This window comes from Staurois parvus, unplaced genomic scaffold (assembly GCF_062004578.1).
Source record: "Staurois parvus isolate SC_StPar_1 unplaced genomic scaffold, SC_StPar_1.0 ptg001861l, whole genome shotgun sequence".
NCBI lineage: Eukaryota > Metazoa > Chordata > Amphibia > Anura > Ranidae > Staurois > Staurois parvus.
The window spans coordinates 1-72,089 of NW_028319657.1; the positions used below are offsets into that span (position 1 = coordinate 1).

At 44.3% G+C, this 72,089-nt stretch overlaps 2 protein-coding genes and 1 pseudogene across 3 annotated transcripts in view; 1 reads left to right on the top strand and 2 right to left on the bottom strand.

Moving 5' to 3' along the window:
* Nucleotides 1–217: 217 nt before the first annotated feature.
* Nucleotides 218–33,694, top strand: LOC149434007 (alanine aminotransferase 2; the record flags this gene model as incomplete). The annotated part of the gene is made up of 9 exons (XM_089664232.1): nt 218–326; nt 5,218–5,351; nt 14,276–14,519; nt 14,963–15,042; nt 18,954–19,090; nt 19,183–19,357; nt 23,630–23,785; nt 28,429–28,541; nt 32,626–33,694. Coding segments are annotated over 9 exons (1,239 nt in total), but the record flags the coding sequence as incomplete, so codon positions are not given.
* Nucleotides 33,695–39,535: 5,841 nt separating this feature from the next.
* The window catches only part of LOC149434008 (alanine aminotransferase 2-like), a 52,153-nt gene continuing 19,599 nt past the window's right edge, over nt 39,536–72,089 (bottom strand). For both annotated transcript variants that reach the window (XM_089664222.1, XM_089664223.1), the window contains exons 5-12: nt 66,523–66,656; nt 63,639–63,882; nt 59,087–59,166; nt 53,393–53,529; nt 48,756–48,927; nt 46,958–47,113; nt 41,942–42,054; nt 39,536–39,755 (exon numbers count right to left, since the gene is read on the bottom strand). In XM_089664222.1, the coding sequence (XP_089520348.1) occupies nt 39,665–39,755; nt 41,942–42,054; nt 46,958–47,113; nt 48,756–48,927; nt 53,393–53,529; nt 59,087–59,166; nt 63,639–63,882; nt 66,523–66,656 (1,127 nt within the window). In that variant the 3' untranslated portion in view covers nt 39,536–39,664. The remainder of the gene's footprint in view (nt 39,756–41,941; nt 42,055–46,957; nt 47,114–48,755; nt 48,928–53,392; nt 53,530–59,086; nt 59,167–63,638; nt 63,883–66,522; nt 66,657–72,089) is intronic.
* Nucleotides 63,287–63,445, bottom strand: LOC149434009 (U2 spliceosomal RNA; annotated as a pseudogene).

Below are 72,089 nucleotides of genomic sequence, written 5' to 3' on the forward strand. Positions count from 1 at the left end.
CCTAGAAAAGGTACCAGGGGCATCTCATGGGTCCCCCTACTGACCCCGGGCCCTCAGGCAGTGCCCGAGTTTCCAAATGGTCAGTCCGCCCCTGGCTGTGACAAGGTTGCTGATCCCTCCTGCACCTCCCATGATGATTGGCCCCTGTATTGGAGACTTTTTACCTGTTGCACCCCTGTGTGCTCATTCTCTCCTTTTTTTTTCTCCATCCTTCCAGGTCACTGCCCTCTGTCTCTACCCAGAGCTGCTTAACGACAACAAGTTCCCGGATGATGCCAAGCAGAAGGCGATGCGGATCCTGCAGGCCTGCGGGGGCAACAGCATCGGTCAGTACTGGGCTGGGAATGGGGTCTCTCCTGTATGATGCAGCAGAGACAGGCTGGGGAATGTCACCCGCTAGTACAGGGCAGCATGGTGGATTAGTGGTTGGCTCTTCTGCCTTTGCAGCACTGGGGTGCTCGGTTCCAATCACGATCTGCATGGAGTTTGCATGTGCTTGTGACGGTTTCCTCCAGGTACTCTGGTTTCCTCTCACTGCTAGGGTAACTGGTTCCTGTCCAACATTTCCCTGGTATGTGTGTGATGGGGACCTTCAATTGTAAGCTCCTTGAGGGCAGAGGCTGATGTGGAAGGCTGTGGGCAGGATGTAAATGCCTGAAATGAATAATACACGGACGCCAGGGGGGGGGCCAGGGGCAGACTGACAACTCATGGGGCCCCCTGGGCAATAGGGGATCATGGGGGCCCTGTGTCCTTGCCCAAACTCAAAAAAGCCTATGAAAAAAGGCACCAGGGGCATCTCATGGGGCCCCCTACCGACCCCGGGCCCTCAGGCATCGCCCGAGTTTCCACATGGTCAGTCCACCCTTGCCAGGGACACACTCACAGGACAAATGATGATTTATGTAAAAACAGATCATACTGCATTATAGCCACTAGATGGTGCTGACGATATTAATTTACTGTGATCCCCAGCACCATCTAGTGGTCATATTACTGGATTTTCCGGATTTTCCTGATTGAATAACATTCGACCTGGACAAAAATCGCATAGGATTTGCTTTAGCCCCCATTAGTACAGAGCTAATGTACATGTAGTTTCACAGAATGAATAGCTCTGCAGGTTTTTTGTAGATAAATCCATAAATGATTACCCTAGCTTCACAGTTATAAGATACATGTATGTGGGTTTTGCTTCTCTCCTGTACCCATGTATGTATGTATGTATAGATAGATATGTGTGTACACGCACTTGTTATATCTGCTCAATAGGATTCTGCCAGAAATTCTTATATAACAAGACACTGTGAAAGGGATGCTTAACAGACCAAAAGGGAGTGAAGAAGACTAGTTTACAATTAGGGTTTACATATACTTTAATAGGGAGTCACACTGGGGCAGATGGACAACTTTATTTGTCTAGTGCAGGGGCCTCCAAATTTGCAGAACAAGGGCTGGTTTACTGTCCTTCAGACTTTGAGGGGGCCGGACTGTGGCCGGTGGGAGTAGAAAATGCCCCGGCGCCAATGGGAGTAAACCATGCCTCATCATTGGTATTAATGGGAGGAATAATGATCCATTGCTGGTAGTAGGGGAAAAAAAATAGCGCCCCATCATTGGCGTCAGGGAAAGGAATGGCACCCCATCGTTGGGGGTCATGCAAAAGAATGGTGCCCCATCGTTGGGGGTCGGGGAAAAGAATGGCGCCCCATCGTTGGGGTCGGGAAAAGAATGGCGCCCCATCGTTGGGGTCGGGGAAAGGAATGGCGCCCCATCGTTGGGGTCGGGGAAAGGAATGGCGCCCCATCGTTTGGGTCGGGAAAAGAATGGCGCCCCATCGTTGGGGTCGGGGAAAAGAATGGCGCCCCATCGTTGGGGTCGGGGAAAAGAATGGCGCCCCATCGTTGGGGTCGGGGAAAAGAATGGCGCCCCATCGTTGGGGTCGGGGAAAAGAATGGCGCCCCATCGTTGGGGTCGGGGAAAAGAATGGCGCCCCATCGTTGGGGTCGGGGAAAAGAATGGCGCCCCATCGTTGGGGTCGGGGAAAAGAATGGCGCCCCATCGTTGAGGTCGGGGAAAAGAATGGCGCCTTATCGTTGGTCGGGGAGAGGAATGGCGCCCCATCGTTGGGGTCGGGGAAAAGAATGGCGCCTTATCGTTGGTCAGGGAGAGGAATGGCGCCCCATCGTTGGTCAGGGAGAGGAATGGCGCCCCATCGTTGGGGTTGTGGAAAGGAATGGCGCCCCATTGTTGGGGTCGGGCAAAGGAATGGCGCCCCATCGTTGGGGTCAGAGAGAAGAATAGTTAGAATAGTTCCAAACCACTGGTGTCAGTGGTAGGAATAGTGCCCCATTATTTGTGTCAGAGAGAAGAATAGTTCAATAACATTGGTGTCAGTTGTAGGAATAGCGCCCTATTGTTGGCATCCATAACAGTAATTATGCCCCATTGTTTGTGTCAGGGAAAGGAGTAGTGCCCCATCGTTGGGGTCAGGGAAAAGACTGGCGCCCCATCGTTGGGATCGGGGAGAGGAATGATGCCCCATCGTTGGGGTCGGGGAAAGGAATGGCGCCCCATCGTTGGGGTTGGGGAAAGGAATGGCGCCCCATCGTTGGGGTCGGGGAAAGGAATGATGCCCCATCGTTGGGGTAGGAGAGAAGAATAGTTCCAAACCACTGGTGTCAGTGGCAGGAATAGTGCCCCATCATTGGGATCAGGGGAAGGAATAGTGCCCCATTATTTGTGTCAGAGAGAATAGTTCAATAACATTGGTGTCAGTTGTAGGAATAGCGCCATATTGTTGGCATCCGTAACAGTAATTATGCCCCATTGTTGGTGTCATTCGAAGGAATAGAGCCTTGTATCAATGGGTGGAATAGAGCCCCAAGGGCCTGATAAGGGCAAGCAAAGGGCCACATCTGGCCCCTGGACCACAGTTTGGAGACCACTGGTGTAATGTGACCAAACACAAAACTGAACCTCAGACAGGTCAGATGCAATTGGTAGGTGGTTGATCAGATTTTTTTTTTTCCCAGTGAATTCCTTCTCACTAAGCAGCCTATGGAAGTCACTGACACACAGCAAAATGTTTGGTCCAATGACAACAATAAAAACTGGATGGAGCTCTACTTTAATTCTCAACAAAATTCCCTGTATAGCTGAATCCATGAAAGGGAAACTCTTCAAATGTACTGGATATGCTCCGGGTCCTGTACATAATCTCATTTGAACCTGCAGTTATCTGAGTTCCGTACTTCTGAGCCCCGCACATAACCCTACCTGTACCTCATGGGTTCTGGGCATCTGGGCCAGCATATAACCCCACTTTTACCTCTGAGATCTCTGCCCCAGGGATCAGCACATAGCCCAAGTAGTATCCTCTGGTTTGTCTGCACCTGGGCCCAGCACATAACCCACCTGTACCTCTTGGGCTCTCTGCACCTGGGTCCAGTATGTAGGCTCACGTGTAGCTCTGAGATCTCTGCTACAGGGGCCATCACATAACCCAAGTAGTACCCTCTGAGATCTCTGCCCCAAGGGCCATCACATAACCCAAGTAGTACCCCCTGAGATCTCTGCCCCAAGGGCCATCACACTACCCAAGTAGTACACCCTGAGATCTCTGCCCAAAGGATCATCACATAACCCAAGTAGTACCCTCTGAGATCTCTGCTCCAAGGGCCATCACATAACCGGAGTAGTACCACCACACCCACGAAAAACCACACACCCACCCACCCAAAACACAAAAACCACACCCCCCACTGGTTTGTCTGCACCTGGGCTCAGCACATAACCCCACCTGTACCTCTTGGGCTCTTTGCACTTGGGTCTAGCACATCAGCCTTCTTTTACCTCTGAGATGCCTGCCCTAGGGACCATCATATAACCCAAATAGTGCCCTCTGGTTTGCCTGCACCTGGGTCCAGTTGTGCTACTGAGATCTGCACTGAGGACTAGAATGCACCTTGGGACTTTCAGCTCCTGGGCCCAGCACATAACTACACCTGTAACTCCTGGTCTGTCTGCATCTGGACTCATCACATAATCCTCTGGGCTCTCTGCACCTAGACTTAGGTGACCCCACTTGTACTTTGACTGTTTTCACCTGGGCCCAGCACATCACCCCACTTGTACCTCACACCTGGGCCTGGAGCTGGTACACAGATTGGTCTTATTATATGTAGAATTTCTCTAGATAGCCAGGGGGGGCTAGCTAGTTTTTTCAGCTAGAAATGCTGAGTCAGAAGGTCAATTTTAGGTCAGAGCTGAGAGGCTCTGCAGATCAGTTCCTTGATACCTCCCTTTGCTCTGGAAACTTGGAGAAGATTCTAGAAGCAGTGGGCGGGGGTGAGGAGGGCCTGACTTAAAAACTTAAGGGATCCTGATGAATCCCCAGACAGGAGCTTGGCATGGGGTCGTGACAGCCCTTAAATAAGACTGATCCTGCTCAGCAGCAGGAGACTTCAGGTGGAAGATGAGGAAGGCTGAGATGTAGGAGCTTGGGAGGGGTCCCAGTAGTAAGGGGCCTACCTACAGGCCGGGCCCTGGAAAGGAAGATCGATCAGGTCCCCAGAGGGAGGACTACCTATGGAGCCAGGGAAGGAACCAGCCCAGCAAAGGGCCTGAAGGCAGTCGCCAGCTCACAGGCGAGGACTGGGTGGGTAATCCTGCACCCCATGGGCAGGTTAAGGGGAGGAAGCATTCTGATGGGAAACCTAACCAGCTCCATACCTGGGACTGTTAACCCTTTCAAGTGTCTGCCATTGAATCCCCTTGCCTGGGGATACCTTCAGACAGCTGGGTAGAGAAGATTTATCTGAGGTCTGGGGTGGTACACCAGGAGAGGCTTGAGAGCTCTCCTAGGAGACGTTCTATTCTTGGACTTGTACATGGTTGCTAAGTTGTCCTCTGTTTGCTGTTCTTTGGGCATCTCATACACCCCCCTATCCTATCCAAGTTCATTACCCTTAATAAAACCTAAAAAAACAAGCTCAAAGACAGTTAACTGTCTCCAGAGTGCACGTCTGAGGGAGATGCGGGTTGTCTGGCTGTGCGGGACTATAGGGGGACCCAGATCTTCATCGGCTCCTAAGGGGGTAGTGCTACATTTAATGAATCCTAGGAAAGCACAGATGGACCAGACAGGTTTGTAGCCACTGTGTCTATTTTGGAAGCTGAATGAACCTCTTTCTTCTCTCTGCATTCCCATCACAGGCTCCTACAGCGCCAGTCAAGGTATCGAGATCATTCGGCAAGATGTGGCCAAATACATAGAGACTAGAGATGGCGGAATAAGAAGCAACCCGGACGACATCTACCTCTCCACAGGGGCCAGCGATTCCATTGTGGTGAGTGATGTCCCGAGCTCTGCCCTCGTCGGCTACTGTAACCCCACCACCGGCAGAGAACCGTCTGTTACTTGTCCATGTCCCACCACCAGCACAGAACCGCCTGTTACTTGTCCATGTCCCACCACCGGCAAAGAACCGTCTGTTACCTGTCCATGTCCCACCACCGGCAGAGAACCGTCTGTTACTTGTCCATGTCCCACCACCAGCAAAGAACCGCCTGTTACTTGTCCATGTCCCACCACCGGCAAAGAACCGTCTGTTACCGGTCCATGTCCCACCACCTATGTGGTCACATTCCCATCTGTCATATAAACCCAAAACCTCCCCTCTTCCTAAGACATAGACCACTCCTATATTCCTAAATCTCTATATCACCATACAATCCTATCTATGGTATTGGGACATCGCGATATCGGAAAATCTCCAGCTGGCTGATTCTTACCTGAACATGGAATGGAGGTACCTGAACATGGATGGAGGTGTCTGTGAAGGTTCTCGTCTCTCCAGGTCATGGTATAGCTAGTAGTAGTTAAGGTTACTAGATTTTCATAATAAAATGTGGGGATACCCTAATGCCCATGTTAACCACACCCTCATTTGTAGCCACACCTACAAAATACCTTGGGCACCATGAAAAGAGAAATGATACAGTGCTCATAGGGTGCCTTGCCAAATTGTGGGTGTGGCCAGTTTGTGAAAATAATGGGCAGGCCATAAGGGGAAGGGGGGGGTAAATGAGGCACAGGGGTCAGCAGTAAGCAGGCCTTTTTTTTTTTTTTTTCCCAGCAGGAATGTGGGGGAATGCAGTTTTGGCAGCTCCAGCACTGAATGTATGTAATGGAAAGGGGTGTGCTGGAGAATCTATTGATGCTGGCTGCTGTGGGATCTATTGTCACTGGTGGGGATCTGTTTTTGTGTGAAAGTCTACTGTTGGTGGGGGAATCTGTTGTTGCTGGGGGGTCTTATGTTGCTGGTAGGGATCTACTGTTGAGGGAGGGGTTGCTGGCTGCTGGGAGATCTATTGTTGCTCATGGGGGTCTAATGATGCGGGAGTAGATCTTTTTGTTGCTGTGGGTGAAGTTTTGTTGTGGGTAGTCCATTGTTGTGTTTGGAGATCTATTGTTGGTTATGAAGTCTAATGTTGTTGCAGGGGATTTATTGTTGCTGGAGTGAGGTCTATTGTTGGGAGACCTATTGTTGCTGGGATAGGGGTCAAGAGTACGCAGGGCTTTTTTTTTTTTTTCAGCAGGAACATGGGGGAACGCAGTTCCGGCATCTCCAGCACTGAATGTATGTAATGGCAAGGGGTGTGCTGGAGGATCTCTTGATACTGGCTGCTGGGTGATCTATTGTCACTGGTGGGGATCGGTTCTTGTGTGAATGTCTATTGTTGCTGGTGGGGGAATATCTGTTGCTGGTGAGGTTGCTGGCTGCTGGGAGAGCTATTGTTTCTCCTGGGGGTCTAATGATGCAGAAGTAGACCTTTTTGTTGCTGTGGGTGAAGTTTTTTGTTGTGGGTGGTTCATTGGTGTTGTGCTTGGAGATCTATTGTTGCTGGTGTGAAGTCTAATGTTGCTGCAGGGGATATATTGTTGCTGGGGTGGGGTCTATTGTTGGGAGACCTATTGTTGCTGGGGTGGGGTCTTTTGTTGGGAGACCTATTGTTGCTGGGGTGGGGTCTCTTGTTGAGAAGGTCTATTGTTGCTGGGGTGGGGTCTATTGTTGGGAGGTCTATTGTTGCTGGGGTGGGGTCTATTGTTGGGAGGTCTATTGTTGCTGGGGTGGGGTCTATTGTTGGGAGGTCTATTGTTGCTGGGGTGGGGTCTATTGTTGGGAGGTCTATTGTTGCTGGGGATGGGGTCTATTTTTGGGAGGTCTATTGTTGCTGGGGATGGGGTCTATTTTTGGGAGGTCTATTGTTGCTGGGGATGGGGTCTAGTTTTGGGAGGTCTATTGTTGCTGGGGATGGGGTCTATTATTGGGAGACCTATTGTTGCTGGGGTGTGGTCTCTTGTTGGGAGACCTATTGTTGCTGGGGTGGGGTCTCTTGTTGGGAGACCTATTGTTGCTGGGGTCGATTGTTGAGAAGGTCTATTGTTGCTGGGATCGATTGTTGAGAAGGTCTATTGTTGCTGGGGTGGGGTCTATTGTTGGGACACCTATTGTTGCTGGGGTGGGGTCTATTGTTGGGACACCTATTGTTGCTGGGGTGGGGTCTATTGTTGGGACACCTATTGTTGGTGGGGTCTATTGAGAGGGTCTATTGTTGCTGGGGTGGGGTCTATTGTTGAGAAGGTCTATTGTTGTTGGCTGCAGGGGATCTATTTTACTGCTTTTCTTGTTATCAACAAATTCCATACAAATTTAGTGCCACAAAATGATACTTGGTTCTGTGTTCTCTAAACGGGTTGGGACTGGGAAGGGGGTAGGGGTTGGAACCAATGGATGGTGCTTGCAGGTGTTTACTATGCTTCAGTTATGAATGAACACAGTGAATGATTGGTGCCATTTACTAGACCTTTCCCCCCTGTAGGGTCCTATTGTGACAGTGGGAAGGAGAGGAGAGAAGCCAGCGGCACTGCAGGGGGAGCCTGGGCAGCAGGGAGAAACGTATAGTGCACAGGTAGGGTGATGGGTGCAGTAGTGGGGCAATTACAGTAACCGATCCCCTGAATGGCTGTCTCTGTAGCAGCTGAAAGTCAGTGATAGGGAGAGGGGAAGAAGCCAGCTTTCAGCTGCTGCAGAGGGAGCCATACAGGGGATCTGTTCCAGTAATTGCACCCCCGCGGTGCCAATCACCCTCCCTGTGCACCATACGTTTATAAGTGTTTGAAAAATATTTTTAACTCTTCCAGTTCCTGATGCTGTCCAGAGCATTTTTTTCATTGTGAAAAATGCATGCGAAGCGTTTTCAAGGTACTCAAATGGAAAAAATACTGAACACAGGATGTTCCTACCAAGCTTATCACACATTTTAATGACCATTCACACCTCAGACCTCTCCCACCCTTGGAAACAAAAGATATGTTAATGACCATTCACACCTCAGACCTCTCCCACCCTTGGAAACAAAAGATATGTTAATGACCATTCACACCTCAGACCTCTCCCACCCTTGGAAACAAAAGATATGTTAATGACCATTCACACCTCAGACCTCTCCCACCCTTGGAAACAAAAGATATGTTAATGACCATTCACACCTCAGACCTCTCCCACCCTTGGAAACAAAAGATATGTTAATGACCATTCACACCTCAGACCTCTCCCACCCTTGGAAACAAAAGATATGTTAATGACCATTCACACCTCAGACCTCTCCCACCCTTGGAAACAAACGATAGGTTAATGCCCAGTTCACACCTCAGACCTCTCCCACCCTTGGAAACAAAAGATACGTTAATGAGCAACTCACACCTAAGCTAATCTCCACACATACTGCTGTCTCTGCTTCTACTCTCTGTATTTCTCTGAAACAGTCTGAAATAGTTCATAATTTACAATAACTTTTCAGTGCATTCTGGGCATTTGGGAGGTTCTCCTGTTCTTATCTTAAAAAAAACGCTTCTAAACGCAAACGCGCATAAACAGACTTTTTTTTTTTAACCTACGTTTTCCAGCAGTTTCCATCGTTCAGGAGTGTCCCGTGTACATGGGGCCTAAGTGAATATTCCCATTGAGATCTGTATTCCCACACAGTAGAAGACGGTTTTCAGGGTTTCGGGAAAGTAAAGGTTTCTTGGGTTCCACGCACACGGGGTGTTTTGAGAACGCTGGTAACATTAGCTGTGTAAAGTCACGTTAAAAATGTGAGTCTTTTTTTTAGCGTTTTTGCATTAGCGTGTAGCGGAGTTTTCCCGTGTTTGCAGTTTTTAGATTTTTTTTTTTTTTTTTTTTTATAAAAAAATTTGAGGTGGGTCAAAAATAGCTCAAAAACACTGGTTTACTGTTGTGTTGTGCTGCGTTTTTCAGCATTGGAGCATTTTTACAGCTAAACTCCCCTAGAAACCCACTAGTCCTGTTTGTTTTTTGTTTTTTGTTTTTCAGCCAAAAAACGTTGATTACAGTCTGTGTGCATGGACACATAGGATAGCTTGCTGCAGGGTTTACTGGCTGTAGAAAAAGTCAAAAACAGCCGCTGCAAAAACATCCCGTGCAGGGGCGGACTGACAACTCATTTGGCCCCCGGGCAATAGGGGATCATGGGGCCCCTGTGTCCTTGCCCAAACTCAAAAAAGCCTATGAAAAAGGTACCAGGGGCATCTCATGGGGCCCCCTACTGACCCCGGGCCCTCGGGCAGTGCCCAAGTTTCCAAATGGTCAGTCCGCCCCTGATCCCGTGTGTATGAGGACTTAGATGCTTGGTGCCAGGGGCGGACTGACCATTGGGGAATTCGGGCACTGCCCGAAGGCCCGGGGTCAGTAGGGGGCCCCATGAGATGTCCCTGGTACCTTTTCATAGGCTTTTTTGAGTGTGGGAAAGGACACAGGGGCCCCATGATCCCCTATTGCCCGGGGGCCCCATGAGTTGTCAGTCCGCCCCTGCTTGGTACCTCCTTACTGCATCTAAGTCCCATACACAGCCATTGTCTAAAGATCTTCAAATTGTAAGACATTCAATCAAAATTGATAAAGCTTTAACTCTTCAACCACAAACACTTTGTTTATAGAAAAAAAAAAAAGATTAAAATTTTTTTTTCCAGATTTTTAATAAACATGTAAAGCTTGCTGTAGAGGGGAGTTGTAGGATTTTGGATTCCCTCAGATGAAGGATGAGATGTTGGATACAATACTCAGACACTGTAGACATCCCTGGTGGGATTGGTGTCTCCGCTGTGTCTGGGTGTCTCCCGGCCTCCCTGGCACGCTTCATCCTCTCGTTCCGCATCCTGGCACATACTGTCACCGCGTTCCCTGCTGACTCATCACTCCCCATCTGAGCGTCTTTGTTCGCTTCTTCCCCCCTCTTCTTGTCCCACATTTGTTTGTTCAGGTTTGGCGCAAGTTGTCCTCTGATCTTATCTGCGGTTACATAAGGGATCCCTTTTGTTATCCTGGTCCACTGAGTTCTGGCCGTACAGCCGATATTCCTCCACAGATTGTCCTGATTTCCAATTATGGGGATTATTTACTGAAGTTGAAGGGCGTAAAATCTGCTCTGCATAGTAACCAATCAGCTTCCAGGTTTTATTGTCAAAGATTATTTTAAACAAGCTAAAGTTAGAATCTGGTGAAGCTCTACAAGGTAGTCAATCAGCTTCTGAGTGCTCCAGTTTTTGTACATTTCCTCCATTTTGTCCATAATCATAATTTTCTTGGCCCAACCAAAAACTGTATTCTATTATGGCTATCAGACTCGCAGTGGTCTGGCCGTCTTAGTGGCGGTCTCTCTCTATCTACCCTTTACCAACGGTCTCAGCACCTCTGTTGGCTGCGGGCTGTCTCTGTATCGATCATTTGGGTAGTGGTCTATCTCTTACTCTGTATCTTCTAATGGGCCTGGTGTGTCTGTCTATGTTGGGCTCACTCACTTTGTCTGGTGGCAGTCTATCTTCTGGTGGACCTTGTATCCTTTTTGTAGTGATCTCTCTCCTTTGGTTGTAGTCTCCTTGCTGTCTCTTCTGGTGGGTCTTGATTTCTGTCTGTTTGTGGTGGTCTTCCTCTGTTTGTTGGCAGGCTCTTTGTCTTTCTGGTGGTCTTTCTTGTGGTGTTGTTCTCACTTTGCTTTCTCTTCTGGTGGGTCTTGGTTTATCTGTGTTTTTGTGATGGTCTCTTTCTCTGGAAGCAGTCATTTTCTCTCCCTCTGTGGTCTCTCCAGATGGTTTCTCAATGTCTCCCTGTTTTGTGGTGGTTTCGCTCTCTTATCTCACTGCAGTCCCTTGCCTCTTTCTGTTGGTTGCTGTCCTTTGGTGGTGGTCTGTCTTTGCTTTGGGATGTGGTTCCTCTCTGTATTGGTCTCTTTCTCTCTGGAAGTGGTCTTTGTCCTTTGGTGGTCATCTATTTGCTTTATCTTCTTGTAGGTCTTGGTTTCCCCATTTGTGGTGGTCTCTTTCTTTCTTTCTCTCTCTCTTTCTCGCTTTCCCTCTCTCGCTCTTTCGCTTTCCCCCTCTCGCTCTTTCGCTTTCCCTCTCTCGCTCTTTCGCGTTCCCTCTCTCGCTCTTTCGCTTTCTCCTCTCTCGCTCTTTCGCTTTCTCCTCTCTCTCGCTCTTTCGCTTTCTCCTCTCTCTCGCTCTTTCGCTTTCTCCTCTCTCTCGCTCTTTCGCTTTCTCCTCTCTCTCGCTCTTTCGCTTTCTCCTCTCTCTCGCTCTTTCGCTTTCTCCTCTCTCTCGCTCTTTCGCTTTCTCCTCTCTCTCCTCTCGCGCTTTCTCCTCTCTCTCCTCTCGCGCTTTCTCCTCTCTCTCCTCTCGCGCTTTCTCCTCTCTCTCCTCTCGCGCTTTCTCCTCTCTCTCCTCTCGCGCTTTCTCCTCTCTCTCCTCTCGCTCTTTCTCCTCTCTCTCCTCTCTCGCTTTCTCCTCTCTCTCCTCTCGCGCTTTCTCCTCTCTCTCCTCTCGCGCTTTCTCCTCTCTCTCCTCTCGCGCTTTCTCCTCTCTCTCCTCTCGCGCTTTCTCCTCTCTCTCCTCTCGCGCTTTCTCCTCTCTCTCCTCTCGCGCTTTCTCCTCTCTCTCCTCTCGCGCTTTCTCCTCTCTCTCCTCTCGCGCTTTCTCCTCTCTCTCCTCTCGCGCTTTCTCCTCTCTCTCCTCTCGCGCTTTCTCCTCTCTCTCCTCTCGCGCTTTCTCCTCTCTCTCCTCTCGCGCTTTCTCCTCTCTCTCCTCTCGCGCTTTCTCCTCTCGCGCTTTCTCCTCTCTCTCCTCTCGCTCTCTCTCCTCTCGCTCTCTCTCCTCTCGCTCTCTCTCCTCTCGCTCTCTCTCCTCTCGCTCTCTCTCCTCTCGCTCTCTCTCCTCTCGCTCTCTCTCCTCTCGCTCTCTCTCCTCTCGCTCTCTCTCCTCTCTCTCCTCTCGCTCTCTCTCCTCTCTCTCCTCTCGCTCTCTCTCCTCTCTCTCCTCTCTCTCCTCTCGCTCTCTCTCCTCTCTCTCCTCTCGCTCTCTCTCCTCTCTCTCCTCTCGCTCTCTCTCCTCTCTCTCCTCTCGCGCTTTCTCCTCTCTCTCCTCTCGCGCTTTCTCCTCTCTCTCCTCTCGCGCTTTCTCCTCTCTCTCCTCTCGCGCTTTCTCCTCTCTCTCCTCTCGCGCTTTCTCCTCTCTCTCCTCTCGCTCTCTCTCCTCTCTCTGCTCTCGCTCTCTCTCCTCTCGCTCGCTCTCCTCTCTCTCCTCTCGCTCGCTCTCCTCTCTCTCCTCTCGCTCTCTCTCCTCTCTCTCCTCTCTCTCCTCTCGCGCTTTCTCCTCTCTCTCCTCTCGCGCTTTCTCCTCTCTCTCCTCTCGCGCTTTCTCCTCTCTCTCCTCTCGCGCTTTCTCCTCTCTCTCCTCTCGCGCTTTCTCCTCTCTCTCCTCTCGCGCTTTCTCCTCTCTCTCCTCTCGCGCTTTCTCCTCTCGCTCTCTCTCCTCTCGCTCTCTCTCCTCTCGCTCTCTCTCCTCTCGCTCTCTCTCCTCTCTCTCCTCTCGCTCTCTCTCCTCTCTCTCCTCTCGCTCTCTCTCCTCTCTCTCCTCTCTCTCCTCTCGCTCTCTCTCCTCTCTCTCCTCTCGCTCTCTCTCCTCTCTCTCCTCTCGCGCTTTCTCCTCTCTCTCCTCTCGCGCTTTCTCCTCTCTCTCCTCTCGCGCTTTCTCCTCTCTCTCCTCTCGCGCTCTCTCCTCTCTCTCCTCTCGCTCTCTCTCCTCTCTCTCCTCTCGCTCTCTCTCCTCTCTCTCCTCTCGCTCTCTCTCCTCTCTCTCCTCTCGCTCGCTCTCCTCTCTCTCCTCTCGCTCGCTCTCCTCTCTCTCCTCTCGCTCTCTCTCCTCTCTCTCCTCTCGCTCCTCTCGCTCTCTCTCCTCTCTCTCCTCTCGCTCTCTCTCCTCTCTCTCCTCTCGCTCTCTCTCCTCTTTCTCTTTCCCTCTCTCGGCCTCCCTCATTCGCTCTTTCGCTTGCTTCTCTTTTTCTCTTTTCCTCTTTCGCTCACTTGCTCGCTTGCTCCTCTTTTACTGGCTGTAGAAAAAGTCAAAAACAGCCGCTGTAAAAACGTCCCGTGTGTATGAGGACTTAGATGCTTGGTACCAGGGGCGGACTGACCATTGGGAAACTCGGGCACTGCCTGAAGGCCCGGGGTCAGGGGGCCCCATGAGATGTCCCTGGTACCTTTTCATAGGCTTTTTTGAGTGTGGGTGAGGACACGGGGGGCGCCATGATCCCCTATTGCCCGGGGGCCCCATGAGTTGTCAGTCCGCCCCTGCTTGGTACCACCTTACTGCATCTAAGTCCCATACACAGCCATTGTCTAAAGATCTTCAAATTGTAAGACATTCAATCAAAATTGACAAAGCTTTAACTCTTCAACCACAAACACTTTATTTAAAAAAAAAAAAAAAAGCTAAAAAAAAAAATTCCAGATTTTTAATAAACATGTAAAGATTGCTGTAGAGGTGAGTTGTAGGATTTTGGATTCCATCAGATGAAGGATGAGATGTTGGATCTCTCGCTCTTTCGCTGGCTCCTCTCTCGCTCTTTCGCTGGCTCCTCTCTCGCTCTTTCGCTGGCTCCTCTCTCGCTCTTTCGCTGGCTCCTCTCTCGCTCTTTCGCTGGCTCCTCTCTCGCTGGCTCCTCTTTCGCTCTTTCGCTGGCTCCTCTCTCGCTCCTCTTTCTCTTTCCTGGAGGGCCTAGTGTCTGTTGTGTTTTTTTTTCTCCCTAGTGTCTCAGTTTTTGGTGGACTCATTCTCTCTCTGTTGTCTTCCTTGGTGGGTCCCTTTCTTGTCTCGCCATCTCTCACCTATGCCCCTCTCTGGTTGTTTCTCTTGCAGACGATGCTGAAGCTTCTGGTGGCCGGTCAGGGTAACGCTCGCACAGGGGTGATGATCCCCATCCCTCAGTACCCTCTGTACTCTGCTGCCCTGGCGGAGCTGGGTGCTGTTCAAGTGAATTATTACCTGGATGAGGAGAATTGCTGGGCGCTGGACATCACAGAGCTGCGGAGAGCACTGGAAGAGGCACGGAAACACTGCAACCCCAAAGTGTTGTGTATCATCAACCCAGGAAATCCCACAGGTACCAGAGCGAATGGACCCAGGGCTATATTTCACTGCAAAGACTGGGACCCCACATGTGGACCTCATAGGTAACAGTGTCTGGGGGATGAACAATGCCGCTTGCAGGAACGGATTATCCCCCCCCCCAATATATTTCCAGTGATATTTTGAGAAAGAAGCACTTTTATCCAAAAGGTCCATGCATGTCGGGAACACCATGTCTTGCGGGGGGGGGGGGGGGGGGGGGAGAATGAGGCAAAAGTGGACCTGTCACCTACAGTATCCAATCCGATTCCTTCTTTTATTTGAAAGATGGCATTTGCTTGGTTGCAGTTGGCAACTACTCCACTTCTGCAGCTCCTCCGTCTCTCTCCTCTTTCCTTTTTGTTTCTATACCCCCCTCCCCTCCCTTTCCCGTTTTTTATCTTTCTTTCATGCTGATTTTATGTCTGTCTTTCCCAGGTCAGGTTCAGAGCCGGAAATGTATTGAGGATGTCATTCGTTTTGCTGCTGAAGAAAATCTTTTCCTGATGGCCGATGAGGTATGATGTAGAACACAAGTTTTAAAGCTGAAGTTTAAATGTTTTTTCCCTGGTTTCCCCCTCCACCTCATCAACATGTGAATACCATTTTTATATTAAACCTTTCCATTTTTATATACCTTATTGTAGACCTAGTGACGTCATCGCTGGGTTTTTGATACATAGTTAGTCTGGCTGAAAAAAAAGACAAAAGTCCATCCAGTTCAACCATTAAAAAAAGAAATTATAATTCTACACCCACAGTTGATCCAGAGGAAGGCAATAAAAACCCAGCAAAGCACGATCCAATCTGCTCCTGCAGGGGAAAAAAATCCCTTCCTGATCCCCCGAGAGGCAATCGGATATTCCCTGGATCAACTTTCCCTATAAATGTTATATCCAGTTATATTCTGTGTATCCAAGAAAGAATCCAGGACTTACCTACAGCAATCCACTGAGCTGGCCACAACCAACTCTTGAGGGAGTCTATTCCACATTCTCACAGCTCTCACTGTGAAGAAACCTTTCCGTGTTTGGAGATTACATTTCTTTTCCTCCAGATGTAAAGAGCGCCCCCTTGTCCTCTGATGACCTCAGGGGGAATAGCTGTGCAGTGCAGGCAGATCATGCCTGGTGTGTTTATTTCTGAATGGATCTGATGCTTTGAACAATGAATTTTATTACATCCTGGCATCCTCCAAAGCCACAGTCCAAGCAGATGTGTGTAACTGTTTCCTGTATGTCTAGGTTAAATAGTGTTGTTTTTTTTGTTTGGTTTTTTTTTGTGTTTTTGTATGGAGCAGGTAAGGGTCAGTTGTCCATACCGACCCACATGGAAGAAAAATATATTTGAAATATATTTTAAAATTATTCTTCCCAAATATATTGCCATATATTTATACTACAATTATTTATTTATACTACAATTTTGGCCGTATTTATAGATACATTTCTATATCTATCATGTTGAAATGCGTTTTTATTACAAAATATGTTTAAGAATTAATTTCAAATATAGTGTATGCTTTTTAACCCCCCTGGAGGTATTCCCGAGTGCAGCTCGGGGTAAAGTTTCAGCACCTCAAGCGGTAACCCTGAGCTACACTCAGGAATACTCTGCAGCGTTGCTCCGGGATCTCTTCTTCACTTACCTTGTCCTGCGCTCCTGCGATGTCCCCCCTGCAGTGTCCCCGGTAATGTCCTCCGGCCGATGCCGGCATCTGTCATCTGGGTTCCGTTGCCTGCGAGTGTCGGGACGTACGGGGGAGGGAACGGCGGGAAACTTGAAAATGACAAAAAGTGACATTCACTAAAATCACATAGTATAACATTCCTGTATCAATCCATTTCACATACATGTTGTCCCGAGTGCTTTGTCCGGCGCCCTGCCTGCATTTTTACTGTTCTTTCTGCCTGGAAACTGAGAAATGTCCATGGCGTCCAAAAAGCGTCCAAAAAGCGTCCCTTTAGGTGAAAAGCGGATTTAGACCGGCTAGAGAACAGCGATAGTAAATCAGAACCACTTGCAGAATTGAGTGATAATGATTGGTGGGGGAAATTCGCCATCAGACACTGAAAACGATTCTGCGACTTTGCTCAGTGATGTGCGAACTTGGCGCTCTATTTCACATTTCAGTGTTTTTGGTTTAATTATATTAGTGAATTAAATTTATTATTATATTATTATTTTTTATGATTATTTATTAAATTATAATTTATGATTTCGTGTTTCAAATTTTATCATTCCCGGGATGTTTACTAGACTCTTGTTCGGACAGATTTCAGTGAGTTATTCCTAAAAATTACAGGCCTACAATAAAAAAAATATATATTTCCATGCAAAAAAAATACCGCTTTCAGCACAGAAATATGGACATAATCAGACCGCTAGGGAGGTTAAAAATAGAAATCTTCATTTTTGGAATGCATTTACAAATATTAGGTAAAAATATATGTTAAAATGACTTTATGTTAAAAAAATCTGTATATATAAAAAAAATATATATTTTTAAAATATTGTATTTTTAAATGTATCCTTCAGATTTTTTTTTTTACATAAAAAAAAGTAATTTTAACATATTTTTACCTAATATTTGTAAATGCATTCCTATAATGTAGATTTGTATTTTTAAAAACATACAGTATATCTGAAATGTATTTTAAATATTTTTCATATATTTTGTAATAAAAACGTATTTCAATATGCAGTACATATATATTTATTGAAATGTATATTTTAAAATATATTGAATATGGCCAAAATTTTAGTATTTCAAATATATGGCAATATATTTGGGAAGAATATTTTTAAAATATATTTTTCTTCCATATGGGGAGGAGCTTTCCTGTTCCAGAGACCACACAGGAAGCAATGGGGCAGCACAGTGGCTAAGTGGTTAGCACTTCCACCTGGCAGTACTCGGGTCACCGGTTCGAAACCCAACCACGGCACCACCTGCCTGGAGTTTGCATGTTCTCCCTGTGCCTTTGGGTGCTCTGGTTTCCTCCCGCACTCCAAAGACATGCTGGAAGCTGAATTGGCTCCTGTCTAAATTGTCCTTTGTATGTGATTGTATGAATGTGAGTTAGGGACCTTAGATTGTACGCCCCTTGAGGGTTAGGGACTGATGTGAATGTACAATATATATGTAAAGCGATGGCGCTATATAAGTACCTGTAATAAATAATAATAAATAATGCCAGCAGGGACACCTTCCTCAACCCAAAAATACGTTTGGCCAGGAGCTCCACAATAATAGAAGCATTGCCCACCGACATGGTCAGCATATGGTGTCACTGAGAGGGAAGTGCAGAAACTCCATAGCAGACCTTCCCCTGTGACATTGGCACCACACCATAAGCGTCAATGGCCAGTTATAATGGTGTCAAAACAGGCAGCTACCTGGGAGCCCCCCGGGAACCCCGTAAGGATGCATAGAACATTTTACCTATGCAAGTCTATTGACTGCCTTTCTCAATCTTTTTTAATACAAGACAGAACCCTTGAAATATCTTCTCAGGGAATCCCTGCTCACCCTCACTGTACATTAGTGCGATGGTCAAGAAGATGAATGCTCCTTACATTTGTGGTCAGTGGGGAACCCCCCCCCCCCCCTTGGCTTACAGATAGCTAAAACGATCAATGGTGTCAGTGGCAACTTTTCTGAGAGGCAGAAATTTCTCATTGCTCAAGGAACCCCTAGCAACTTCTGGAAGAACTCTGGGGTCCATGGAATACTGGTTGAGAGAGGCTGCTGTAGACTTTTATTTCAGATCTGCAATGGTAGCCCTGGGTAAAGGTTTCACCTTGGGATCAGAAGTGAGAAAACCAACACCAATGAGCAATCCACAACAACCTACAGCAACATTTCTCAACCTTTTCAACACAGAGGAACCCTTGACATAACTTTCCAATGTCAGGGAACCCCTGCTAAAGTTACTGTATCTACAACTCATGATACATGAATGTGATGGTGAATGGGAAGAATGCTCCTTACACTTGTGGTCATTGGGAAGAAATCGCCCCTTACAGATAGCTAAAAAGATCATTTATGTCAGTGGGAACTTGTCTGAGAGGCAGAAATTGCTCAAGGAACCCCTAGCAACCTCTGGAGGAACCCTAGGGTTCTATGGAACCCTAGTTGAAAAACCATGACCTGGTCTCCAAGACAACATGTTTCAAGGCATGACCTCTTTGTCAGATTTTGGAGATGGAGAAGAGGGGCCCATGGAACACTGGTTGAGAGAGGCTGCTCTAGACTTTTTATTTCATATCTGCAATGGCAGCCCTCAGTACAGGTTTCCTTTAAGATGACCCTTAACCAATTAGGCTTGTTGGCGCCATACAACTGCCTAGGATCCACCAGACAATAAATCCACCGCTGGTGACCGTGTCTGGGGATACCAACTTTTTAATGCTGTTGCTCTTGCAGGTCTACCAGGATAATATCTATGCCAAAGGCTGTGCCTTCCACTCCTTCAAGAAGGTTTTGTTTGAGATGGGCCCCAAATACTCCGATGTGGTGGAGCTGGCTTCCTTCCATTCTACGTCCAAAGGATTCATGGGAGAGTGTGTATCTACTGCTCATTAACGATTTACTCACCAAACCATATTGTGGGTTGTTCCAACCTCTGTAACAATCTGTCCTTTGTGTTTCCCAGGTGCGGCTTCCGAGGGGGCTACATGGAGGTGGTCAATATGGACCCAGCAGTGAAGCAGCAACTGACCAAACTGGTGTCTGTCCGTCTGTGTCCCCCTGTGCCCGGACAGGCTCTGCTGGACGTGGTGGTGAATCCCCCTCAACCTGGAGACCCCTCCTACAAAGAGTTCATAGCGGTGAGATTAAATATCCCCATTAATGTCAGACACTAAGTTGCGCTGACATATTCCACAGTGCTGTACAGAGAACACTGAGCCAGTTACATCAGCCAGTACCAGAGGAGCTGACACTCTAATGTCCCCTCCCCCCACAGTCACATCAGTCTCTGTACCAGAAGAGCTTACACTCTAATGCCCCCTCCCCCACAGTCACATCAGTCTCTGGGGGAGGGGAGATTAGAGTGTAAGCTCCTCTGGTACAGAGACTGATGGGACTGTGGGGGAGGGGGCATTAGAGTGTAAGCTCCTCTGGTACAGACTGATGTGACTGTGGGGGAGGGGAGATTAGAGTGTAAGCTCTTCTGGTACACAGTCACATCAGTCTGTACCAGAGGAGCTTACACTCTAATGCCCCCTCCCCCACAGTCACATCAGTCTCTGTACCAGAGGAGCTTACACTCTAATGTCCTCTCCCCCACAGTTCCATCAGTCTCTGTACCAGAGGAGCTTACACTCTAATGCCCCCTCCCCCACAGTCACATCAGTCTCTGTACCAGAGGAGCTGACACTCTAATGCCCCCTCCCCCACAGTCCCATCAGTCTCTGTACCAGAGGAGCTTACACTCTAATGCCCCCTCCCCCACAGTCCCATCAGTCTCTGTACCAGAGGAGCTTACACTCTAATGTCCCCTCCCCCACAGTCACACATTAATATACATTATATAGCTTTGACATATACCACAGCGCTATGTCAGAGGAGCTTACACTTTGTCTCACCACAGTCCGGACAGTGCAAAACAGGATAACCGCTTTTGCAGCATTCCAGGGACGAATGTAGTGTCGGTGTGATCTGGTATTACAGCTGTGACTGTGGCTGGAGCTGTCGTCTGTCTGTATGATAATGTACACTTTTAAATTATGCCAATTATGAAGGTAAATGGTTAAATAAAACAGAGCTCCTCACCAAACTCTCATAATAGTGCAAACCCTCTATATACGGTAATAAAAATAGTATCTACATCAATATTGGTGCAGAAATACTGTGCTATACAAAATGTGTGCAATGACCAGCAATGATTGGGAAACATAAAATACTGAAATATATATATATGTATATATATGTGTATATATATGTGTTATTTATTCAATATTTTATTTTTTTCCAATTATTGATGGTCATTACATTTTGTATAATTATATATATGTATTTATATTATTTATGTATTTATATTTTTATATATATATTTATATTTTGTGTATATATAAAAAAAAAAACCACAAAAATATATATAAAATAATATAATTATTCAATATTTTATTTTTTTCAAATTGATGGTCATTGCACACATTTTGTATAGCAGAGTATTTTTACACCAATATTGATGTAGATACTGTTTTGATTATACAGAAGGTTTGCACTATTATGAGAGAGTTTGGTGAGGCGCACTGTTCTAATGAACTATTTACCTTTTTATATCACCTTGGTCTAAGGATTAATTAGCTGTTCTTCTTTTCCCCCTCCCCCCTTTCTGTGTGTGTGTGTGTGTGTATGTATATATATGTGTGTGTGTGTGTATATACAGTGGGGATTGAAAGTTTGGGCACCCCAGCTAAAAATTTGTATTAATGTGCATAAAGAAGCCAAGGAAAGATGGAAAAATCTCCAAAAGGCATCAAATTACAGATTAGACATTCTTATAATATGTCAACAAAAGTTAGATTTTATTTCCATCATTTACACTTTCAAAATAACAGAAAACAAAAAAATGGCGTCTGCAAAAGTTTGGGCACCCTGCAGAATTTATAGCATGCACTGCCCCCTTTGCCAAGCTGAGACCTGCCAATGTCATGGATTGTTCTCAATCATCGTCTGGGAAGACCAGGTGATGTCAATCTCAAAGGTTTTAAATGCCCAGACTCATCTGACCTTGCCCCAACAATCAGCACCATGGGTTCTTCTAAGCAGTTGTCTAGAAAACTGAAACTGAAAATAGTTGACGCTCACAAAGCTGGAGAAGGCTATAAGAAGATAGCAAAGTGTTTTCAGATGTCAAAATCCTCTGTTCAGAATGTAATTAAGAAATGGCAGTCATCAGGAACAGTGGAAGTTAAAGCAACATCTGGAAGACCAAGAAACATATCAGACAGAACAGCTCGCAGGATTGTGAGAAAAACAATTCAAAACCCACGTTTGACTGCACGATCCCTCCAGAAAGATCTGGCAGACACTGGAGTTGTGGTACACTATTCCACTATAAAGAGATACTTGTACAAATATGGTCTTCATGGAAGAGTCATCAGAAGAAAACCTCTTCTACGTCCTCACCACAAAAATCATCGTTTGAACTTTGCAAATGAACATATAGACAAGCCTGATGCATTTTGGAAACAAGTTCTGTGGACCGATGAGGTTAAAATTGAACTTTTTGGCCGGAATGAGCAAAGGTACGTTTGGAGAAGAAGGGGCACAGAATTGAATGAAAAGAACCTCTGTCCAACTGTTAAGCATGGGGTTGGATCAATCATGCTTTGGGGTTGTGTTGCAGCCAGTGGCACAGGGAACACCTCACGAGTAGAAGGAAAAATGGATTCAATAAAATCTCAGCAAATTTTGGATGGTAACTTGATGCCATCTGTGAAAAAGCTGAAGTTAAAGAGAGGATGGCTTCTACAAATGGATAATGATCCTAAACACACCTCGAAATCCACGGGGGATTACATCAAGGGGCGTAAACTGAAGGTTTTGCCATGGCCTTCACAATCTCCTGACCTCAACATCATTGAAAATCTATGGATAGACCTTAACCTCCCTGGCGGTATTCCCGAGTGTAGCTCGGGGTAACATTTCAGTACCAAAAGCGGTAACCCTGAGCTACACTCGGGAATACCATGCGGCACTGCTCCGGCATGTGTTCTTCACTTACCTTACCCTTCGCTCCCACGATGTGTCCCCTGCAGCGTCCCCGGCCATCTCCTCCGGCCGATGCCGGCATCCGACTTCTGTGTCCTGTCCCTGTGACGTCGGGACGTACGGGCGCCGCCGCCGCTGCCGGCGGCGGGAAATTTAAAAATTTTAAAAAATGTCTTTTTTTTTTTACATTTTACATAGTAAAACATTGCTGTCTCAACCAATTTCACATACATTTTGTCCCGAGTGCTTTGTCCGGCGCCCTGCCTGCATTTTGTCTGTTCTTTCTGCCTGGAAACTGAGAAACGTCCATGGCGTCCAAAAAGCGTCCCTTTAGGTCAGACGCGGTTTTAGACCGGCTAGAGAACAGCGATAGTAAATCAGAACCACTTGCAGAATTGAGTGATAATGATTGGTGGGGGAAATTCCTCATCAGACACTGAAAACGATTTTGCGACTGAGCTCAGCAATGTGCGAACTTGGCGCTATATTTCACATTTCAGTGTTTTTGGTTTGATTATATTATTATTATTTTTATGATTATTTATTAAATTATAATTTATGATTTTGTGTTTCAAATTTTATCATACCCGGGATGTTTACTAGACTCTTGTTCGGACATATTTCAGTGAGTTTTTCCTAAAAATTACAGCCTACAATAAAAAAAATACATATTTCCATGCAAAAAAATGGTACCGCTTTCAGCACCAAAAATCTGAAATAATCAGACCGCCAGGGAGGTTAAAAGAGCCGTGCGTGACAGACAGCCCAGAAATCTCAAAGAACTGGAAGATTTTTGTAAGGAAGAATGGGCAAAGATACCTCAAACAAGAATTGAAAGACTCTTGGCTGGCTACAAAAAGCATTTACAAGCTGTGATACTTGCCAAAGGGGGCAGTACAAGATATTAACTCTGCAGGGGGCCCAAACTTTTGCAGACGCCATTTTTTTGTTTTCTGTTATTTTGAAAGTGTAAATGATGGAAATAAAATCTAACTTTTGTTGACATATTATAAGAATGTCTAATCTGTAATTTGATGCCTTTTGGAGATTTTTCCATCTTTCCTTGGCTTCTTTATGCACATTAATACAAATTTTTAGCTGGGGTGCCCAAACTTTCCATCCCCACTGTATATATATATATATGTGTGTGTGTGTATGTATGTATATGTATGTATATGTGTGTGTGTGTATATATGTATGTATATATATATATATATATATATATATATATATATATATATATATATATATATATATATATACATACATATATACATACATACATACATACATACATACATACATACATACATACATACATCCAGTGGCGTGTCCATTATATATAAAATATTCCATTTATGTCTTCTCCATTCCTCTAGGAGAAACAAGCGGTCCTCGGTAATCTGGCAGAGAAAGCTCGACTGACCGAAGAAATCCTGAACCAGGCACCCGGGATACAATGTAACCCTGTCCAGGGCGCTATGTACTCCTTCCCCAGGATAGAGATGCCGGAGCGGGCCATCAAACTGGCACAGGTAAGCCAGACAATGAGATGTGCTGGGATTGGGCGCAGGAGGGTCAGAGGATTCTTGTCTGTTTATTCAATTCTAGTAGTAGCTGCACTCTGCCGAAGGTACAATTTAAGGTTGATATAAGTCTTAACTGGATGATGATGATGATATATATGATTTTTATACAAAAAAAAAAAAATAGAAGTCTGTGAAGGTTCTCATTTATCCAGGTCTTGAGATATGTGGTTGTTGGTCATGGTCATGACCAACAACTACTGATGATGATGTGTTTTAGCTCCTTCGCACTGGTAGCCATGGAATCTGTCACACCAGATGTCGATTTGTCCACAAAAAAGGTTACATAGGCTAAAAAAAACAAAGGTCCATCTAGGTTGGGTGATATGAAAGCTGTGGAACCCCTTGCTGTTCTAGTTACATCATCTCCTCTGTCGTCTGTGCCATTTACCATCTCTATCCTGGTGTGAATTGGCAAAACACGTCAAGGAAAAATCCTCAATGGAAGTTTCCTGGTGGTGAAAACGATGGACCAGGACTGTGCCATGTGTGTTGAAACTTGTACTTTCCATGAGAAGCCCATGTGACTTGGTGTCAATTGGGAGACTGAGACAGAGTGTTGTCACCCTGTAAGATCTGTCACAAGGTTCTTCGAGGCAGGTTCACCAGGGATGAGTTCAATGAAAGCTGCAGGTTTAAAACTCTTAAATGATATTAACATGTTAAAAACTATAGAGATTTCACTTACTGGGTTTACGTCTACTTTGAGATACTTAGACATGGGTCCACCCAACCCTACAGAAGAGGTCCACCCAGACCGACTGTTTACAGGACTCATGGCTGTCTACTCCTTTTCTGTAGGCACCTTGATAGAGATTTAGAATTAAACATCTTAAAGGTTTTTGTATAAATACATACAAGGTCCTTATACTGTAAGTCCTAGGTGAATTATATCTTCTGCTCCTTGGGATAAATACCAGCTCAAGAAGAGTTTTTTACTATGAGTGAGGAACGTGTACTTGTAGTCGTTGAAGTATTTTGAAGCATGCGGATTGGTGTAATAACAGGCAGCTGGAGGTAGCTTATCACAGCCCCCAGGAGCTCCAAAACCCACTCTTAGGCAAACTAAAATTTAGGCAGAGTCGGAGCTTGGACCTTCTACTTGCACTCCACCTTTTAGCCCATCGCTGTGAAGGAGGCTCTCGCTATCCAATAAAATATACTAGTGAGGTTGGATGGAGTAGGTCAAAGTTCCATCTTCCAGTTTTTTGTCAAAATTTGAATTCTTGCCTATCTTTGTCTACTGTGCTGTGAGTTGTCAATTGTATGATACTAATAAAATGTCCCATTAATGCTGCACTTAGTCTGGCGCCCCTCTGCTTCCTTCTACCTGCAGACAATGGTAGGTCCTTAGTCAAAAACAAAGTGAGCGCTCTCCAATATAGCAGCTGATACACTCAGGTAACCAAATGAAATCTCCAAAGTACAATATGCAAGATAACCACTTGCCGTCCTGAGGATTTACCCCCCTTAATGACCACGCCTCTTTTTGCTACTCGGCGCTGCACTAATTCAACTGATAATTGCGCGGTCATGCAATGCTGCACCCAAACGAAATTTTTGTCCTTTTTTTCACACAAATAGAGCTTTCTTTCGGTGGTATTTGATCACCTGTGCGCTTTTTATTTTTCACGCTATAAACAAAAAAAGGCCAAACATTTTGAAGAAAAACAATATTTTTTACTTTCAGCTATAAAAAATATATAGTAAACTCAAAGTTGGTTATAAATTTAGGCCAAAATGTATTCTGCTCCATGTTTTTGGTAAAAAAATCCCAATAAGTGTATATTGATTGCTTTGTGTGGAAGTTATAGCGTCTACAAACTATGGTATAGATACTGCAATTTACGCCATTTTTTTGCTATACAGCGCAGCGCTAGTTTAACGGACAATTGCGCGGTCATGCAATACGGTACATAAATGAAATTTACATCCTTTTATTTTCCCCACAAATTGAGCTTTCTTTTGGTGGTATTTGATTGCCTGTGCAGTTTTTATTTTTTGTGCTATAAAAAAAGAGGCTGACAATTTTGAAGTAAAAAAACAATATTTTGGACTTTTTGCTATAAAACATGTCCAGTAAAAAAAAATTTAAAAATCAAATTTAGTCATAAATTTCTGCCAAAATGCATTCTGCGACATGTCTTTGCTAAAAAAAAAACCAAATACGTGTAAATTAATTGGTTTACGTGAAAGTTATAGCGTTTACAAATGGTGGGAAAGATACTGGGATTTTTAGGTTTTTTTTATACTAATAATGGCGGTGATCAGGGACTTATGGCGGCGATCAGCGACTTATGGCAGGACTGCAGCGGACATTCTGACACGGGGGGGGGTACTGACTTGGGGTCACTGACATCCCCAGTGACACCAATACAGTGATCAGTGCAAAAAAAAAAAAACAGACACTGTACTAATGGCACTGGGGAGGAAGGGGTTACGTTTATTTTTCAGGGAAGGGTTAACTGTGTGAGGGGGAGTGTTTTACTAGGGGGCGGGGGTGTGTGCTGCACGGGACACGCTGATCGGGAGAGAGAAACTCTTCTGTCCCGATCAGCTTGTCCTGGAGCTGTCAGGGAACTGACAGAAAGCACAGCTACTGCAGCTGTGCTCTCTGTCAGCGATTGCCGCCGATCGCCGGGACATAGCCGGTAAGGACCGGCTGTGATCAGGCGACTGACATCCGCTGCTGTGATCGGCGGGACAGTTAGGGCGGCGGCGCGCCCCCTACCTGTTTACAAAACACACGTTTTAAAACGTGGTTTTGCCCAGCCGTGCCGCCCTGCTGCAGTATTTATACAGTGGCTGGGCGGCATGTGGATAGTGATTCCAGTGATCCAGTATCCAGAGGAAGGGAATCCCTGTAACCAGGTGGCTGACCCTATCCATCCTAAAGGGGACCTCTGGATTAAGCAGACTTCACCCATTGACCGCTGTGCTGCCCATTCCTTGAAGGATGATCTTCATACACCTACCATACCTCATACCCTAAGTGTCCTGAGGTGGATATATTAATGTGTATACCCTATGTGCATCTGGTAAGTGCGCAATCTTCTCATTCCTTCAGAGCACCGGTATATCGATTTCTGCCTACTTCTGGATTCACCTTACCATATACCCATAGACTCATTCCTATGTGGATTTTACTGTGATCATTTCTCTAATTGTTTTATTTACCGCTGCACTTGATCTTGCAAATGGTAGGTCCTTTCAGTTGTGGATAAGTGACAATTTTTTTATTTTTTTTTGGTTGTTTACAAATGTTTTTATTAGGAGATAAACAAAAACAGCACCACTTCATGAAGTATAGTATACATTAAGAAAAAAGCACATAAAAAAACCCCCAGAATCATAGAAAAAGAAAGTTTGAGTACATGCATGAGGTAGGCAGTAAGATATACTGAACAACTACACAACCAACAAAGTTACAATGCCAATAAATCTATGATAACCCATCATTCTAACATTCAATGCCAAAATGTCTTCCAACCATCCCATTTTCTGTTGAATAATTGCATCCTAGCTAGCAATGTATATTGAATACGTTCCATGAGCATAACCATATCAACTCTCCGAAAAACCAAGGACAAAGGCACTGCTGGTGACTTCCAATGAAGGGCAATGGCCCATAGGGTAGAGACACAGTATGAATTATCCTCATTACGTTGGTTGGGATCGCTGAAATGGGAGATCTCAAACAATTTTGCAATGACAAATTTCCGCCAAGGCTGAGGCCACCTCAGAAACTTTACGACAGATCAAAGAAAGACCTGGGGAAGCCCAAAACCTATGCACCAGGGTACCAGCAAGCCCACAACCCCTAAAACAGAGGTGCGACGTTCCTGGAAACATATGTAGTCTAGAGGGGGTATAATACCAATGGGTTAAAACCTTTTAAGGGCCGTCTCATGAACTGAAAGAGACCTAGAACCCCTACGTATGTCATCCACCATGGATTCCCAGTCCTCTTCTGAAAATGTAATACCGCAATCAACCTCCCATTTCTGTCTATATAAGGGGGGGTGAGGCAAAGATGGCATTCGAGAAGGAGCGATATAAATTCAAAATAAGACCCCTACCCCTGGGAGAGTCACGACTGATACGTTCAAAATAATTGATCGGGGACGAAGGTGTCGGTCCAAAATGGGAACTAAAAAAGTGTCTTATTTGCCGATATCGATGTTAATCTCGAAGCGGAATATCAAAAAACGTCCGTAATATGTGACCATCTTTAAAGGTATACTTGCTGCAGGTTTACTTAATCTGTGGTATTTGAAAGGGAACTGTGGTGTGTAAATGGCTCTATGTGCTCTGTAAAGTAATATATTGGCACCAAGTAGGGGATCCCTATTGTAAATGGTCAGTTGAGAAAGAGGTCTTAACAATAACAGCAGGCAAGCTGTGAGATGTCCCTCCAGTAATAGCAAAATCCGTAATCCTAATGCCCTTTCTGATTCTAAGGTTTTCTTTCCTTCCTCTGGACTTGGTTAAAGTTGTGTCTGAAGGACCTGCATCTCCTAGGCTTAGAGTATGGAGCCCATAGTGTTTTTTTTCCTCTGTGGTGACCTGTATCTCCCTCTAATCACCCTCAGGCAGAAGGCCAGGCCCCAGATATGTTCTTCTGCATGAAACTTCTGGAAGAAACTGGGATCTGCGTTGTTCCAGGGAGCGGCTTTGGCCAGCGGGAGGGGACACACCACTTCAGGTAAGAACCATTTAGTTGTACCAGCTGGGGGAACCAATCGGGCACTGACCCTTGATGATATGGAGGTCAGATAAGTCACCGAACAGCTCCAGGGACTTCAAGGTAGCATCTTCAAAGTCATCTTATATACAGTTGCAAGAAAAAGTATGTGAATCCCTTGGGATTACGTGGAGTTTTGCATGAATTGGGCATAAAATGTGCTCTGAACGTCATCTAAGTCACAACAATAGAAGAACACAGTCTGCTGAACATAATACTACACAAACATTAGATGTTGCCATGGTTTAATTGCACATAACATGTAAACATTCACAGTGCAGGGAGGAAAAAGTATGTGAACCTTTGGACTTAATAACTGGTTGACCCTCCTTTGGCAGCAATAACCTCAACCAAACGTTTCCTGTAGTTGCAGATCAGACCTGCACAACGATCTGGAGTCATTTTGGACCACTCCTCTTCACAAAACTGTTTCAGTGTAGCAATATTCTTGGGATGTCTGGTGTAAATCGCTCTCTTAAGGTCAGGCCACAGCATTTCAATCGGGTTGAGGTCAGGACTCTGACTGGGCCACTCCAGAAGGCGTATTCTGTGCTGTTGCAGCCATTGTTTTGTTGAATTACTTGTATGCTTTGGGTCATTGTCCTGTTGCATCACCCATCCTCTGCGGAGCTTCAGTTGGCGGACAGATGGTCGTACGTTTTCCTGCAAAATGTCTTGATAAACTCTGGAATTCATTTTCCCATCAATGACAACAATCCTTCCAGGCCCTTAGGCAGCAAAGCAGCCCCAAACCATGATGCTCCCTCCGCCATGTTTTACAGTTGGGATGAGGTTTTGATGTTGGTGTGCTGTGCCTTTTTTTCTCCACACATAGTGTTGTGTGTTCTTCCCAAACAACTCAATCTTGGTTTCATCTGTCCACAGTATATTTTGCCAGTAGTGCTGTGGAACATCCAGATGCTCTTTTGCAAACTTCAAACGTGCTGCAATCTTCTTTTTGGACAGCAATGGCTTCCTCCGTGGTGTCCTCCCATGTACTCCATTCTTGTTTAATGTTTTCCTTATTGTAGATGTGTCAACAAAAATGTTAGCATGTGCCAGAGATTTCTGTAGGTCTTTAGCTGACACTCTGGGATTCTTCTTTACCTCATGCAGCATTCTGCGCTGTGCTCTTGCAGTCATTTTTACAGGACGACCACGCCTAGGGAGAGTAGCAACAGTGCTAAACTTTCTCCTTCTCCATTTGTAGACAGTCTGTCTTACCGTGGACACATGAACATCAAGGCTTTTGGAGATACTTTTGTAACCCTTTCCAGCTTCATGCAAGTCAACAATTCTTGATCGTAGGTCTTCTGAGAGCTCTTTTCTGCGAGGAATAGTTCACATCAAACAGTGCTTCTTGAAACCAGTAAACCCAAAACAGGTGTGTGTTTTTAACGGCAGGACAGCTGTCAGCAACACATCCAATATCATCACACTGATTGGAGTCAAGGTTGGCTCACTCCTGGCTCCAATTGGCTCTGGGAGAAGTCATTAAGCTAGGGCCTCACTTACTTTTTCCTCCCTGCACTGTGAATGTTTACATGTTATGTGCAATTAAACCATGGCAACATCTAATGTTTGTGTAGTATTATGTTCAGCAGACTGTGTTCTTCTATTATTGTGACTTAGCTGATGTTTAGAGCACATTTTATGCCCAATTCATGTAAAACTCCACGTAATCCCAAGGGGTTTACATACTTTTTTCTTGCAACTGTATTGTGTTCTTAACACATCCACCATACGTCATGCAGGCATCGTGGCAAAGAAAGCCGTCCATTTATATTGGGCTACAGTTCAGTTCATGGAACAAACAATCCCTCAGTGTAAGGACTTGAAGGGTGCCAGCAATGATCTCCCTGAACCGTAAGACTTTTGGCATGATCCATAGTTATGAACAATTTGTCCATCTAAATGAGAATGTTCATAAAACAGTTTAATCATTTTATTGATTACTGGTGACACAAATTGTGGCATTCTTTGAGCCTAATTCGAGTCCAAAGTTCATAAATGAGGCTTAGAATGATTGCATAGTAAGCAAATCAATAATTGGTTCAATTCCAAAATTCATAAATAAAGCTTGAAGTACTCGCATAGGTATCCGCGGTGTGCAGCAATTAGTTCAGCATAGTATTGACCTCGGTGGGGAATGAAATTGGGAGGTGCCACAGTCATCAACACCCGATTTTCAGGTGCCCTGTGGTTAAGATGGATGAGGAAAGAATCTGGCTGGCCACGACACCAGAACTGATGAACTGGAAGTGCATCACTGTGGGATCAAAACTGACAAAACCAACATCAATGAGCAATCCACGACGGCCTACAGCAATGTTTCTCAACCTTGTCAACACAGAGGAACCCTTGAAATAACTTTCAGGTCTCAAGCAACCCTGCTAAAGTTACTATACCCACAACTCATGGTACATTAATGTGATGGTCAGTGGGAAGAATGCTCCTTACACTTGTGGTCATTGGGAAGGAGAAGGTTGGGAAGGAAGAAATTACCGCTTTTACAAGTAGCTAAAAAGATCATTGGTGTCGGTAGGAACTTATTTGAGTGGCAGAAATTGATCACTGCGCAAGTAACCCCTGGCAACCTCTGGAGGAACCCTAGGGTTCTATGGAACCCTGGTTGAAAAACCAAGGACCCCTGGCAACCTCTGGAGGAACTCTAGGGTTCTATGGAGCCCTGGTTGAAAAAACATTTTCTGAAGGGCTGGATAGAAGCAAGCAAAGGGCCGCATCTAGCCCCTGGGTTGCAGTTTGGAGACCACTGGTCCACAGCATCTCTGGTTTCCAAGACAACATGTTTCGAGGCATGGCCTCTTTGTCAAATCTTGGAGATAGAGATCAGGGGCAGGATTATATAGCAAGTGATCTTGTCTGATTGGGCCAGGGGCGGGGGCAACCTGATGGTATATGCTGCTCACCACATCCGCCATTATTTTGAAGCCTACATAGCCAACCACAATATATTGCAGCTCAAATCACACATATATAAAAAGTAATATTCTGTATTCAGAAAACTATTTTATCTACTGATACCAACAATGGGCACAATTCCTTCTACTGACACCAACAATGAGGCACAATTTCTCCCACTGACACCAAACAAGGGGCATTCTATTTACCCACTGATGTCAGGACATTTTTTACTCCCAGCAGCCACAGTCTTTTAGAAAATTTGGAGACCCCTGCTGTAGGCTGTCGGTGATCACTCCTTGGTGTTGGTTTCGTCACGTCCGGTCCCGCGGTGACACACTTTCAGCTGATCAGTTCTGGTGTCTCGGCCTGCCGGATTCCGTAGTTTTCTCATCCATCTTGACCATGGGACACCTGCAGGTTGGGTGTTTGTTTGACTGGAACCTCCCAATTCCAATGTCCACTGAGGTCAATACTAGGCTGAGCTATTTGCTGCACACTGCGGATGTCTATGTAAGCACTTTGAGCTTTATGAACTTTGAAGTTGGAAAAATTGATTACTGGTGACACAGATTGTACATTGTATTCTTTGAGCTTAATTTGTGTGTTATGAACATTCCGGTTTGGTTGGACAATTTGTTCATAATGTTATGAATGCTGTGCATCATACCAGGAGTCTTAAGGCTCAGTGAGAACATTGCTGGCTCTCTTCAAGTCCTTCAAGTCCCTGACTGTTTCCTGTGCTATCTTTTCTCCAGTGGGACCTTGTGGTTGAGAAATGTCCCAACAATCCTGCTGCTACAAGTGCCATGGCTGTTCCTTTTTTTTTTTTTGCGTGATTTCAGTTCATGGGCAGACCCTTTCTGAAACTGAAACTTGGTTGAAAAATACTATAAAGAAGCTACATTTGAAGACGGTACTTTTAAGTCTCTTGTGACATTCCTTGTTTGATAGACTATTAAACCCCAGGGGTGCCTTGGGAAGGATCACTGCACGGGGCTATATATGTATTGAGTCGTGTAGACATTCTGGTATCCAGTGACATATATGATCACCATGAATGATGTTGGGGCCTGTGTTTGTTCCAGGAAAGTTGACCTCCTGACTTTCTCTCTGTCCCCAGGATGACCATCCTGCCACCTACTGAAAAGCTGAAGATTCTCTTGGAGCGACTGAAGGACTTCCACCAGAAATTTGTCCAGGAATACTCCTAGACGGTGAAGTCACAATGCTGAAAAGACCTTGGATGACGGTGACTTGAGGAGAGATGCGTCCAATAAACTGTAGATGCTCTTAATAGATTTTGCACCTTTCTAAGTCAGCCAAGTATGTTTTGTGTGCCAAATTTTGCCCAAAGAATAAAGTGTTCTGTGATCCTTCAAGAAGGCCGGGCGGTGAGAGCCGCTTGGCTTTGGCCCCCTGGAAAGGTTGAGGTCTGTCTTCGGGGGTAGAGCACGTAGGTTGTAAAAATTTTATTAAGCCAATATATTGTAGATCTTGATCATTAATAGTATTATGTGGAGGTTGGGCTTCTGCCGCTTATAGATGGTACTTCACTAGGAAATTCTAAGCCATGGAGGAGATCCTCGATACGGTTACTATGTGCCTACAATATTTTATCTCAAGGACTGATGGTCACATGTCCACCATGTAACCTCCCATGGATTATGCAGGTGTCACCTTCATTTTATGCACGGATGGCTCCTACTTCAAATCTTAGTTTCAAGTGGTGTGTGTGCGTCTCCACCCATAAACCCTGATCAAGTGCCATTCCCAGAAGACGGTTCCCCTGAGTGGAGAGATGCTCTCTGTATCACGCTGCTGAAACTGTAAATTTCACTGGATGCTGCTGCTATGCAAACTACAATGAACTGAAATCTCCAATCCAAACCATCACTGGCGGATGCCATCTTTTTAAAGGGCATTATTTATAAGCTTCGCCAGCCTACCAGTCCGACAGATCCATAGCTGCCCTCTTATATTGCCTTATTGTAAGGTGACCCCATGGTATGGTGACCCCATGGGGGGGCAGGTGAGGTTTTCAGTCAGCCCCTGCTTTTAAGCTCCTTAAATCTTAAGGGTAATTTTTATGTAAAGGCCAGTTGGATGAGAGAGATTTACAAATATGTGAAAAGGGCTCGTATAACGGTGTCTTAAATTTAACCAATAAAGATTGTATTAAAGTTTTTAAAGAGTGATTTCCTTTCATGGTCTGATGTTACAATATACACTCGATATATCATAAATATATATACAGTGGGGCAAAAAAGTATTTAGTCCCCACCAATTGTACAAGTTCTCCCACTTACAGAGATGAGAGAGGCCTGTAATTGGCATCATAGGGAGACCTCAACTATGAGAGACAAAATGAGAAAACAAATCCAGACAATCACATTGGCTGATCTGGAAATAATTTATTTGCAAATTATGGTGGAAAATAAGTATTTGGTGAATATGAAAAGTTCATGTCAATACTTTGTTATATATCCTTTGTTGGCAATGACAGAGGTCAGACGTTTCCTGGAAGTCTTCACAAGGTTGGCACACACTGTTGCTGGTATGTTGGCCCATCCTCCATGCAGATCTCCTCTAGAGCAGTGATGTTTTGGGGCTGTCGCTGGGCAACACGGACTTTCAACTCCCTCCAAAGGTTTTCTATGTGGTTGAGATCTGGAGACTGGCTAGGCCACTCCAGGACCTAGAAATGCTTCTTACGAAGCCACTCCTTCGTTGCCCGGGCGGTATGTTTGGGATCATTGTCATGTTGGAAGACCCAGCCATGTTTCATCCTCAATGCCCTTGCTGATGGAAGGAGGTTTGCACTCAAAATCTCACGATACATGGCCCCATTCATTCTGTCCTGTACAAGGATCAGTCGTCCTGGTCCCTTTGCAGAGAAACAGCCCCAAAGCATGATGTTGCCACCCCCATGCTTCACAGTAGGTATGGTGTTCTTTGGATGCAACTCAGCATTCTCTCTCCTCCGAACACGACGAGTTGTGTTTCTACCAAACATTTCTATTTTGGTTTCATCTGACCATATGACATTCTCCCAATCCTCTTCTGGATCATCCAAATGCTCTCTAGCAAACTTCAGACATGTACTGGCTTAAGCAGGGGGACACGTCTGGCACTGCAGGATCTGAGTCCCTGGCGGCGTAGTGTGTTACTGATGGTAGCCTTTGTTACGTTAGTCCCAGCTCTCTGCAGGTCATTCACTAGGTCCCCCCCGTGTGGTCCTGGGATTTTTGCTCACCGTTCTTGTGATCATTTTGACCCCACGGGGTGAGATCTTGCGTGGATCCCCAGATTGAGGGAGATTATCAGTGGTCTTGTATGTCTTCCATTTTCTAATTATTGCTCCCACAGTTGATTTGTTCACACCAAGCTGCTTGCCTATTGCAGATTCAGTCTTCCCAGCCTGGTGCAGGTCTACAATTGTGTTTCTGGTGTCCTTCGACAGCTCTTTGGTCTTCACCATAGTGGAGTTTAGAGTGTGACTGTTTGAGGATGTGGACAGGTGTCTTTTATACTGATAACAAGTTCAAACAGGTGCCATTGATACAGGTAATGAGTGCAGGACAGAGGAGCCTCTTAAAGAAGAAGGTCCAGGTCTGTGAGAGCCAGAAATCTTGCTTGTTTGTAGGTGACCAAATACTTATTTTCTACCATAATTTGCAAATATATTCTTTCCAGATCAGCCAATGTGATTGTCTGGATTTGTTTTCTCATTTTGTCTCTCATAGTTGAGGTCTCCCTATGATGCCAATTACAGGCCTCTCTCATCTTTGTAAGTGGGAGAACTTGCACAATTGGTGGTGACTAAATACTTTTTTTGTCCCACTGTATATCCTGGTGATGTTGATATCACACCCAGGGATGGACTGACAACTCATGGGGCCCCCGGGCAATAGGAAATCATGAGGCCCCTGTGTCCTTGCCCACACTCAAACCACACTCAAAAAAGCCTATGAAAGGTACCAGGGACATCTCATGGGGCCCCCTACTGACCCCGGGCAGTGCCCGAGTGGCTAAATGGTCAGTCCCCTCCTTATCGCACCTACTCAAAAATTCAATTTGTAGGGACATGACTATTTGAAGGCCATTGGTAGTCCACTCGGTCCCTGAATTCTGTATGGACTCTGACATCATTTTGAGAACATCCCATGAAATAAATACTTGATGTTATGGGGGGGAACATGTGTGTGTATTTATAAAATCAACCGCCATTTTGCAGCAGTTGTAAAATGCACAGCGGCAACAAATGGTATTGGCCAACCTTGTTTTTGGTCTGCTGCCACCTAATATGGTACAAAGCATGGTTTCATGGTAAAACTTTGAAAATGTTCAAAATATTTATAAGTAACACCCACCTATATGAGCTGCTGAATTTTAACCACTTCAAATCCGGAAACTTTTACCCCCTTCCTGTCCAGGCCAATTTTTCAGATTTCAGCGCTATCACACTTTGAATGACAATTACGCAGTCATGCAACGCTACCCATATGAATTTTTTAGCATTTTTTTTGAGACAGATAAAACTTATTTTGGTGGTATTTATTTACCGCTGGGATTTTTTTATGCTATATAAATAAAAGTCCAAAAATTTTGGAAAAAAGTGTTTTTCTTATAAAATTTTGCAAACAGATAATCTTTCTTCATAAATTTGGCCAAAATTTATTGTTCTCTTTTTAGTAAAAAAAAAAATAACCTAAATTAGTTTATAACCAAAAATTTTATTTTTCAAAATTTCTTTACATTATTTTTTTTATATTCATGGGTTTTTGTTTTTTTTCATACTGTCACCCTAGCAGTACAGTGTCACCATAGTGACACTGTACTACTTGTGGGGGGGTGATTTTTTTTTTTTTTTTTAATTTTTTACACTGATTGCTTTTACACCCATAAAGGCTGTAAAAGCAATAATTTCTCCTCTCCGGCTGCATTCTTGCAGCCATTGAGAAATACTGTGTGAGCTGTGATTTGGTCACCGCTTGTCACATGGTACAAGGCTGTTGTGAATGGCCCTGTACCATGTGATCTCTGTGATCATTCACAGATTTCACACGTAGTAAGCAATGATGTCAGGAAGTCACATCTTGTTTACTATGCATGTGATCACTGATTGGCCAACCAGTAATCACATGATCGGGACCTCACACAGAGGTCCCGTACAACGACTGGTGTTCCACTGTGTCCGGAGGACACAGAGGGCACCTGATCGCTGTGCTGCTTACTCCCAGGGAGCGTGCACAAGCAGGGAGTGGGGAGGCCGTTTATAAATGGCCACTTGCCCCTACATTGCTCCCGTCGGGCCGTTTTATATACATGGGCCGGACGGAAAGTGGTGGATTCTCCTTCCTTCCTAAAGATGACCTGCCCTGTAGCTGCACCCAGACACTCACCAAAAAAAAAAGGTATGAAAAATCCCCTCCGCACAGAAGTCTTCTAAGGGAACTATTTAGGGCAAGATGGGCTACTTTCTTCCAGTACGTTTTGCCCTCTGCCATAGCTTAGCTGTAGGATTCTTTATGCCTTTTGCCAGAGGATAGAGAAGATTCTGTAGGCCCAGGTAGGTGGCTACCTTTCAGTTTCATTGGCCTCTGTCACAAGCTAGTATAGATTCTATAGGCCCAGGTAGATGGCTATAGTGTCAAAACCACTCCTTCTCAGTTATCTAAATCCCAATGACTCGGTGTAACGCCTTCCACCCCAGAAAGGCAAATATAAACAGTGATAATGAGCCACATAAATATTAATAAAAAATAAGTAAATTATGCGTGCAAAAACCCAAATTGTGATCTGAAAATTAATCTTCTAAATAAATCCAAAAGGTCACTAAAAATCATCCAGTGTCCAAAGAATATTTTTCTTATGTACTGAACTGTCCAAAGTTATGCAGATGGCTACCTTTCAGTTTCTTCGACCTCTGGCCCTACAGAATCTACACAAACCCGTAGCAGAGGCCAAAGAAACTGAAAGGTAGCTACCTGTCTGGGCCTACAGAATCTACACAAACCCGTAGCAGACAGGTGCCTACCTTTCAGTTTCTTTGGGCCTACAGAATCTACACAAACCTGTAGTAGAAGCCAAAGAAACTGAAAGGTAGCCACCTGTCTGGGCTTACAGAATCTACACAAACCGTAGCAGAGGGCAAAGAAACTGAAAGGTAGCCACCTGTCTGCCCTCTGGGTCTATAGAATCTACACAAACCTGTAGCAGAGGGCAGACAGGTGGCTACCTTTCAGTTTCTTTGGCCTCTGCTACGGTTTGTGTAGATTCTGTAAGCCCAGACAGGTGCCTACCTTTCAGTTTCTTTGGCCTCTACTACAGGTTTGAAAAGATTCTGTAGGCCCAAAGAATCTGAAAGGTAGCCACCTGTCTGGGCCTACAGAATCTACACAAGCCCATAGCGGAGGTCAAAGAAACTGAAAGGTAGCCACCTGTCTACTACAGGTTTGTGTAGATTCTATAGACCCAGAGAGCAGACAGGTGGCTACCTTTCAGTTTCTTTGACCTCCGCTATGGGCTTGTGTAGATTCTGTAGGCCCAGACAGGTGGCTACCTTTCAGTTGCTTTGGCCTCTACTACAGGTTTGTGTAGATTCTATAGACCCAGAGGGCAGAGGCCAAAGCAACTGAAAGGTAGCCACCTGTCTGGGCCTACAGAATCTACACAAGCCCATAGTGGAGGTCAAAGAAACTGAAAGGTAGCCACCTGTCTGCCCTCTGGGTCTATAGAATCTACACAAACCTGTAGCAGAGGGCAGACAGGTGGCTACCTTTCAGTTTCTTTGCCCTCTGCTACGGGTTTGTGTAGATTCTGTAAGCCCAGACAGGTGGGTTATCTTTCAGTTTCTTTGGGCCTACAGGATCTACATAAACCTGCAGTAGAGGCCAAAGAAACTGAAAGGTAGCCACCTGTCTGCCCTCTGCTACAGGTTTGTGTAGATTCTATAGACCCAGAGGGCAGACAGGTGGCTACCTTTCAGTTTCTTTGCCCTCTGCTACGGGTTTGTGTAGATTCTGTAAGCCCAGACAGGTGCCTACCTTTCAGTTTCTTTGGCCTCTACTACAGGTTTGTGTAGCTACTGTAGACCCAAAGAAACTGAAAGGTAACCCACCTGTCTGCTACGGGTTTGTGTAGATTCTGTAGGCCCAGACAGGTGGCTACCTTGGATGACATTGTGGGGTCACCAACATAAGAGTGGCCAATGTCACTGACCATGCTGCAGGAGTGTGTGTCAAAGTGGTTTGGAATTCAGGATGGTGAGGAGGGTGAATATGGTACCACCAGACTGCATGGAAGATAAACCGAGAAGATTTTGTGTTGGACCAATAGTAAACTCGGCTTGAAGGGAATATGAGGCTAACTCCATAATGAAAATGCAACCTGCTCCATGGTCTTCAATACTTTGAGTCACTGACCTGGAACACATACACAGATCAAAGAAAGAACTCCTTCCCTGCCTCTTTGTTCCAGGCCAGTGACTTGGTATGGAAGTGGAAGGTTCAGCATGACATCTGGGTAGTGGCTTGTTTTAGGAGGACAGCCACTTGTCATATCAGATTTCCTTTGAGTTTAGTAATTAGTTATCTACAGTTTATGGACTATCCACATAGTTGAGGTGCTGCAACCCAATGTACTCTCTCCCGGGCTGTGGTATGGTACTTCACGGTGTCCATCTGCTTCCCAATAGATATTTATGAACAAAAGTCGGCAACAAAGTGAAAAGAGAATTGGCTTGGCTATGAATACGTTTTTTTCTGGACAGAAACGTGTTAGCGTGGGTCTTGCTATGGAATATTTCACGCCTTGTTTCAATAAAGATTTTTTTTTTTTACTTTTCGCCTTGTTGCCAACATTTGTTCACAAATTCTGTTGGACATTTTGCAAAACCTAATGATAACTCTTCTTTAATCTCCGGAAGCTTCCACTCTGGTTCAGTTTTGGGTGGACAGACCATTTTCCTAGTTCTCTCCACCTCATTTTTCTGTATGATAGCATTGTACATAAGAGTGGTATACAACACATTGTAGAAGATATGCCATAATTTCCATTTATTGTGGAGTGCACACTGATTTGTGGGTGGAGTGCAGGTAAAGTGTCATCATTTAGTACTGGGACTTTCCATGTGATGTGATTCTGGGGGGGGGAGCGACTCAGGAATATTCCCGGAGAAATCGTCCATGGAATTCTACAATCTTTTCCAGGATGGATTTCAGTTCCTCCATCGGGTGGAGCAGAGAGAGCCTGAAATACACAACGAATGTGAGATGGACGACACCAAATACCAAACTGTCAAATACAGTATTTCACCCTATTTATTTATCCTAGGACACCCACACACTATAATACTGGGAAAGGAGGATAGGGTGCAACTGGGGGGCTCCTAGGGGGCCTCTGTGACATGTAGAACACCACCATCTCCAGCCTATATTGCCTTGTGGGGGCGGGGTCTCTGTAACATCTAGAACACAGTGACTACCCCCATTCCCAGCCAATATTACTCGGGTGACCTACAGAACACAGTGACATCCCACATCACCAATTTATATTACCCCAGGAGGACAGAGGGGGGGCTCTCTCCCATATAGAACACATTGAAACCCCCCATCCTTAGCCTATATTATCCTAGGAGGGGGGCTGTATTTTATATAGGACACAGTGACACACCCATCTCCAACCTAAATTACACCAGGGGGTACTTACATATTGAACACAGTGACACCCCCAACCCTCAGCAGAAGGTAGGTTTTGCTGCATATAGAATACAGTGACACCCCCAATTTCAACCTTTATTACACCAGGGACTCTGTCACATATAAAACACAGTGAACCCCCCCCCCCATCCGTAGGCTATATTACCGACTGGGTGGTTCTGTCAGTTATAGAACACAGTGACATCCCTAGGCTATATCGGCCAGGGTGGGAGGGGGGTTCTGTCACATATAGAACACAGTGACACTCCCCATCACCAGGCTATATCACCCCGGGTGGGAGGGGGATTCTGTCACATATACAACACAGTGACACTCCCCATCCCCAGGCTATATCACCCCGGGTGGGAGGGGGGTTCTGTCACATATAGAACACAGTGACACTCCCCATCCCCAGGCTATATCACCCCGGGTGGGAGGGGGGTTCTGTCACATATAGAACAGTGACACCCCCATCCCCATGCTATATTACCCCGGGTGGGAGGGGGGTTCTGTCACATATAGAGCACAGTGACACCCCCATCCCCAGGCTATATCACTCCGGGTGGGAGGGGGATTCTGTCAGTTATAGAGCACAGTGACACCCCCATTTCCCATGCTATATCACCCCGGATGGGAGGGGGGTTCTGTCAGTTATAGAACACAGTGACATCCCCCATCCCCAGGCTATATCACCCTGGGTGGGAGGAGGGTTCTGTAACATATAGAACACTGTGACACCCCCCATCCCCAGACTATATCACCCCGGGTGGGAGGAGGGTTCTGTCACATATAGAACACAGTGACACCCCCCATCCCCAGACTATATCACCCCGGGTGGGAGGGGGGTTCTGTCACATATAGAACACAGTGACATCCCCCATCCCCAGACTATATCACCCCGGATGGGAGGGGGGGTTCTGTTTTTATTAGAACACAGTGACACCCCACATCCCCATGCTATATCACCCTGGGTGGGAGGGGGGTTCTGTCACATATAGAACACTGTGACACCCCCCATCCCCAGACTATATCACCCTGGGTGGAAGGGGGCATTCTGTCACATATAGAACACAGTGACACCCCCCATCCCCAGGCTATATCACCCTGGGTGGGAGGGGGGTTCTGTAACATATAGAACACAGTGACACCCCCCATACCCAGACTATATCACCCCGGGTGGGAAGGGGGTTCTGTCACATATCGAACACAGTGACACCCCCCCATCCCCAGACTATATTACCCCAGGTGGGAGGGGGGGGTTCTGTCACATATCGAACACAGTGATACCCCCATCTCTAGCCTCTATTACCCCAAAGGGCAGAGGTGGGAAGGAAGCCCCACAGAGACAGTCTCAGTGCTTCTGAAAACAATAACAATTGGGATCTATTTGGTCCCCTGACAGTATTTATTGCAGGCTGTTGTACTCTGTGCTGTAGACTTTGGATTGTCACAAGACCTGAACTAAAAAGAACGCACAGGGAGACTGTCCTCTAACATCGAGGGGCACCTTCACCAATGTATATAGGGTTTCACTTGTTTTTTTTTCATTTTGTTGTCATCCACAGATAAATGGAGGTCAACCTTTTGTTGTGCTCTTGCTGAGAGTGTGATCTCGGATTTTCTATGTGTTCAGGTTCAATGACCAATTGGCAGCAAACGATTACATTGTATCCGATATACTGCATATTATTTATTCATATTTATTTTTATCACATTTTATAGGAAGTAAACGCTCACCTAAAGTGGTATGTCCCCTTTGCTTGGCCAAAACCGGTCCCGTCCACCAAGACAATGCCGGTCTCCTCCAGGAGAAGATGACAGAAGAATTCGTCCGGTGCCTGTCCCCGTTCCTGGGAATGAACACAGCCGTCACCAAGGGTGGACTGACAACTCATGGGGCCCCCAAGCAATAGGAAATCATGAGGCCCTTGTGTCCATGCCCACACTCAAACCACACCCAAGCCTATGAAAGGTACCAAGCCTATGAAAGGTACCAAGGGCATCTCATGGGGCCCCCTACTGACCCTGGACCCTCAGGCAGTGCCCCAGTGGGTAAATGGTCAGTCCGCCCCTGGCCGTCACTCGTACTGCCCTGATCATGTCACTAAATCTGCTGTACCGATAATGAGACGATGGACCCGCCAGGTCATCCAGAGAGGCAAATTTTCAGGAAAAAAGATGCCCACCTACTTAAAAACGACTACTTTAAAAACCTGTGTATTATCTGCACTTGGCATAGAGTCCGATCTGCTCGTCAGGCCCCTTGTAGGCAATAAAATTAAAAGGAAAAATATTTTTAAAAATTGGAAATAAAAAAATTAAAAAGAAAAACGAAAAAGTTTAAAAGCCCCCACCCCCGTTTACACGCACATACAAACTCAACCATACGTTAGAACAGTATGCGCATAAAAACAATGGCTGCGCTTTTTGTTATCAGGTATCACCGTGCGCACAGAGAGCAATCATTCTAGGACACTGATGGCCTGTAGAGGGCCACCTATAGACCATTCTGGGTAACAACATTTTTTGCCATTTCATGAGCACATGCAATTTTCAGGCTTGACATGGTTACATAGTTAGTCTGGCTGAAAAAAGACAAAAGTCCATCCAGTTCAACCATTAAAAAAAAAGTTATAATCCTACACCCACAGTGGATCCAGAGGAAGGCAAAAAAAAACCCAGCAAAGCATGATACAGTTTGCTCCTGCAGGGAAAAAAATTCCTTCCTGATCCCCCGAGAGGAAATCGGATACCCATAGTTGATCTGAGAGATTCTTGAGGGGTTCATGACAGTCTTGGGGGGTTCTAGGGTTTCAGGAGAGCCCTTTGGGATTCCAGGAGAGTCCTGGGGGAGGTCCAAAACAGTCCCTTTGGATTCCAGGAAAATTCTGGGAGCTCCAGAAGAGTTTTGAAGTAATCCAGGAGACTCCCAGGGGATTCTAAAATAGATGGATTACAGGAGAGTTCTAAGGGGTTAGAGGAGAGTCCCTGGGATTCCGGGCAAGTTCTAGGGGGTCCCAGGAGAATTTTGAGGGATTCAGGAGAGTTCCTGGGACTCCAGGAGTTTCCTGTGGGTTTCAGGAAAGTTCTGAGAGATTCAGGATATTCCTGGGAGATTCTAGGAAAGTTCTGAGGGATTTCAGGAGAGTCTTGGGGATGACAAGAGAGTTCTGTGGCATTCCAGGGTAGTTCTGGGGGATTCCAGAAGATACATGAGGATTGTAAGAGAGCTCTGAGGGATTTAGGAGAATCCTGGGAGGTTTCAGGAAAGTTCTAAGGGATTTAGGAGATTCCTGGGGGATTCTAGGAGAATCCTTGGGGTTCCAGGAGTTACATAGTTGCATAGTTAGTTTGGTTGAAAAAAAGACAAAAGTCCATCCAGTTCAACCATACAAAAAAAAAAGTTATAATCCTACACCCACAGTTGATCCAGAGGAAGGCAAAAAAACCCAGCAAAGCACAATCTAATTTGCTCCTGCAGGGAAAAAAACTCCTTCCTGATCCCCCGAGAGGCAATCGGATACCCACAGTTGATCTGAGAGATTCTTGAGGGGTTCATGACAGTCTTGGGGGGGTTCTAGGAGTGTTCTGAGGGTTTCAGGAGAGCCCTTTGGATTCCAGGAGAATCCTGGGAGTTCCAGAAGAGTTTTGAAGTAATCCAGGAGACTCCCAGGGGATTCTAAAATAGATGGATTACAGGAGAGTTCTCAGGGGTTAGATGAGAGTCCCTTGGATTACCGGGCAAGTTCTAGGGGGTCCCAGGAGAATTTTGAGGGATTCAGGAGAGTCCCTGGGACTCCAGGAGTTTCTGGAGGTTTCAGGAAAGTTCTGAGAGATTCAGGATATTCCTGGGAGATTCTAGGAAAGTTCTGAGGGATTTCAGGAGAGTCTTAGGGATGACAAGAGAGTTCTGTGGCATTCCAGGGTAGTCCTGGGGGATTCCAGAAGATACATGAGGATTGTAAGAGAGCTCTGAGGGATTTAGGAGAATCCTGGGGGGTTTCAGGAAAGTTCTAAGGGATTTAGGAGATTCCTGGGGGATTCTAGGAGAATCCTCGGGGTTCCAGGAGTTACATAGTTGCATCGTTAGTCTGGCTGAAAAAAGACAAAAGTCCATCCAGTTCAACCATACAAAAAAAAAGTTATGATCCTACACCCACAGTTGATCCAGAGGAAGGCAAAAAAAAACCCAGCAAAGCACGATCCAATTTGCTCCTGCAGGGAAAAAAATTCCTTCCTGATCCCCCGAGAGGCAATCGGATACCCACAGTTGATCTGAGAGATTCTTGAGGGGTTCATGACAGTCTTGGGGGGGTTCTAGGAGTGTTCTGAGGGTTTCAGGAGAGCCCTTTGGGATTTCAGGAGAGTCCTGGGGGGGGGTCCAAAACAGTCCCTTTGGATTCCAGGAGAATCCTGGGAGTTCCAGAAGAGTTTTGAAGTAATCCAGGAGACTCCCAGGGGATTTTAAAATAGATGGATTACAGGAGAGTTCTAAGGGGTTAGATGAGAGTCCCTTGGATTCCGGGCAAGTTCTAGGGGGTCTCAGGAGAATTTTGAGGGATTTAGGAGAGTCCCTGGGACTCCAGGAGTTTCCTGTGGGTTTCAGGAACGTTCTGAGAGATTCAGGATATTCCTGGGAGATTCTAGGAAAGGGATTTCAGGAGAGTCTTAGGGAGGACAAGAGAGTTCTGTGGCATTCCAGGGTAGTTCTGGGGGATTCCAGAAGATACATGAGGATTGTAAGAGAGCTCTGAGGGATTTAGGAGAATTCTGGGGGGTTTCAGGAAAGTTCTAAGGGATTTAGGAGATTCCTGGTGGATTCTAGGAGAATCCTTGGGGTTCCAGGAGTTACATAGTTGCATAGTTAGTTTGGCTGAAAAAAAGACAAAAGTCCATCCAGTTCAACCATACAAAAAAAAAGTTATAATCCTACACCCACAGTTGATCCAGAGGAAGGCAAAAAAACCCCAGCAAAGCACGATCCAACTTGCTCCTGCAGGGAAAAAAATTCCTTCCTGATCCCCCGAGAGGCAATCGGATACCCACAGTTGATCTGAGAGATTCTTGAGGGGTTCATGACAGTCTTGGGGGGGTTCTAGGAGTGTTCTGAGGGTTTCAGGAGAGCCCTTTGGTATTCCAGGAGAGTCCTGGGGGGGGGGGTCCAAAACAGTCCCTTTGGATTCCAGGAGAATCCTGGGAGTTCCAGAAGAGTTTTGAAGTAATCCAGGAGACTCCCAGGGGATTCTAAAATAGATGGATTACAGGAGAGTTCTAAGGGGTTAGATGAGAGTCCCTTGGATTCTGGGCAAGTTCTAGGGGGTCCCAGGAGAATTTTGAGGGATTCAGGAGAGTCTTAGGGATGACAAGAGAGTTCTGTGGCATTCCAGGGTAGTCCTGGGGGATTCCAGAAGATACATGAGGATTGTAAGAGAGCTCTGAGGGATTTAGGAGAATCCTGGGGGATTCTAGGAGAATCCTTGGGGTTCCAGGAGTTACATAGTTGCATAGTTAGTCTGGCTGAAAAAAGACAAAAGTCCATCCAGTTCAACCATACAAAAAAAAGTTATAATCCTACACCCACAGTTGATCCAGAGGAAGGCAAAAAAACCCAGCAAAGCACGATCCAATTTGCTCCTGCTGGGGAAAACATTCCTTCCTGATCCCCCGAGAGGCAATCGGATATTCCCTGGATCAACGTCACCTATAAATGTTATATCCAGTTATATTCTGTGTATCCAAGAAAGAATCCAGGACTTTTTTTTAAAGGTATCTACTTATGGGATCTTTTATATTTTACCAGAAATCTGGGATTTTGCATGCGCTAAGATTAATTTAGGTGTTTTATTGCTTAAAATTTTGAATTGGGAGTGCAACTTTATGAATAAATATAAAAAAATGTAATTGGCGTCATTCTATTTTCTGCTTTCAGAAAATATATAGGGGCGTATTACTCATGAAACTTCACATTGGTGTTTGTCTATTGATACTGCGCATACATTCATTCATCTGAATTTGGGTAAAATCGAATGTTCTCAGGTTATAGTGTCTGCAGATCGAAGGACTTATTTAAAATAAAAAAAAATTTAATGGGGAAAATACCACATTATCGCCCCTAGATGGAGCTGAGGAGTATACTTATTTCCCATGATACTTAGTGCCATCTAGTGGTTGTAATGTGATATTTTCCCCCTTCACACTGTTTCTTTTTTTCAATTTTTAACATTTGATTAGCAGAATCTCAATAGAACATTTGATTTTATTTTTTCTATATGCAGTTTCAAAGGATGAACAGATTTATTTATTTCAGGTACTTATATAGCGCCGTCAATTTACGCCGCGCTTTACATATATATTGTACATTCACATTAGTCCCTAACCCTGACGGGGCGTCCAATCTTTTTTATAAATGCATCCCATAATGCTTTGGGTTTTTAGGTGCATTTTCATGGGGAAAAAAAAGCACATTTTAGTATGGGTTCTCAAAATGTAGGGGGATTTTCCCAATGTGAACACAAAAAACAAAAATAATCAGAGAATTGAACAATTCTTGACTCCATCCAATGACTTGTTTGGGCGAGGGCTCCACCCTTCACGTATCACATGACTCAGCAGATCCCCAGCGTGGAGAACATATACTCCATAAGGACAGGTTCTCCTTGCTGGGACTAATATTCGACCCTGGGGTGATTTTTTTTTGGGGGGGGGGGTGGTTGGTTAGGTTACAGACTGCCAATGTATATCACTGTGGGGTACCTTTGCCAGGCTGACGGCTCTCTCCGGGATCTCAATACGGGGAAAGGCATACAGTGCCCCCTGGATGGGGTTACAGTGGATTCCTGGGGCCCGGTTTAGTATTTCTTCTGTCAGTTGGGCCTTCTCCAGCTGAGTGCTCAGCAGATTCTGTGTCTCCTGCAGAATAAGATGGAGAAGGGAGGTAAGTAGCCTAATGCGCAGCTCCCACTCACCTTCAGATCAGCTGACTTGCATGCTTTTCCCATCATTCTAGTGACCTCATTTATAAAGACTGATGAAATCTTTTGTTTTGATATATTTTATCCTATTGGCCATGTCCAATACCAACACCTAGAGGCCCTTCTTCACCTTCCCCCCATAGAAAGTGATGGATTACACCCAATTTAGGGTGGTGTCCATTATCACTGACATCACCTGGAGCCCATTCTCCACCTTCCCCCCATAGAAAGTGATGGATTACACCCAATTTAGGGTGGTGTTCATTATCACTGACATCACCTGGAGCCCATTCTCCACCTTCCCCCCATAGAAAGTGATGGATTACACCCAATTTAGGTTGGTGTTTGTTATCACTTACAGTACATCACCTGGAACCTCTTCTCCAGCTTCCTCCCAAAGAAAGTGGTGTATTACACCCAATTTTGGGGGGTGTCCGTTATCACTGACATAACCTGGAGCTCATTCTCCACCTTCCCCCCATAGAAAGTGATGGATTACACCCAATTTAGGTGGTGTCCATTATCACTACATAACCTGGACCCCCTTCTCCACCTCCCCACCATAGAAAGTGATGGATTACACCCAATTTAGGTGGTGTCCATTATCACTACATAACCTGGACCCCCTTCTCCACCTCCCCACCATAGAAAGTGATGGATTACACCCAATTTACGGTGGTGTTCATTATCACTGACATCACCTGGAGCCCATTCTCCACCTTCTCCCTATAGAAAGTGATGGATTACACCCAATTTAGGGTGGTGTTCATTATCACTGACATCACCTGGAGCCCATTCTCCACCTTCTCCCCATTGTGATGGATTACACCCAATTTAGGGTGGTGTCCATTATCACTGACATCACTTGATGCCCATTCTCCACCTTCCCCCCATCGAGAGTTTTGGATTACACCCAGTTTAGGGTGGTATTTATTATCACTGACATCACAAGGAGCCCATTCTCCACCTTCCAACATAGAAAGTGATGGATTACACCCAATTTAGGGTGGTGTTCATTATCACTGACATCACAAGGAGCCCAATCTCCACCTTCCCTCTGCAGTAAGTGATGGATTACACCCAATTTAGGGTGGTGTCCATTATCACTAACATCACCTGGAGCCCATTCTCTACCTTCTCCCCATAGAAAGAGATGGATTACACCCAATTTAGGGTGGTGTGCATTATCACTGAAGGGAGATGGTTGGACATCCATTTTTCTGGATTCTGTTTCCCAAAATGAACAACAGCAGCTCTACAAGACTTCCAGAATGGATGGAATAAATTTTTGACATGAAAATAGAAATCCCTATCCTGGCCTTCATGTCACGTGGCACATTTTCCCGACACATTATAGAAGTTTGTTACATTAGTGCCACATTTCAGCTACAGTAAATGCTCATTTGCAGACCCATCATTTCAGAAGTGCGGCGGCGGATGGCAGAGACAAGCACCGCCCACTAGGAGCCTTCTGTCTTGGTGCAGTAGTGTGATCAAGGTCTCCTCTATTCCCTATACCGAGGATGTCAGCCACCAAATATTCTATATTTTATATTACATGTCCTACTTGTGACACTCACCGCTTGGAAATTCTCATAGGAGGGGTCTCCAGGTCGTGGGGGGTCCACTAGAACCTCCAAAGAAAGCACAGCAATGACAGAAGGGGTATCGAAGGAATTCAGGATATCGAAGTACCTAAACACGGCCCACTCCACATTAACAAACTCAATGTAGCCGGCTCGGAGGCCGCACCTCGGGGGAGGGAAGAGTAAGCACATATCTCAGTTGATTTGATATCAACAACACTATATAAGCATCTAATAATAACTGTCACTATTTGTATGTAAACATCTAATAATAACTGTCACCATCTAATAATAACTGTCACTATTTGTATATAAACATCTAATAATAACTGTCACTATCTGTATATAAACATCTAATAATAACTGTCACTATTTGTATATAAACATCTAATAATAACTGTCACTATTTGTATATAAACATCTAATAATAACTGTCACTATTTGTATATAAACATCTAATAATAACTGTCACTATTTGTATATAAATATCTAATAATAACTGTCACTATTTGTATATAAACATCTAATAATAACTGTCACTATTTGTATATAAACATCTAATAATAACTGTCACTATTTGTATATAAACATCTAATAATAACTGTCACTATCTGTATATAAACATCTAATAATAACTGTCACTATTTGTATATAAACATCTAATAATAACTGTTTTATTGGATATATATATATGTGTGTGTGTGTATGTGTATATATATATATATATACACACTGTATGTTGAAATTAGTTTTTATTACAAAATACAGGTGAAACTCAAAAAATTAGAATATGGTGCAAAAGTTCATTTATTTCAGTGCAGCAACTTAAAAGGTGAAACTAATATATGAGACTCATTACATGCAAAGCAAGATAGTTCCAGCCGTGATTTGTCATCATTGTGATGATTATGGCTTACAGCTCATGAAAACCCCAAATCCACAATCTCAGAAAATGAGAATATTGTGAAAAGGTGGAATATTCTCGGCTCAAAGTGTCCCACTCTAATCAGCTCATTCAGCCATAACACCTGCAGAGGGTTCCTGAGCCTTTAAATGGTCTCTCAGTCCGGTTCAGTAGGAATCACAATCATGGGAAAGATTGCTGACCTGACACCATCACTGACACCCTCCATAAGGAGGGAAAGCCTCAAAAGGGAATTGCAAACGAAGTTGGATGTTCCCAAAGTGCTGTATCAAAGCACATTAATAGAAAGTTATGTGGAATGGAAAAGTGTGGAAGAAAAAGGTGCACAAGCAGCAGGGATGACCGCAGCCTGGAGAGGACTGTCAGGAAAAGGCCATTCGGAAGTGTTGGGGACTTTCACAAGTAGTGGACTGAGGCTGGAGTCAGTGCATCAAGAGCCACCACACACAGACAGATCCTGGACATGGGCTTCAAATGTCGTATTCCTCTTGTCAAGCCGCTCCTGAACAACAAACAACGTCAGAAGCGTCTTACCTGGGCTAAAGAAAAACAGACCTGGTTTAATGCTCAGTGGTCCAAAGTCCTCTTTTCTGATGAGAGCAACTTTTGCATCTCATTTGGAAACCAAGGACCCCGAGTATGGAGGAAGAATGGAGAGGCCCAAGGACGCCGAGTATGGAGGGAGAATGGAGAGGCCCAAGGACCCCGAGTATGGAGGAAGAATGGAGAGGCCCAAGGACCCCGAGTATGGAGAAAGAATGGAGAGGCCCAAGGACCCCGAGTATGGAGGAAGAATGGAGAGGCCCAAGGACCCCGAGTATGGAGGAAGAATGGAGAGGCCCAAGGACCCAGAGTATGGAGGAAGAATGGAGAGGCCCAAGGACCCCGAGTATGGAGGAAGAATGGAGAGGCCCAAGGACCCCGAGTATGGAGGAAGAATGGAGAGGCCCAAGGACCCCGAGTATGGAGAAAGAATGGAGAGGCACAAGGACCCCGAGTATGGAGGAAGAATGGAGAGGCCCAAGGACCCAGAGTATGGAGGAAGAATGGAGAGGCCCAAGGACCCCGAGTATGGAGGAAGAATGGAGAGGCACAAGGACCCCGAGTATGGAGGAAGAATGGAGAGGCCCAAGGACCCCGAGTATGGAGGAAGAATGGAGAGGCACAAGGACCCCGAGTATGGAGGAAGAATGGAGAGGCCCACACTGCAAGATGCTTGAAGTCCAGTGTGAAGCTTCCACAGTCTGTGTTGATTTGGGGAGCCATGTCATCTGCTGGTGTTGGTCCACTGTGCTTCATTAAGTCCAGGGTCAACGCAGCCGTCTACCAGGAGATTTTGGAGCACTTCATGCTTCCTTCCTCAGACGAGCTTTATGGGGATGCCGACTTCATTTTCCAGCAGGACTTGGCTCCGCCCACACTGCCAAAAGCACCAAAACCTGGTTCAATGACCGTGGGATTACTGTGCTTGATTGGCCAGCAAACTAGCCTGACCTGAACCCCATAGAGAATCTATGGGGCATTGCCAAGAGAAAGATGAGAGACATGAGACCGAACAATGCAGAAGAGCTGAAGGCCGCTATTGAAGCATCCTGGTCTTCCATAACACCTCAGCAGTGCCACAGGCTGATAGCTTCCATGCCACGCCCTATTGAGGCAGTAATTGCTGCAAAAGGGGCCCAAACCAAGTACTGAGTACATATGCATGCTTCTACTTTTCAGAGGTCCGATATTGTTCTATGTACAATCCGTGTTTTATTGATTGCATGGAATATTCTCATTTTCTGAGATTGTGGATTTGGGGTTTTCATGAGCTGTAAGCCATAATCATCACAATGATGACAAATCACGGCTTGAACTATCTTGCTTTGCATGTAATGAGTCTCATATATTAGTTTCACCTTTTAAGTGAAACTAGTCTTCCCCCCAGCCCGCGCACCCCCCCCACTGACTTCTCCATCACATCCAACAACGCCACCATCAAACCCGCCCCGCAGGCCAGAGTACTTGGTGTCATTCTGGACTCCAATCTATCCTTCCAGCCCCAAGTCCAATCTTTAACAGACTCATGCAGACTCCGCCTCCGCAACATCGCCAAAATCTGCACGTTCCTAACCCCAGAAACCACTAAACAGCTCATCCACTCCCTCATCATATCACGACTCGACTACTGCAACTCCCTCCTCACTGGCCTGCCTCGCCGCTGGCTATCCCCGCTTCAGTCCATCCTGAATACGGCTGCCAGACTCATTCACCTCTCCAACCGCTCCATCTCCGCCACCCCCCTCTGCCAATCCCTCCACTGGCCTCCACTCAGTGTCCTCCACCCCCCTCTGCCAATCCCTCCACTGGCTTCACCCCCCTCTGCCAATCCCTCCACTGGCTTCCGATTGTCCAACGTAACAAATTAAAAATCCTAACACTGACATACAAAGCCGTCCACCATACTGCCCCGAACTACATCACTGACCTAATATCCAAGTACCACCCAACACGCACACTCCGCTCCTCACAAGACCTCCTTCTCTCTAGTTCCCTGGTCTCCTCCTCCCATGCCCGCCTCCAGGACTTCTCCAGGGCATCACCCATCCTCTGGAACTCCCTACCCCAATCCCTCAGACTATCACCTACTCTCCTCTCCTTTAGGTGCACCCTGAAAACCCACCTCTTCAGGGAAGCCTACCCCACCCCCTGCTAATTGCCGATCTCCTCCACTCTTCCTACCACCCCATCCCCCACAGCTATCTCCTCCTGTGCCACCATCCCCTCCCTCCTAGATTGTAAGCTCCAAGGAGCAGGGCCCTCGAACCCCTCATGTATTGTATTGTATTGTTACTGTACTGTCTCATGTATTATCTCATATTGCAATATACAGCGCTGAGCGAACTATTGGCGCTTTATAAATACTGTATAATAATAATAATGCCAAAGCGTTTCTCTACAGAATATAAAATTAAAATTATATGAAAAATCTTTTTTAAAATATATTTTCAAACATACTGTTTTTTAAAAATACAAATCTACATTTTTGGAATGCATTGACAAATATATGTAAAAATATATGTTTTTTGGGTAATATATAAAACATGCATATCAAACATGCAATATATATATATATATATATATATATATATATATATATATATATATATATATATATTTATTTATTTACTGAAATATTTTAAAAAAATTTATTGAATACGACCCAAATTGGAGCATTTCAATTATATATATCAATATATTTGGGAAGAATATTGTAAAAATATATTTCAAATATATTTTTCCTCCATTTGGGAATGTTTGTTTAGTTGCCAATAGGGGAATTTCCTTATACCTGAAGATTTATAGTGGAATTTAAAATGAATTAATAGCAGAAATTTTATCAATGAAGATGATTGTGACAAAAAGTTTCTCTACAGAATATAACATTAGAGGGGTTTCTTCGCTTACATTTGATTGCTATAGTTATAGAGTATTATAGGAATTTTCTAATCTAAGGTCCTCTTTTTTGGGGGGGTTCAGGAGGAATCCCCCCTACCAATCCTCAGTAAGTGACAATTGACCATAGTTGCCCCAGGGAAGAGCTTCTTTGTTGCACTGGACCAAGTTCTGCACTAATCCCCCTTCTGGAGGGATGTATGGGGAACCCCATGCCAATCTTTTTTTTAAAATGCTATAGAATCCCCCCAAAATCCATGACACTCACTCTCCGCTGATCCCCTTGGAAATGGAGTAAACGGACACCAGCTGAACCCGCTCAGAATACTCCGGACCCATTTCAAATAGAACTTTCTTAAGGGAATGAAAAGCGGCTTCCGGGGCGAAGACATTCTCCTGATATACCTGGGGGAGAGGACAGAGACAGGAGGGTGACCTACGAAAGAGAGAGAACAGCAATAAAATGCTCCAAATTAAATCCATTTATAGGTGCGCTGTCCCTTTAAGAATAATCACAGCTAGACATCCATAAATGAATATAAAAGTGATAAAGACTCCAATTCATCCACAATTCACATAAACGCATAACCATTCCTAATGAGCAATTCATAAGAAATCAGTGCAAAAATTAAAATATAAATAAAACATAAATTAAATAAAACATAAATAAAGTGAAAAGTTCAATTCATCATAAAAAAATACAGGCGTACCTCGGTTTACAAATTTAATGCGTTCTCCGGGACCTTTTGTATTGCAAAAAATTCGGAAACCAAAACGCGGTTTCCCATAGGAATGCGTTGAAAACCAATTAATCCGTTCCGTAGATCAGAAAAAAAGTTACAAAAAAGTCTTTTATCTGTTCAAAACTCTTTATAAAGTGCACTTTAAAGGCATAAATACTGTACAGGGACGTGATTAAAAAACAATTCATAAATGCATTGAAAACCAATTAATCCGTTCTGGAGGTCAGAAAAAAGTCAAAAAAAGTATTTTATCTTTTCAAAACTCTTTATAAAGTGCACTTTAACCAATTCAATACCGGGCAATTTTCTCCCTTCCTGCCCCCAGGCCATTTTTCACGTTTCAGCGCTCTCACACTTTGAATGACAATTGCGCGGTCATACAACATTGTACCCAAACTAAAATTTTATAATTTTCTTCACACAACTAGAGCTTTCTTTTGGTGGTATTTAATCACCGCTGGGGTTTTTATTTTTTGCTAAATTAACAAAAAAAGACCAAACATTTTGAAAAAAAAACACGTTTTTCTTTGTTTGTGTTATAAAAGTTTACAAATAAATAATTGTTCTTCATAAATTTAGGCCGAGATGTATTCTGCTCCATGTCTTTGGTGAAAATAACCCAAATTAGGATGTATTATTTAGTTTGTAGGAAAGTTATAGAGTTCACAAACTATGGTATAGATCTGAATATTGATCAATCCTGAAGTACTGACAGCCAATCTAATTTCTTGAGGTCCAAGAATGTCAGAACAGTACAGATATCCCCCAAATGACCCCTTTTTGCAGAGTAGACAGTCCGACGTACTTCATAAGAGGCATGGCGAGTTTTTTGAAGTTGTATTTTTTTTGTCATAATTTTTCGGAAAATTAAAAAATTAAAAAAATTATTTTCACAATTTTTTTTTTTTTACATACTGTCACCAGTGCAGTACAGCGTCATCATATAACTGGCATGGCGGTGAACAGGGACAGTATGAAAAAAAAAATATATATATTTTTTTTTTATTATTTTAAATTTTTTATTACATTTTTTTTTAAGATTGTTTTTTCATATTTTATTATGACCAAAGTAGTACAATGTTACCATAGTAACATTGTACTACTTTGGGGAAGTGATCAGTATTTTTTTTTTTTTTACACAATTTGCTTATAGCAAAGAATTACTTCGCTATAAGCAAGCATTTACCTGAATGAAATCGATTCATTCAGGCTTTTTTTTTTTTTTTTTTTTGTGCTTAGCTGTGATTTGGTCACAGCTAATCACATGACATGTGCATGTGACCTGCTGTGACCATTCACAGCTAGGCACTAGTATACAATGGATGGCATGAATGAAGCCATCCATTGTATACAACTGTCATGTGACCTGCTGTGATTGGTCACAGCAGGTCACATGGTACCAGCAACGGGGGTCGGTACTCAGATCTGTCATCGGCTGTGTCCGAGGTACACGGCCGGTGACAGATCACACCGCTGCGCGGCTCTCTCTGCAAATGGCATGCACCTGGAATGCCAAAGCACTTTTAAAGCCGCCAAACGGCCATTGGCTGGGAGGCTAATGGTTAAAGGCATAAATACTGTACAGGGACATGATTAAAAAATAATTTGTAAATGCATTGAAAACCAATTAATCCGTTCCGGAGGTCAGCAAAAAGTCAAAAAAAGTATTTTATCTGTTCAAAACTCTTTATAAAGTGCACTTTAAAGGCATGAATACTGTACAGGGACATTAAAAAAAAAATTGGAAATGCATTGAAAACCAATTAATCCGTTCATATTGCGAAAAAAATTTGTAAACCGAGGCGCTATTTTCAATGGATTTTCATTCGTAAACCGAAATTTACGTTAACCGAGGTACGCCTGTAGATAAAAATCCACAATTCCTAAATGAATCTCCAATACGTGTAAAGATCACCTTAGTGACGCAATGAGGAGAGGGCCTTTTCATGCAACTTTTAGGACAACTTTGAAAATACACAAATTCCTCAAATGCCTCAAAGCTATAAGTGGCATTATGGACCAGGGGTGGACTGACCATTTGGAAACACGGGCACTGCCCGAGGGCCAGGGGTCAGTAGGGGGCCCCATGAGATGCCCCTGGTACCTTTTTCATAGGCTTTTTTGAGTTTGGGCAAGGACAAAGGGGCCCCATGATCCCCTATTGCCCGGGGGCCCCATGAGTTGTCGGTCCGCCCCTGTTATGGAACAATTTTCATGGACAGCCTGAGACAGCGAACTCTTGTTCTCGTACAGAAGGCTAGACGTACATTCAGCAGCAACACCTCGTTATGATTTATTTCAGTTTAGAAAAATAATTATTGCAGGTAGTGTTTAGCGGTGAAACTTCCATTTTTCATCGTGTTGCTAGGCCCAGTTTGGCCGGCAGTTGTATCAACTAAAACAGGTTACAGCTATAGCAGGTACAGTATAGCTTGCTAAAAATTGTTCAGCAGCCAGTTTCATGGTATTTTTTTTTCTGGGCTTTGAATTGTTCTTAAGTTCTTGTGATACAATAGCAAAGTTTTGTGGCCAAACATTTGCAAATTGTGAACCCAGGGGACTTGCCTCAAACCATGGTAGCAACCAGGGGCGGACTGACAATTCATGGGGCCCCCGGGCAATAGGGGATCATGGGGCCCCTGTGTCCTCACCCACACTCAAACCACACCCAAAACAGCCTATGAAAGTTACCAGGGACATCTCACGGGGCCCCCTACTGACCCAGGGCCCTCGGGCAGTGCCCGAGTTCCCCAATGGTCAGTCCGCCCCTGGTAGCAACAAACCCAAACCTAATTTCTAGTGAGGGCAAAACATCTTACATTGCACAGCAGAGCTGCAGCATACCAGGTGAGTCATGGGGATTCCAGGAGAGTTTTGGGGGGTCCAGAAGATTCCCTGGGATTCTGGTCGAGTCCTGGGGGGTTTAGGAGAATCCACAGGGATTTCGGTAGAGTTCTGTGGGGTTTGAGGAGGCTCCCTGGCAGGGGCGGACTGACAACTCATGGGGCCCCTGAGCAATAGGGGATCATGGGGCCCCTGTGTCCTTTCCCAAACTCAAAAAAGCCTATGAAAAAGGTACCAGGGGCATCTCATGGGGCCCCCTACTGACCCCGGGTCCTCGGGCAGTGCCAGAGTTTCTAAATGGTCAGTCCGCCCCTTTTGAAGTATTCCGGGAGACTCCAAGGGGATTCTAAAATGGATGGATTCCAGGAGAGTTCTAAGGGGTTAGAGGAGAGTGCCTGGGATTCCAGGAAAGTTCTGAGAGATTCAGGATATTCCTGGGAGATTCTAGGAAAGTTCTGAGGGATTTCAGGAGAGTCCTGGGGATGACAAGAGAGTTCTGAGGAATTCCAGGGTAATTCTGGGGGATTCCAGGAGAGACATGGGAGTTTCAGAAGAGTTTTGAAGTATTCCGGGAGACTCCAAGGGGATTCTAAAATGCATGGATTCCAGGAGAGTTCTAAGGGGTTAGAGGAGAGTCCCTGGGATTCCAGGCAAGTTCTAAGGAGAATTTTGAGGGGTTCAGGAGAGTCCCTGGGACTCCAGGAGTTTCCTGGGGGTTTCAGGAAAGTTCTGAGAGATTCAGGATATTCCTGGGAGATTCTAGGAAAGTTCTGAGGGATTTCAGGAGAGTCCTGGGGAGGACAAGAGAGTTCTGAGGAATTCCAGGGTAGTTCTGGGGGATTCCAGGAGAGACATGGGGATTGCAAGAGAGTTCTAAGGGATTTAGGAGAGTCCGGGGGGTTTCAGGAAAGTTCTAAGGGATTTAGGAGATTCTTGGGGGATTCTAGGAGAATCCTAGGGGTTCCAGGAGAGTCAAGGTGATTGCAGGAAAGCTCTGAGGGTTTCCTGCAGAGTCCTAAGGGGTTAGAGGAGAGCCCCTGAGATTCCAGGCAAGTTCTAGGCGGTTCCAGGAGAATTCTGAGGGATTCAGGAGAGTCTCTGGAATTCCAGGAGATTCCTGGTGTTTTCAGAAACGTTCTGAGGGATTTAGGAGAGTCTGGGGGGTTTCAGGAAAGTTCTAAGGGATTTAGGAGATTCTTGGAGGATTCTAGGAGAATCCTAGGGGTTTCAGGAGAGTCAAGGTGATTCCAGGAAAGCTCTGAGGGTTTCCTGCAGAGTCCTAAGGGGTTAGAGGAGAGCCCCTGAGATTCCAGGCAAGTTCTAGGGGGTTCCAGGAGAATTCTGAGGGATTCAGGAGAGTCTCTGGAATTCCAGGAGATATCTGGTGTTTTCAGAAAAGTTCTGAGGGATTTAGGAGAGTCTGGGGGGTTTCAGGAAAGTTCTAAGGGATTTAGCAGATTCTTGGGGGATTCTAGGAGAATCCTAGGGGTTTCAGGAGAGTCAAGGTGATTCCAGGAAAGCTCTGAGGGTTTCCTGCAGAGTCCTAAGGGGTTAGAGGAGAGCCCCTGAGATTCCAGGCAAGTTCTAGGGGGTTCCAGGAGAATTCTGAGGGATTCAGGAGAGTCTCAGGAATTCCAGTAGATTCCTGGTGTTTTCAGAAAAGTTCTGAGGGATTCAGAAGATTCCTGTGGGATTCTAGGGAAGTCCTTGGGGGGTTCCAGGAGAGTCATAGGGATTATGTGAAAGTTCCGAAGGATTCCAGGAGAGTCCTGGGGGATTCCAGGAGTGTCATGGGGAACGCAGGAGAGTTCTGAGGGATTTAGGAGAGTCCCTGGGGATTTCAGGAGAATCAAGGGGATGACAACAGAGTTCTGAAGGATTCCAGGAGAGCCCAGGGAGGTTTCAGGAGCCAGTAATCCTCTTCCTCAATAACAATATAAAGACAACTTGACAAATTGTCTCTTCTAGCAGATATCTGAAGCCGAACTCCAGTTGGTTTTGGATGTAGTGGGAGGAAAGGTTACATGTTCTGTTAGATTTTTTATTGCTCTCTCTGTGTTCTTATCTCATCATTGCTTGTCTATGTGTCACAAGAATTAAAGAGAGCAAGGGGACATTATGAGGGACTCTGCTGATCCCTGCTGGATTTGCATTTGTTTTATATTATGTAAAGAGGAACAGGTGGAGCAGGAACACAAAGAGGTTGGTGGGGACACACTTCAATTTGGGTGGGAAAAGTGACAATAACCACAGCATTAATGGCACTAGATGACGCTAGTCTTCTCCTATAACTGAAATGTTACTTTTAGGTGGAAAGTCTCTTTAATAATATCAATAATAATTGAATTTTTTTTTTGTATTATTAATCACATTACCTCATCTGCGAAAAGCAGCAGATTCTCTTCAGCGGCCAGTCTTATGATCTCTTCAATGTTGCCTCTGCTCAGTACATGTCCTGTGAACAGATGGGAGATAGGACATTTGTCATACAAGAGATATCTTCTCATTGGCACAGGGAGGTGTTCCTGTCCTGATATCAGCCTACTGTCATCGCTGCCCTGAAACACTTAGACGAGGAGGAGGAGCCAAGCTCTTACTTTCTGCGGTACTGTTGGTCAAACATGTGAACATGTGTTGGAAAGAAGAGGAGCACCGGGATGACCTTGTTAGTGTGTTTCTGCTCAATCAGTAATTATGGGGTGCTTCCTTGACCAAGCTATGTTGCTTGACCTCAATGGGTAAAAGTGAGGTCCACAATCCAGCTGCACAGAATCACAAATTCTTTGGCCGAGTTATGGAGTGTATCAACCTGAAGTAAACCTTCACAGTGGAGATGTTCTCTTTGAATCGGTTGGCTGGATAGTCAATGCAGCTAGCGTCGAAGGATTACTTTTTTCACCCTTCATTTTCAAACCCGCAGTGTGGTGCACAAAAACTAACACCAAAGTGAACCTAAAAAAGGGCATGCTAACACAAAAAAAGTGCACAAGGGTTACATGGTTTCCTTCCAAAGAGGATGGACCTTTTCCTGGGCGCAAGACGCCTCATGGGGGCAAGGCTCTCTGGTCCACCTAGCTAGCAGCCATAGTTGTCCACCGAGTACCAGGTTAAGGGATCTCCTGAATAGAGACCCCCCAAGGCAGGGGAGGAACCTTAGGGCCACATGACCTCTCCCTAGACTTTTCAGTAGGCCCAAAGACTCACACCCTACCAGGGCGGACTGACCATTTGGAAACTCGGGCACTGCCCGAGGGCCCGGGGTCAGTAGGGGGCCCCATGAGATGCCCCTGGTACCTTTTTCATAGGCTTTTTTGAGTTTGGGCAAGGACACAGGGGCCCCATGATCCCCTATTGCCCGGGGGCCCCATGAGTTGTCAGTCCGCCCCTGCACTCTACCATCCTTGTGGAGTAAAAAAAAAATAGAGCAGTGACAAGCATGAAAGAAAGATAAAATGTGCTTGACAGTGGCTAGACTTTGCAGTCTGGTAACAAAAATTGCCACAGTCTCAGCCAAAACGACTAGCTCATGAGGTGAGGTTCCACAAAAAGAGGGTGGTGTCGTGGCCTAGTGCTCGTTCTCACAGTAGGGTCTCAAACCCATTGTGATATTCAGAACACCTGGGTCGCCACTTCCAGGGAGCACTTGATGCCAGGGGCTCGCTGCCTTCCCCGCCCTCATCCAGACCAAATCAGGAGGCAGTGGACCTCTCAGTATCAGGGGCGGACTGACAACTCATGAGGTCCCCAGGCAATAAGGGATCATGGGGCCCCTGTTTCCTTGCCCAAACTCAAAAAAGCCTATGAAAAAGGTACCAGGGGCATCTCATGGGGCCCCCTACTGACCCTGGGCCCTCGGGCAGTGCCCGAGTTTCCAAATGGTCATTCTGCCCCTGCTCAGAATCTTTCACACTAGGGCCATACTTCTGACCTCCACCTCACCCAGTTGGGTCTTAATTCAGTTCCTTCAGGACCCCCATCAAAACAGAAGATATATTCACTGGCCACTTTATTAGGTCCACCTTGCTAGTACCGGGTTTGACAACCCTTTGCCTTCAGAACGGCCTTCATTCTTGGTGGCATAGATTCAACAAGGTGTTGGAAACATTCCTCAGAGATTTTGCTCCATATTGACATGAAGCAGATTTGTTGGCCGCACATCCATGAACCGTGGACACAAGGCAGGATGGATCCATGCTTTCATGTTGTTTACGCCAAATTCTGACCCTACCATCTGAATGTCGCAGCCAGGGGCGGACTGACAACTCATGGGGCCCCCAGGCAATAGGGGATCATGGGGCCCCTGTGTCCTTGCCCAAACTCAAAAAAGCCTATAAAAAAGGTACCAGGGGCATTTCATGGGGCCCCCTACTGACCCGGGGCCCTCGGGCACTGCCCGAGTGCTCGAATGGTCAGTCCGCCCCTGGTCGCAGCTGAAATCCAGACTCATCAGACCAGGCAACGTTCTTCCAATCTTCTATGGTCCAGTTTTGGTGAGTCTGTGCGAATTGTAGCCTCCATCTCCTGTTCTTAGCTGACAGGAGTGGCACCCCGGTGTGGTCTTGTGCTGCTGTAGCCCATCTGCTTCAAGGTTTGACGTGTTGTTTCAGAGATGGTATTCTGCATACCTTGGTTACAGGGGTGTATTTATGTTTTGTGCTGCCCTAGGCAACACAAAAATTGCCCCCCTCCCCACGGAGAGACCATGACACCGACCAACACCCCCCTCTCTCACAAAGAGAGTCTGACATTGACCAACAACACCCCAGCCCCCACCCGAGAGAGCCTTCCAATACCACCTCCCCCCATACACTGGCAACCCCCACCCTCACCACCGCTCACCTTCACAGGCTCTGCATACACCATCAAGCAGCCCGTAGGCTCTCTCAGATCCCACCTGGTCGCCATGCTGCGTGTGTCTTCTTCCATCCTAAAAAATGCCACTGTCCCCCTGAAAAATGCCGCCCTAGGCAAATGCCTTGTTTGCCTTGTGGTAAATACTCCCCTGCTTGGTTACAGGGCTGCTATTAGAAACTACGGGGTCCATACAGACAACCTGAAAGGGCCCATCAGGAAAGGCCTGCCCATAGTGCTGGCGAAGATCCGTGGCGCACAAATATGCGCATGTGCAGAACTATGACACACCGGGCAGATGTGCGGGTGCTTGGGCATAGGCGTGCGCGCGCATGTGCACTCACGCATCCAGGCGCGTGCCTGTCACTGCAGCCAGTTTAAATAGCCCCTTTGGTGCCAGCATTAGTGACAGGCGCGCGACTGGATGCGCAAGTGCACATGCGTGCGCGCCTATGCCCAAGCACCCGCACATCTGCCCGCTTTGCCATAGTTCTGCACATGTACATATTTGTGCGCCGCGGATCTTCGTCTGCACTATGAGCAGGCCTTTCCTGACAAGGCCCCCCCCCCCAAAAAAGCACAGTTTACAATGCTTCAGTTACGAATTAACACAGCGAGTGATCAGTAACAATCACTCGTATTCATTCAGGAAAGGAAGAGGCTGCGAAATGTGACATATTTACTGGACCCTTCCTCCACTCTCCATCCTAAAGGATCCTATTGAATGCTTCCATAGCAAGCCGGAAGCACCGTGGGAGTGGGGTCACACTGAGGGAAAACATGGTGCACAGGAGGCAATTTCTGGAACCCATTCCCTGTATGGCGTTTCCTGCAGCAGCTGAAAGCCGGTGGGAGGGAGAGAAGAAGCCAGCTTTCAGCTGCCGCAGAGAGACACACAGAGGATTGGTGCTAGTAATTGCCCAGCCACCATGCCGATCAACCCCCCATGCCCACATCCAATTCACCCAGCTGCCAGGGCCCCCCTGCTGACCTGGGCCCCATACAGGAGGACCGGTGGTACCTCCTATTTACTGGACCCTTCCTCCACTCTCCATCCTAAAGGATCCTATTGAATGCTTCCAGAGGAAGCTGGAAGCACTGTGGGAGTGGGGTCACACTGGGGGAAAAGATGGTGCACAGGAGGCAATTTCTGGAACCCATTCCCTGTATGGCGTTCCCTGCAGCAGCTGAAAGCCGGTGGGAGGGAGAGAAGAAGCCAGCTTTCAGATGCTGCAGAGAGCCACACAGAGGATTGGTTCTAGTAATTGCCCAGCCACCATGCCGATCACCCCCCCATGCCCACATCCAATTCACCCAGCTGCCAGGGCCCCCCTGCTGACCTGGGCCCCGTACAGGAGGACCTCCTTGTCCACAGCCCTACTTGGTTGTAATGAGTGGTTATCTGAGTTGCCTTTCTATCATCTGGAACCAGTCTGCCCATTCTCCTCTGACCTCAACAAGGGATTTTCCTCCACACAACTGCCACTCACTGGATATTTTCTGAACATTCTATGTAAACCCTATAGATGGTTGTGTGTGAAAGTCCCAGTAGATCAGCAGTTTTTGAAATACTCAGACCAGCCCGTCAGGCGCCAATAACCACGCCACGTTTAAAGTCACTTAAATCCCCTTTCTGATGCTCGGCTTGAATTTCAGCAAGTCGTCTTCGCCACGTCTAGATGCCTAACTGCATTGAATTGCTGCCATGTGATTGGCTAATTAGCAATTTGTGTTATCAAGCAATTGAGCAAGTGGACCTAATAAAGTGGCCGGCCAGTGTCTATAGCCGGCCATCAAGGCCAGAATGGCGGTGGAGCGCCCCTACTGGACACCAATAAGAACAGATACTACACTTGATCTTAGCCAAAAGGCTGAGAAGTCATCGGAGGACGAATGTGGCATTCAAATGATTGCTACCATTCTACCTACAACAGTTTAGGTGGTCAGTGGTCACCTACAGAGCCGCTCCATATCTGTCAGACTTGTTAGAGCAGCTTTGGGTGGAACAGTCGGCATGTGCACTGGAAAGGGGACTGCCAAGACTGGCAAATCACTACAGTCCTGGTGGGTCTGTACCGGTGGGATTCCCAGGATTGAGGACAAACAGGACTTTTGGGTCGCAGTGTTTCCGGGCAGTGCTGAGCGATTCCCGAATATGGTCCACATTCACTGCCCATCCATGCTCTTCATCTAGAATGTACTCCACCTTCGTGGCACCAAACAGCGCAATGGCATCTGAATAGAGCGGATAGTGTGGCATGGGGACCACGATGCCCGTCTTCAGTGGCTCCTCTTCATTCACCACCAGTGCCAGCACATTCTGCGGAGAAAACAGAAGATGAATGACATCAAAAGCCCTTCCAGAATAGAATGCTGTAAAAATGACCATATAAAATGACCTGCATGCTGGAAAATGCATCTATTAACAGCCTGTAGCCAATTGTATTTTTCATGAAAACACTGTAGAAAGGCTTGCCTGAATTTTGTGAATGTTGCAAGTTATAGGAATCATCTGATTGGCTGATCATATGACTATTCAGCCAATAGCGAACAGGGCATTCTGACACTTGGGGGGGACTGACTTGGTGTCACTGATATCCCCAGTGACACCAATACAGTGATCAGTGCTAAAAAAAAAAACAGACACTGTACTAATGGCACTGCGCAGGAAGGGGTTAACATGAGGGGCGATCGAAGGGTTAACTATGTGCAGGGAGTGTTTTATTGGGAGGTGGAGGGGGTGTTGTTGCTTCACTGTAAGCACACTGCTCTGGATGGCTGTGCTCAGGGCTGCTGTTAGAAACCATGGGGCCCCATACAACCAACCTGAGCCCCCCCCCCCCCCCCCTTCCAAAAAAAAAAAAGTTTACTATGCTTCAGTTATGAATGAACACAGTGAGTGTTCAGTACCCATCACTCATTGTGTTCGTTAAGGAAAGGAAGGGACTGGTAAATGTGATATATTTAGAGGACGCTTCCCCAGCTCTCCACCCTGAAGGATCGTATTGTGTGCTTGCAGCTGTTTTTGGGAAGGAGAGGGGGGAAGCTGGCAGCACTGCGGGGGCACACAAGGGGGCCAGGGCAGCAGGGGGAAATGTATTGAGCACAGGGAAGATGATGGGTTCAGCAGGAAGCAAATACTGGAACCGATCCCCTGTATGGCTCTCTCTGCAGCAGCTGAAAGCCAGTGGGAGGGAGAGGAGAAGAAGCCGGCTTTCAGCTGCTGCAGAGAGAGTACTACAGGGGATCGGTTCCAGTATTAGACCCCCCCCCCCGAGCCGGGCCAATCATCCTCTCTGCCCACATCCAATCCACCCAGCCGCCTGGACCTACAGGAGGACAGGTGGTACCCCCCTTATCCACGGCCCTGTGGATGCACCTTACCCTCGTTTAGAGATCTGTAAAATATCCATCATCCAAATATAATGAAACGTATCTGCATAGACCGTCGGTAATCTGCTCCAATCCAGGCTTCAGTTGGGGTGCTACTAAGAATTAATAGCACACGCATGCATCTGCAAGTGACAGCAGATTTTTGTGCGGTACAGGAAAACACACAAAATTGCCAGCATTCCCGCGCCACACCTGGAGTGAACACGCCCTTAGTATCTACCCACATGGAAGAAAAATATATTTGAAATATATTTTAAAAATATTCTTCCCAAATATATTGACATATAATTGAAGTTTTAGCCGTATTCAATATATTTCAATTATAAAAAAAAATATATATATATATATATATATATATATATTGCATGTTGAAATGCGTTTTTTATTACAAAATATATGAAAAATATTTTTAAAAATTCATTTCAAATATACTGTATGTCCTTAAAGCGGAGTTCCACTCGACCTATCAAAAAATAGAAGTCAGCAGCTACAAAAACTGTAGCTGCTGACTTTTAAAAAACAGCCACTTACCTGTCCCTCGGTCCCAGGGTGTGTCCCCCCGCAGCTCGTTGCCCAGTCCGTTCTGTATTCCAGGAAGCCGGCATCTTCAGTGTGGGCACCCGGCTGTGATAGCTTGCAGCTTCACATCCGGGTACCCACTGAGCATGTGCGTGTAGCGCTGCGCTTCATGAATGGTCCTGTAGTCTTCTGGGACCTGTCACATGTCCCAAAAGACTACAGAGAGGGAGGACACCTTCCATTTACGATCGCCTAGGCGATCGGACCGGAAGAGGGAATTCAGGTACCCGCTCCCCCCCCCTGCTTCCCAAAGGTGCCAATCCTTAATGGGGAGCGGGGGAGCAGTCCTTAAAGCGGAACTTCCCCTTTTGGGTGGAGCTCCGCTTTAAAGATACAAATCTACATTTTTGGAATGCATTTATAAATATATGTTAAAATGACTTTTTTATATGTTAAAAAAAATCGGAAGAATATATTTTTAAAAAATATATTTTTAAAAATATTAATTTTTTAAAATATATTCTTCAGATTTTTTTCAACATCCAAATCCATTGTGGTGGTGTATAGAGACAAAAATGTTAGAATTGTGTCGATGTCCCAATATTTATGGACCTGACTGTGTGTATATATATATATATATATATATATATATATAAATATACAGTATATGTTTTTTTTTTAAAATATATTCTTCAGATTTTTTTTAACATATACAAAAAGTCAATTTAACATATATTTTTATATATATTTGTAAATACATTCCAAAAATGTAGATCTGTGTTTTTAAAGATATACAGTATATTTGAAATGTATTTTTAAAATATTTTTCATATATTTTGTAATAAAAACGCATTTCAACCTGCAGTGTATGTGTGTGTATATGTATGTATGTGTATGTGTATATATATATATATATTTTTTTTTTAAGTATATTGAATATGGCCAAATATTTTCAAATATATTTTCAAATATATTTTTCTTCCATGTGGGTAGGGCCACCAATGGAGTTCATAGGTCAGCAGTGACTCCATCCCACTCTCAGACGCACCAGAATGGCCTTTGATGTACCAGCAGTCACAACAATATCCCTGGGGTCACTGGGGACTCCACCGTCTCTCTGTTCGATGAATTTGGCGATCTTGGGGGGCATAACCCGACCGATGTAAACTAGATTATAGCTGCCTGTGAAGACACAAAAATAACTTTTAGGCTTTAACCTTCAACCAATGCTGCATGTCACTGTGGATATTTTGTATTTTTATTTTCAGCCAGCAGGTGGAGTTCTTGCCTCTTTTTGCATGCTCTTCTTATCTGCATTGCTGAAAAAAAAACCCAGCTGTTTACAGAGCCCAATTGCTCAAGCTGGAATTTATACACACTCAGCAGTGAGCACCCCTTCCCTCCTTTCCCTTTCCAGCCATTCCTGTTTAGGAAGCAGGAGGGTGAGTTAGAAAATAATCAGCTCCTTCCCTGCTTCTTTTTAGCTGACTCGTAGGGGTTGATTTACTAGATTGTGCACTTTGCAAGTGCAGTTGCTCCAGAGATTAGAAAATCAGGTATAGTTCCACTTTGCAAAGAATAGCCAATCACGTGCGTGGAAAATTAAAAAACGGCATTTTTGCTTGCACGTGATTGGATGATGGAAGCCAGCAGAGGTTCCCCTCATTTACTGAGCTCTGGAGCAACTGTACTTGCAAAGTGCACAGAACATTTGCTTTAGTGAATCAACCCCATAGTGCTCTAGCAATTCTTTATCATTATAATAATCATTGCACAGCATCCACTGGGGTATCAAGTAATCTGCTTTTCTTGATGCCAACAAAACTTCAGTATATCTTAAATTAGAACTAGAGGGAAAACTTTTTTTTTACATTTTCGATAGGCCATCTGTGTTCCACAGGAAGTGAAAGGAATTTCCTGCGATTTAAAGGGAATTCCTTGGGGACCCCCATGTCCCCAAAACTAGTGTCCCCATTGGAAGAATTCCTTCTACTACTGTTCTGGGGGAAAAAAACTGGATTTTATTTTACTTTCACTCTCAGAGATAATGGTGTACAGGAGAAAGAGAGATTGTGGATTTCCTTAATGGGGGCACAGACCACAATAAATACATGACAGGGGTTCTAACCCTCGATCCTTTCTGTCCTTTTTGTTACACTTTAAACAAATAGCAAATTAAACTGCTACCCTATGTGAACTTATAGGTTTAATGAAATAAGATTGGGTATAAGGAAGTGTTATTTGTGTGCTGTCACTTTAAACTTTTGGTTTTACTTTGTCCGCCATCTGTTTGTTTTTCTGTTCTCTAAAAAAAACCCAAAATAAATAAATATATATATATATAGAGTGAGAGAGAGAGAGAGAGAGATGGGGGGGCAGAGGAGAGAGTGAGTAGAGAGAAGAGTGAGAGGTTAGAGAGAGGGGGGGAGCGAGGGAGAGAGAGGGAAGAGTGGATAGAGGGAGAAGAGAGAGAGTGAGGAGAGGGGAGAGAGAGAGAGGAGAGGGGAGAGAGAGAGGAGTGAGAGAGAGAGTAGAGAGGGGGGAGAGAAAAGGGGGGAGTGATAGAGAAGAGAGGGGAGAGAGACAGTGAGAGGAGAGGGGAGTGAGAGAGAACAAAGGAGAGAGAGAGGGGAGGGGAGGGGGGAGAGATGGGGGGAGAGGGGGGACAGGGGAGAGAGAGGGAGGGAAGAGAGAGAGGGGGAGAGAGGGGGAGAGGGGGGAGAAAGAGAGAGAGAGAGATAAAGGGGGGAGAGAGGGAGAGAGAGAGAAAGGGGGAGGGTAGAGAGAGAGGGGGAGATAGAAAGGAGAGAGGGGGAGACAAAGAGGGAGGAGGAGAGAGAGAGGGTAGGGGGGAGAGAAAGAGAGGGGAGGGGGGAGAGAGTGAGGAGAGAGAAGAGAGGAGAGAGAGAAGGGAGAGGGGGAGAGAAAGAGAGAGTGAAAGGAGGGGAGTGGGGACAAAGAAAGGGGGGAGAGGAGAGAGAGGAGGGGAGGGGGAGAGGGGGGGAGGGGAGAGAGAGAGAGATGGACTGCTCCACATAAAAGAGCTTTTAATGTTGAAAAATCACCCTACAAAAGAGTGATCAAAAATGGACAAAGCTCTTTTATGTCTTATATACACATACTGTACAGTATTATAGATAGCTAGATAGATAGATAGATAGATAGATAGATAGATAGATAGATAGATTGATAGATAATAGATAGATAGATAGATAGATAGATAGATAATAGATAGATAGATAGATAGATAGATAGATAGATAGATAGATAGATAATAGATAGATAGATAGATAGATAGATAGATAGATAGATAGATAGATAATAGATAGATAGATAGATAGATAGATAGATAATAGATAGATAGATAATAGATAGATAGATAGATAGATAGATAGATAGATAGATAGATAGATAGATAGATAGATGATAGATAATAGATAGATAGATAATAGATAGATAGATAGATAGATAGATAGATAGATAGATAGATAGATAGATAGATAGATAGATAGATAGATGATAGATAGATAGATAGATAGATAGATGATAGATAGATAGATAGATAGATAGATAGATAATAGATAGATAGATAGATAGATAGATAGATAGATAGATAGATAATAGATAGATAGATAGATAGATAGATAGATAGATAGATAGATAATAGATAGATAGATAGATAGATAGATAGATAGATAGATAGATAGATAGATGATAGATAATAGATAGATAGATAATAGATAGATAGATAGATAGATAGATAGATAGATAGATAATAGATAGATAGATAGATAGATAGATAGATAATAGATAGATAGATAGATAGATAGATAGATAATAGATAGATAGATAGATAAATAGATAGATAATAGATAGATAGATAGATAATAGATAGATAGATAGATAGATAGATAGATAGATAGATAGATAGATAGATAGATGATAGATAGATAGATAGATAGATAGATAGATAGATAGATAGATAGATAATAGATAGATAGATAGATAGATAGATAGATAATAGATAGATAGATAGATAGATAGATAGATAGATAGATAGATAGATAATAGATGGATAGATAATAGATAGATAGATAGATAGATAGATGATAGATAGATAGATAGATAGATAGATAGATAGATGATAGATAGATAGATAGATAGATAGATAGATAGATAATAGATAGATAGATAGATAGATAGATAGATAATAGATAGATAGATAGATAGATAGATAGATAGATAGATAATAGATAGACAGATAGATAGATAGATAGATAGATAGATAGATAGATGATAGATAATAGATAGATAGATAGATAGATAGATAGATAGATAGATAATAGATAGATAGATAGATAGATAGATAGATAGATAGATAGATAATAGATAGATAGATAGATAGATAGATAGATAGATAATAGATAGATAGATAGATAGATAGATAGATAATAGATAGATAGATAGATAGATAGATAGATAGATATATAGATAGATAGATAGATAGATAGATAGATGATAGATAATAGATAGATAGATAATAGATAGATAGATAGATAGATAGATAGATAGATAGATAGATAGATAATAGATAGATAGATAGATAGATAGATAGATAATAGATAGATAGATAGATAGATAGATAGATAGATAGATGATAGATAATAGATAGATAGATAATAGATAGATAGATAGATAGATAGATAGATAGATAATAGATAGATAGATAGATAGATAGATAGATAGATAGATAGATAATAGATAGATAGATAGATAGATAGATAATAGATAGATAGATAGATAGATAGATAGATAGATAATAGATAGATAGATAGATAGATAATAGATAGATAGATAATAGATAGATAGATAGATATATAGATAGATAGATAGATAGATAGATAGATAGATAGATAGATAGATAGATATATAGATAGATAGATAGATAGATAGATAGATAGATAGATGATAGATAATAGATAGATAGATAATAGATAGATAGATAGATAGATAGATAGATAGATAGATAGATAGATAGATAGATAATAGATAGATAGATAGATAGATAGATAGATAGATAATAGATAGATAGATAGATAGATAGATAGATAGATAGATAGATAGATAGATAGATGATAGATAATAGATAGATAGATAATAGATAGATAGATAGATAGATAGATAGATAGATAATAGATAGATAGATAGATAGATAGATAGATAGATAGATAGATAGATAATAGATAGATAGATAGATAGATAGATAATAGATAGATAGATAGATAGATAGATAGATAGATAGATAGATAATAGATAGATAGATAGATAGATAGATAATAGATAGATAGATAGATAGATAGATAGATAGATAGATAGATAGATAATAGATAGATAGATAGATAGATAGATAGATAGATAGATAGATAATAGATAGATAGATAGATAGATAGATAGATAGATAGATAATAGATAGATAGATAGATAGATAGATAGATAGATAATAGATAGATAGATAGATAGATAGATAGATAGATAGATAATAGATAGATAGATAATAGATAGATAGATAGATAGATAGATAGATAGATAGATAGATGATAGATAATAGATAGATAGATAGATAGATAGATAGATAGATAGATAATAGATAGATAGATAGATAGATAGATAGATAGATAGATAGATAGATAGATAATAGATAGATAGATAGATAGATAGATAGATAGATAGATAGATAATAGATAGATAGATAATAGATAGATAGATAGATAGATAGATAGATAGATAGATAGATAGATATATAGATAATAGATAGATAGATAATAGATAGATAGATAGATAGATAGATAGATAGATAATAGATAGATAATAGATAGATAATAGATAGATAGATAGATAGATAGATAGATAGATAGATAGATAGATAGATGGATAGATAGATAATAGATAGATCGATAGATAGATAGATAGATAGATAATAGATAGATACATAGATAGATAGATAATAGATAGATAGATAGATAGATAGATAGATAATAGATAGATAGATAGATAGATAGATAGATAGATAATAGATAGATAGATAGATAGATAATAGATAGATAGATAGATAGATAGATAGATAGATAGATAGATAATAGATAGATAGATAGATAGATAGATAGATAATAGATAGATACATAGATAGATAGATAGATAATAGATAGATAGATAGATAGATAGATAGATAGATAATAGATAGATAGATGATAGATAGATAGATAGATAGATAGATAATAGATAGATAGATAGATAATAGATAGATAGAAGGATAGATAGATAGATAGATAGATAGATAGATAGATAATAGATAGATAGATAGATAGATAGATAGATAGATAATAGATAGATAGATAATAGATAATAGATAGATAGATAATAGATAGATAGATAATAGATAGATAGATAGATAGATAGATAATAGATAGATAGATAATAGATAGATAGATAGATAGATAGATAGATAGATAATAGATAGATAGATAGATAGATAGATAGATAGATAGATAGATAGATAATAGATAGATAGATAGATAGATAGATAGATAGATAATAGATAGATAGATAGATAGATAG